The sequence below is a fragment of the Tripterygium wilfordii genome, chromosome 4 (genome assembly GCF_013401445.1).
Source record: "Tripterygium wilfordii isolate XIE 37 chromosome 4, ASM1340144v1, whole genome shotgun sequence".
Lineage (NCBI taxonomy): Eukaryota > Viridiplantae > Streptophyta > Magnoliopsida > Celastrales > Celastraceae > Tripterygium > Tripterygium wilfordii.
This window is the reverse complement of record NC_052235.1, coordinates 13,709,267-13,770,214: the sequence shown is the minus strand read 5'-3', so window position 1 is coordinate 13,770,214 and position 60,948 is coordinate 13,709,267. Positions and strand designations below refer to the sequence as shown.

Here is a 60,948-nt window from a genome sequence, read left to right as displayed (position 1 = left end):
CTACAAAAGAACATACAATAGCAAAGAACCAAAACCTCACTCTCCTTCCTCAACTCCACCTTTAATTATAAACATTAATTTGTCAATCAATAATGAAACTAATAGAATATAGAAAGTGGATCTAAAGGCTCCACAATTTATTTAAAATTATAGAGTCTAGAATTTAAATTTAATAATTTAAGAGGTGTGTCACATCGTATTTTGTTTTTCTATCTTTAAAACTTGTTTGATTTTTCTTTACCATGTCAATCCATAGAAGAAAGTACTAAAATATCTAACATAAAACAAAACAAATCTTTAGGTTGTATTTATATGTCTCCTCTGATAATAACAACTGTCATAATGTGTACACCTCCCAAAGCACATGCCCGGGATCAATCATAGAGGCCTGGGTAGGCACGTTTTCACCATGCCTTATTTAGTTTATGTTCTTTCGTACAGTGGAATACAAGTATACAACCACCAAACACCAATGGTGGAGCGCTAATGGTCAACACGTAATCAAATCCAACGGTTCACGATTGAAGATCTACTCATATCTCTTTGACTTTATTTCATTCACATCCATTCATGTCATTGTCTCGTTGACATGGATTTGGATTTGTACCTGCAAAGTCAGATAGATATACGGATGTTATGTATAAAATGTAAGGCAAATTGGAGTTAATTACAGGGTATTTTTGACTCTCAAGTATTTAGGAGAGTGTCTTTATATTAAACCAGTGTCCGACCCGCGCGTTGTGGCGGGGTGTTTGCAAAAAAGAGTCCCTATAAGTACCGATTGTTATGTCTTCGGCATTGAAAGCAGCAGCCAGCAGCAATCACTTCAAATGGGTTGGGTGTAAAATCCTAATATGCGGATACATCCCAACCCAACGCAGAATAGCCAATTGAGGAGGGCATAGTGCATTAGTGCTCCATGTTGACGAAGAGAAGGGACTGACCGGGGGCATTGGCTCTTGGGTAGTTCAACATCGCCAAGTTCTTTTGTATCTTTCTCCATCGCCAAGTTCTTTTGTAACTTCCTATCTTTCTCCATTCCAACCCCAAATCCCTGAAAAAGAGAGGACAGTCTTCATCTGCTCCACTTTGTATGGATTATTATGATTTCCAAATAAAATCACAAAAGCTTACCAACTGTGAATAGAACAAAAAGTTGAATCCCCAACAAAGTCAAATCAACCTAGACATAAAGAAATTCAAAAATCGAACCAGGGAAAAAAAACCTTCAACACGCAGAAGAAGAAGAACATACTCGAAGCTCCACAACAAAAACCGATGACAATATATACAACTATTAGACAATGGACAGTGGAAACGTATCTCAGTCTTTGTTGGAAAGCCCCTTATCTTGTAATTGTCACTTTTCAACTTTCCAATGTTGTTTTGTCCTAATTTTTTAACATTTCAAATACACTGAAGTGTTCCATCAAATTTTTTTTTTTGTTTTGTTGCTAAACTGTATGGGAGGATGAACCGGGGACACTTAAATTGTAGAGTTATGCATAATACTTCAGAGTTTTTGAAATCAGAAAACACGGCCACCTTTTTTTGAGCCAATTTTTGGAGCTTGGGCACTTCCTCCATCAGTCGATCCTTGCTTTGACGAACCTCTGCAAAAACATAAACCATCAAATATGCCATTTGTTCTTGCTCTCTTTTTGTTGGCTAAAATCATCAAAGTAATAGATCCAAACGATGAATTGAAGCTGTACAAAAATCGACCACACCAGCATCAACAAAATCATCAAAGCATACACAACTCACAGACATAGATGAACAATCTACCAAACCTGCAAAATCCCACGACAAATCGAACCAACTTCAGCTACCAAACCTGTAAAATGCAACCAGATCGAACACAATCTCAAAAATACAATTAATTCACAAGAACAAAAGCTCTAAATGAAACCCCAATCTTATCACTTGAACCGACATTGTAATGTGAATGTAAGTGTATATGTGGGTACCTCATTTATCAATGACATTAAGGGAGCAGGGTACCTACATGAGGAATTAAACAAAACATTTAATCAAAAATGAATTAGATAATTTGAAGTAGCTGACCAATTGTGGGATCATTTAGAGCAGAAAAGCTGTAGTAGTACTCACCAAATTCGGATCCTTTCACATCATATAGAAAAACAATTGATCAGACAATTCATGAGCCATTGTTTGTTCAATACAGCCGCTACCCATGCTGGCCTTGCTTTCTGGGGGAAGCCAAGAGTTGATTTGATCACAGGCAGGTGCAATAATCTGCTTCTTGGAAATTAGCTTAACTCAACCGCACCATGCCTATTAAAAGCTCAGACAACGCAAACATTAAAACAAAACACTATCAAGATGACAATTGATTCACATATACATACAAATGTGGAAACTGAGAAATGACACATAATCTTTCTAAAACGAACAAATGGCATTTAATTGCTTCGGTGTTAACAGTATTCTTGGCAGAATCGAAAGAATGAAACACAATTTCCATTGAATTGTCCTGTTCTTAAGATTAATTCCCTTGTATTTCGTATTTAGTTTCCTTAAACCAGTAAGCCCTTTAGGTTTATTCTCTTTGTTTATTTCCAACGATTTAGCACTTAAAAAACATACAAGGAAGCAATTAACTACGACCAAACACTTACTATAGCTGCACTTGTAGAAGAACAAAGGACAGAGCGAGAAAGGAAGGAAGGACATCGTACCAGATAGCAATAGTCTACACCCCAGTCCGTAACAATTCGAAGGTCACGCTGTCGACCAGTACCAAAACGAAGCTCACGCCAACAAACCGTAGCAAATCGCAGACACGGGGATAGGGAAGTCCGAGATCCACCCTTAACACCCGCAGGGAATCCACACTTGCAATCCGCTGCAAGTTGAACAATTGACACACATACCAAATCGAAGCTTAGGCCAACGACCCGCAGCAAAACGCAGATGACTGGTAGCAGACCCAATTGTCAGGCCCAGTAAAGCCGATGGAATTGAACACAATCTGAGAGCTCCGCCTACCACCCGCAGTGAAATCCCGCAAGAACAACCACGACTGTACAGCGGTTCATGAATCCAGAAATTCATTAGGTACGAATGGTCGTTTCACCCATAAACGAATCGCAGATGCATGCACCATACTTCTAGCCTTTAGGAGTTTTGTCGAATTGCGGACGACTGAAAGGAGGTGTGTTGTGGAAGAGGTCATCAGGAGTGAGAAGGTACATGCACCGCTGCAACGGCTAGGATGAAAGGACAATACAACGAATCGTGCGGCCGGAGATCAAAACAATCTCACACGACGTCGAATCGCTTCGCTTCAACAAGGAAACACTCCACAAACGACGTCGTTTTACGCCACCACACATTGAACGAACCACAACCACTCCCGCGACTTTAAAAAACAGACGGTACTCGCCGTGACAACACAGGCCCACCAGGGGCTTTATATATATGTAATAGATGTAATAGATACGTGCAAGCACAAAGCATACAATATCTTTCTGGAATTTGACATAATAGGGTACTTTAGTTGGGGAGAATAGACTTTCTCCATATTAAATGTGTCTTTTGTGTAAACGGATATGGGGCTTGACTCGACATATGTATATTCCATTCAGATATCATGCGCCTTTTGCTCTAGGCCCTGACATTTTTAATGTGGAGAAAGTCTCTCCCCACTAAGACTCATGACCTTCCTAATATGAGAAAGTGAGTATCCAAGTACCTTCTAGTCTAAGGTGAATACAGGAGCTTCACAAACCGAGCTATGCCCTATAATTGCCTCAACATTTTCCTAATTTTTTTTTTGAAATACCACAAAGAATTACACCTGTGGTTGGAATCGAATTTTGGACACACATATGTCTAACTCAATCGATTGTCAACCTTAGTTGGTGTCTAAATCTTAAACTTTAAATTGTAAATCACTCATCTTTTATGATATACTCGAGCTTAATAGCTTTCTCCATTAATTAATTAATTACCAAAAATGTATGGAGATCCATTAATTGATGAATGATACATTATTATTCTTATTAACAAAGATATGAGAGGATTTGAATTGACTATTTCCTTAAACACGTACAAGTCATTATCATCTCCCATCTCTACTTTTTTTTTAATGACAAGCAATTATAGACATTTAATTTTAGTAGCTGATAAAATTTTAGGTATTTGGATGGATCAAGTTCAACTCCCTCCAAATATCTTATTAAATTACCCTTTGCCAATATGAATTGTTGAGTTTGGATATTATTGTGAAAATATTGTTTTATATAATAATTGTTATATTAAATATATATTATTAAACCATGGGGCCCACGTTAGTTTTTAAAAAAAGACCTACAGCTGCATGGGCCCCACGTGGTTTTTTTAAAAAAAGAAACGGATCCGCTTTCGGAACTCTATTTTAGAGCTTCTAAAATGCTAGCTAGCGGGACCAACGTGTTTAGTGAGGCATTGGATGCCAGTAGGTCCCACAGCAAAACCGCTCAATTCAATGCTTTACCAAACATACATTAGTACTTAGGCTAAAAAAATGTGTCTCCAATGTGGGAGGAGTTGGGCTTTGGGAAGAAATTTTGAAATGACCCATAAACTTTAGTGAATAGATCAATTTATCCCCTAAACTTCATTTATGATCATTTTAGCCCCTCAATTTCAAGACTGTAGTCCATTAGCCCCTGCGCAAAATTTTCGTCTATTTTAGCTGATGTGACAGTTTTTTTGACATGACACCAAAAGTTGAGGGGCTAAATTGATCATAAATGAAGTTCAGGGGGTAAATTGATCCATTCATGAAAGTTTAGAGGTCATTTCAAAACTTCTTCCCCGGGCTTTGCTTATAAACTACTCGGCTAGGTTATACCATAACGATATGATTTTTTTAGTCTTGATACTCCCCCGCACTTGTGAGCTGGGTTATGCTAGACCCAATAAGTAGACATGTAGAAGTGTGTCCAAGTGGACCGAGACTTTGCTCCGATATCATGTTGAAATTCCCAAACAAAATACGTTGAAAATACTGTCCACTCTTAAGCACGAGCCCGTACAAATTTGTTGTTATGAATTGTCGCTATTTGTACCTAGGCTCAAAAAATATGATGATTGTCATTTATCTTTTACGTTAAATATTCACTTCAATTTGTCAGCTAATGCATAGGTCCATAAATTTATCTAGTGCACACCTAAAGGTTAGTAGTTGCGGCCTTGCCGTTCTTATGTTACAAAACAGTATATGACTATATGTAGTTGTGTACACTTACAGGATGTCATGGTCCGAGTCTATGCTGGACAGTTTGAATCCATTAGCTTCTTCTTCTAAGGCAGAAGCCTCAGCCCAAAAACCAATTCCATCAAAGGCCAACACCAGTGTTTGTCAAAAATTGTGCAAATATGAAAGCTTTGTGCATGGATTCAAGTGTTGGCCGTGTATTTCATGATATTGAGGATTGAAAATGAGTTGGAAAGGTACCTAGGAGCTGACTCTTCCAAAGAGGGAGTCCTTTGTGTTTGAATTCAAAGAAGGAAAGCTTGGAGCCAAGAGTGTGACAACTCATCTATGGACAAATATGGACAAACAATTGCCACTGTAGAGGACCGGCCCTCACAGCTTTAATCAGATTTGGATATTATGATGTGTTTGGTTCCTTGAAGAGAGTTTATGAGCTGCAATGAAGATTACAAGAAAAATAATGCATGAGACCTCCCAAAAATACCTCATTTAATGTGGAGTATTGGACGTAAAATGGATCTTACATTTGTGTTTTTAATCAATGATTATATGTTTTAGTACTACACAGATTTGGAGATTTTTAAGATCACAAAATGAGAAACTTAGCATTGTCCAAGAAGAATCCACATGCAGTAGAAACTCTTACAATATAAACCCTACTCCCAATCCGTAAACCAAGTACAATCGAAATCCAAAAATACATGCACCAGGTGAATACTACTCGCAAGGAGAGCGGCCCTATTGACTTAAATGTAGGTTGACCCATAACCTGGTTTCCAATAATTAGTTACTGATTTTGACAAATCTTTAGGTTGTATTTTATTTGTCTCCTCTCCTCTGATAATAACAACTGTCATAATGGGTACACCTCCCAAAAGCACATGCCTGGGACCAATCATAAAGGCCTGGGTAGGCACGTTTTCACCATGCCTTATTTAGTTTATGTTCTCTTACAGTGGACTGTTGCCTGTTGGCCTAATGCAACCACCAAACACCCATGGAACGCTAGTGAGCAACACGTAATCAAATCTAACGGTTCACGATTGGAGATCTAGAACAACTAACTTAATGTTCACATCTCTTGGACTGTATTTCATTCATATCCACATGATTCTTCATGTCGTTGTCTCATTGACATGGATTTGGATTTGTACCAGCAAAGTCAGATATGCCTATGTTTATGTATAAAATATAAGCCAGATTGGAATTAATTACAGGGGAGAATAGACTCTCTCCATATTAAATATGTGTCTTTTGTGGAGTCGGAGATGGGGTATGACTCGGCATATCTATACTCCATTCATATATCATGCGCCTTTTGCTCTAGGCCCTGACATTTTTAATGTGGAGAGAGTCTCTCCCCACTAAAACTCATGACCTTTCTAATATTGGAAAGTGAAATACCACAAAGAATTACATCTGTGATTGAAATCGAATATTCGACACATATATGCTTAACTCAGTTAATTGTTAACCATGCCAACCTTAGTTGGTGTCTAAATCTTAAACTTTAAATTGTAAAACACTCATCTTTTATGATATACTCGAGCGTAATAGCTTTCTCCATTAATTAATTAATTACCAAAAATGTGTGGAGATCCATTAATTGATGAATGATGCATTATTATTTATTATTCTTATTAAAAAAGATATGAGAGGATTTGAATTGACTATTTCCTTAAACACGTACAAGTCATTATCATCTCCCATCTCTATTTGTTTTTAATGACAAGCAATTATAGCCATTTAATTTTAGTAGCTGATAAATTTTTAGGTAGTTGGATGGATCAAGTTCAACTCTCTCCAAATATCTTATTAAATTACACTTTGCCAATATGCATTCTTGAGTTTGGATATTCAAACTAGAATTTACGTTTTTAACAAATACACATAATTGTGTACCAAGAAAATATAATCCCACCAAAAATTGGTCCATCTTAGTAATAGTAGACAATTTTTGGTTGTTAAAACTTGAAGAGTTCATCAGGTCCAATTCGATTACCAAATGTTCAAATGTTTGAATTTGAGAAGTCAAAGGTTTTTTTTTTTTTTTTAAAAGAACACCTTTTATTGAGAAGCAAAGGGGGAGAAGTCCACAGCAATTACATGAACAAAAAAACCTGGGATGTTATCAGTCGATACATTAGTTTCACGACTATTCAAGGCTTCCTAGGCCAACGCATCAGCAACACTATTTGTTGTACATTTAACATGACTACAAGCCACATCCGAGAAAAGGTTCAGTAGGTCTTTAGCTTTTTTGATGCATAACCCAGTCTCTGAGAGATCAAAGTTAAAAATTGTTCTAATATGTAAGATTTTCGACTATTCGAACAATCAAATTGTTGATTGGTATGAAAAATCAATATATAAAATCTGTCCGACCAATGACAAATTTATCTATGTGTACATATTAGAATAATTTTTACTTTTTGAATTCCCAAATTAAAAAGTGTGAATATTTACTAACCCTGGGTTACAAATTTAACTCTTCTAAAACTTCCAGGTGATCCAAAATTGCATTACCCGTAAGGAACCTTATAAAAAGGACAATGTAGAACAGACAACAGTGCACAGTCAACGCGTGGTTCTCTCCTCCTCACTCTATTTCTCAGAGGAGAGCACAACTTGGCTGTCTACCACTCACTGCTCGTGGGTTTCAATGGAATATCTAGAACCCAAGCTGGTGGACCGGGAGGAGGAGGTTGGTATAAGACAGCGGCAGACTGGGCATCGCAATAGCAGCAACAGCGGCACTGCTGCTGTTGATATCATTTCTGGTAATGGACCTGCTAATGGTAATGGCAGTGTCTCAGAGCATGTCATTGAAACCAAATTTGATTCTTCTACCAAAAGAGGAGGAGAAGAACAAGCAGAAGCAAAAAGCGTTTACTTTGATCAACTCCGAGGTACTTACATTCATCCACACTTGCTTCTCATTTTTGTTTACTGAACTTGGCTACTGTTTCTTAGCCGTTCGAAAAGTCACTTACTTTTCTTGGTCGAGGCCTCCAACTTTGCAACAATGCTTTGCTTCAGTCAGTAATCTATAAAGTTCCCCCCTTTTTACTTGTGGGATTTCAACCATTGCTTTTCTTCTCGTGCTTCTCGTTTTATACCGTTTGTTTGTTAAAATTATTTGCCTTACTCTTTGTCTTTTTCGTCTAGCAGTGAGCAATCTTTATAATTTACATAGGGTCTACAGAGTTAGCTTTGTTGGCTTTTCACTCATCTCGTAGTTTTGAAATGTGAAACAGAGTGAACCCAAATAGCGATAAGATCCCAAGCCTTCAAGTTTAATCACAACAACACTTGCCCAGTTGATGTAGTTCACAGAGGAATTAAACCAAACACGGAAATTGCATAATTTGAGGGCAAGATCCAAACGAGTAAAGAGCTCTGAGTTAAGAAGAAGAAACAAGAGATAACTTACAACGTTAGAACTATAGCACTCACCAAAGTCTGATTGATTACTGAAGCTATTGAGAGGAGGGGCTCCAGTTTCTTCTAAGACTCTGTTTGGATAACGTTTTTTGAGAGCTAAGTAGGGAGGGTTAAATTGAGTGCAAGAGTTTCACCCTCCTTGCAGTATTCTCACGCATTAATGCGCGATGTTTGAGTTGTTGGAATGTCATTAGGCACATTACTCTACTCTCCATTATGTTCATCTTTTAGAGTGAATTCTTGATGTTATTGGAACCATTAATCCTACAATAACTCACACTTGCTTGTACTAGATTCATCTCTACTTGCTTATAATTTGTTTAGTGTAATAAGGCTCCCCACTATAGCTACTATGAAGACAATCAAGCATTAAGAAACAGAAATTTGTTGGCAACAGCCACAAATTGCTAGTTTCTAAGTTATCACATTGATTGGTGACTTGTCTGTAAAACCTCTCTCTCTCGCATGGTAACTCTTGTTTCGTGGAGTTATGCCTGTTTCACAAGGCAAATATCATGATTATATTACTTAAGTTAGCTTGGGAAAGTCTTTATTTAGAAACCTTCATTGTATGGTCCAGTTATAGACCACTTAGACTTACAAAATTCTTTTCTGTGTTAATTCAATCTTTTACTTATCATAGGAGTTCTTTTAGGCATTGATGGTGTATTGTAAATATGCCTTTACCTTTCCTTGTCTGTAACTGAAGGAATATGGAAATGTCGCCACTGCGAGTGGACCTATGGTGGTCAATGTCCTTGGACTGTTCATTGTCAGACTCTTAAAGAACACTCACACTTGCCGATGAATGTCAAAAATTTTAACCAACAGGGACCAAATTTTATTTTTGAAACAGAAGGTCAGTAGATACTGAGATTTCTTGAAAAACTGTTTACTGATGGTGATTGTGCAATGTGCAGGATCCTGTTAATTAGGAAAGTTGACTAAAGGAATTCATGCTAGTCATGTGAACTAGAAATAGCCATAGTACTAGTAGTAACCGAAAACCCCCCCTCCTGTAAGGACGCCTTTGTTTACGTAAAGCTTTGCAGCTTAATTACCTATCCAATTGTGAACTTTGACCTTCAGTTTGAATATCAGTAATGAGCATAGGATCGCCATGCACTTTCCTCTCTTGCCTCTTGTTAGTAAATTTATCAAATTGCTATTTTTTTACTGCACTTGAATGTTAAATGACCATTATTACAAGTAGTTGCAGAATGTCTAGTATATCAAGTATGGGATGATCGCTGAAATTTTGCATCTATTCTACCTTATCAAGTTCGAAAAGTTAATTTATTCTGTAGCACTCTTCAGATAACCATGCAAAAATAGAATTATTATTGTGCTCTATGGTGTGTTAATGAAATGTGGATATGCTGCATGGTTGCAGGAACCAAATTTACAGATGGACTTCCTAGTACAGAATTTACAGATGTTAAGAGTTCTGTTTTTGAGAAAAACACCAATGATGTGACTACGAATGACTTCCAGATTCAAGCAAGTAGTCCAATTGAAGCTAACCATCAAAATGGGAAAAACTTGGGGGTTGATATTCTATCTGGTCCTAGTCCATCACCTATTATAGAACCATTCAAAGAACAAGATATAGGTTCTATGCCTCTCATCAGTGAAACTGGAGTGGTGGCTGATGTGACTTTACTGATGAAATTGACCAGGAAGGGGACGATTATGACATTGAAAGGGTATTGGAAAAGCAGAATACCCATGATCTGTATTGTCCTAATTGTCATTCTTGCATTACTAGAAAGGTTATTCTTCGTAGAAGAAAACTAAAACTTCGAGGTCGTAAGCCAAAACGTGATTTACCTCAGACGGTATTTCATTCTGAGTTGGGAGCTAATAGTGCGCCTCCAGTTGAAGATCAAGAGCGTGATGTAATTGACATTTCGTCCAATGGTGGTACAGTACCAGCAGCAGATGATCATGATCATGTTCAACAACCCGACGTATTCAGATGCTTATCTTGCTTTAGCATTTTCATTCCAACAGGTATTACACTTCCCCTGTCCTGGGAAAAAAATTATGGAAAGCTTGAATTAACGTCTACACATGCTTGCATGTTGTCTCTTTTCTACCTCTGAATTTATCATTCTTGCAGTAATTATGTAGGGACATGGTGTAGGATTTTGTTCCACGTTATCATGGGTGTTAGAATGGACGAAAAACTAACGATATTTGAACTTGGCAGGAAATGGTTTCAAACTGTTTGGGTGTTTTGGAGACAACAACGGGAATGAAAACGTGACATATCACCAAAAGGCACCTTCAGCCAGCACAAATTGGTTTTCCTCTATCTTTGCATCGGGTAAGAGGACAGAGGCTGAGGATCTCAGTAATATTTTACATAGCATTCTCATTCAATGTCTCAAGATGTTTCACATTTTAATAATAGAAAATACAGGAAGAGTTAATTTACTCTTTAGGTTATGAGTTAATTTGTTTTTGGTGTTGCATAATTTTACTATTGCCACTGAGATTCTAGATAGATCACTGCTTGTGGCCTTTATAACCTTGTTTATATATTCTACAGTTTTCCCTGTATATGCTGAAGAACTCTTTGTTTCTACGCACTTTATCTCATTTTCTCTATTTCAATCGGAATAACAGTTTAAGACTTTAAGTAGATTAATTATTCCAAAGTAATATATAGTCCTGCCATATGACTGTTTACTTATTTTGAAATGAATTTATAGCTATTTTCTTAAAAAAATTTATGACAATGTTGGGATATTTGGAACTGTGTACTTTTCTTTAGGGTATATGATATTTCTTTAGTATGTTATCTCCTGAGAAAGGGATTCCACTTGCATGTCAAATGATTTGATGCATTGATATTTATGTGCATGTATACAGCAAGACACCTGCACAACATATGTGATTCACATTGAGGAATTTTTAGCTTATTGTGTTAATGCAGGTAAGGCTCCAGTAAAAATCACTGAAGTCAATAGAACTACCGAGGATAACTCATCATTGCTGCCCTCTCATGGAAACGATCATCTAACAGATGGAGATTCTGTTAACAAAGGAGAAGTCGCAGAAGAGTTCCCTAACAAGCCTGTGCAGGATGGGCAAGCTTTTCTCAGTTCTTCAGCAGTGCTGTCTGTTCAGGGTGAGAAAATATCAAGAGAAATAGGCCAGGAGCAGGAAGCTAATTCGGCAAACGGGAAGGAAATTTTTGCCAGTCAAAATGTTGTTGCATCCTCTGGTATGAAAAAGAGTTTCAAGTATATTATTAATTTACATTCTCACGTCATTATATCGTCTGACAGAGCCACACATCTCCCCTTTTCTCTATCATTTAGTCTTTTTGTCATGACAAGAAGATTTCTGTAGTAGGATTTTTGTTCTTCCCTGGTATATTCATCTTCTATTTGTCCTTTGCAACACGACCAAGGGCTGATTTTCAGTATTCATTTGAAAAATGTACTTGCACAATTGTAGACCCGAATATCCGCTATCAAAGAAATGTTGAGCGAGACCTTCGACAACCTTGCAAAGAACACACTAGGTCGACCGTGAAGCTTGACACCGGTGTGGTGCCGGCCGGGGAAGCTCCTACAATCAAGTCAGTTGACGGTAAGAGAAATATGTACTGAGAGAAGTGAGAGACTTTTAGAGAGAGAGAGAGAGTGCGCAAGAGATATCTTTAAGTGGTTGAGAGGTTAATGACGCTGAGACCTCAAGTATTTATAGGCTCATTGATCACGCGATGGGCACGTGACCAAACAGTTGGCAAGCATTGGGCCTGCTACAGTTGGGCTGACTTGTTGAACGCTTCCCCATAGGATGGTCTTTTGAGCCTTCATTGTGTAGGTTGTTTGGGCAGTGGGTCTGTTGGGCTTGACCATGGCTCTCGTGGGCCAACGTTTCGACTGGGCTCGACCATGGCTCTCGTGGGCCAACATGTTGAATCTCGATCGAGCTCTCGCGGACCAACGTGTCGACCGGGCTCTCGCGGGCCTTTTGGGCTTGACCATGGCTCTCGTGGGCCAATGTGTTGGATGGGCCCGACCATGGCTCTCACAGGCCAACGTGTTGACTGGACTCGACCATGGCTCTCGTGGGTCAACATTTCGGTTGGGCTTGACCATGGCTCTCGTGGGCCAATGTGTCAACCGGGCTCTCGCGGGCCTGATGGGCTCGACCGTGGCTCTCATGGGCCAACATGTCTACCGGGCTCTTGCGGGCCTATTGGGCTCTACCATGGTTCTCGTGGGCCAACGTGTCGATCGGGCTCTCATGGGCTTGTTAGTAGGTTTGCATGTATACGATTTTTGGCCCATATAACGAGTATGTGGTCTGTCTATGCTTCCAGCTTCCGCTTTTGGGTAGCTCTTTGGACTGCTTTAATAATGTTTTGCTCATCATGCCTTTTCATCGCTGGGAGTGGACACCTTGTCCTCTCATCCTGGATGATTTATCTTGAAGGATCAAATAAGAAATTAGTAGTTAAGATCCGTTGGATTAGAAACCTTTAATTATCGGCTTAATAAAATAAACTGTTTACAGTTGATGCAGGGACTGCTGTAGTGAAGGATTCTGTATCAAATACTATTCAACAGCTGTACTCACCGAACGTTACAGATAATATGCTACCCCAGAAAGAAAAAGGTCAGTTGCCAACATCTTGCTAACACTGTTGAAAACTCTTGGGATGCCTTGTTGAAAGTGGAACGAGGTTGAGTAGTTCCCGAGTTCTATGTGGGTGTCTTTAGTTGTGCAAAATGGTAGAAAGTAAGGGGAAAAAATGAAAAAGATTTCCTATTGGTTTCTTTAGCTATTTACTAATAGATCAGGTGTTTTGCGAGAGTACACATATAGGAGGTTGTAAAATCCTTGGGATTCTGTAGGATGTGGGAATATGGTGACTCTTATGATAGGAAGAAGCATGTGCTTGAACTATTGAATTTTTGAAACGAGGAAGGGTCAGGTGGAGAGAGAGAGGGAGAGAGAAGGAGAGGGAGAGGGAGAATCTTGCAAACTTCATCAGATAGTGTAGAAGTATCCAGATTATCTATGCTTTACTTTGATGATGGAAAAAAATTAAAATCAAGAGGAAATTAACCACCAAATAAGTGTCTAATGTCATCATATCTATATAGGGTATATTTATAGTGAATGTTGTCCTTGCTGTCCATAACTTGATAACATAACCTCTTCTCAGCTTGCAAAGAAGTGAACCATAAGTTCCTTATCAATCATAGCAAAATTTTATTTCTGAAACACGTCATATGTAGCCTTTCTATGAGTCTCAGCAACTAGTTGTTTGTTTGATTGTAACTTTATGCAGGGGATAGCGTGATATTGGATATTGAAACGGGGACGATTCAACCAGAAGCATCTCAAGCATCTAATGTTTCAGTAGAATCTGAGATTTTGCCGCAAAGTGCGACTCAGGTACACACGAGTAAACAAGGAGAGATTGAAGGTAGAAATGCTCGCCAATGGGACATTTTGAAGAGCATTGTATATGGTGGTCTTGTCGAATCGATCACCAGCCTAGGTATTGTGTCATCTGCAGCTGCTGCTGGTTCTACCACATGTAAGTTGCATTCTGCAATTATTCTTCTGCTGTACTGAATAAATTTCTATATAGTATTATTCATAGGAGAACAAATTTTCTTCCTACACCTATGATTATTGGAATTTTATATACTACTTGTGAAGCTACAACTACATTTTTATATTTATCAGCTTCCTTCAATCTGACTTGCTTAAATCATTAAATTTTTGAATAACACCAACTTTGTGGAAATGGGTTCATTGCAGTGAACATTCTAGTTCTCGGATTGGCGAATTTGATTGGTGGACTTCCCATAATTTTCCATATGGTGGGTAACATTCCTTGCAAAATCTCAGTTATATGCTGAGATTCTCAGCTCTTGAACTTGAGTTACTGTTCTCTATTCATGAGTTTCTACCCTTTTATCGCTATATGCTAAGATTCTCTGCTGATGATTCTCTACTCTTTATTAGTTTATTAGATACATTTGTTTTGCTTCAATACAATTTGTCCCATTCTCTTACTGGAAAATTTACAATGGAATTCTACAGCTCAGAGAACTGAAAAAAGATCCCTCTAGAGAAGCTCTGGGTGAAACAAATCAGCAAGAAGACCGTTACTGGGAACTTCTTGGTCGGAGAGAGAATTTTGCACTTCACGCGACTGTAGCCATTTTATCATTCATTATCTTTGGCCTACTGCCTCCTGTCATATATGGCTTCTCATTCCGTGAGAGCGACAACAGAGACTACAAGCTTGCAGCAGTTGGGGTTGCTGGTCTTTTGTGCATTGCTTTACTTGCCATCGCGAAGGTTTATCTTCAAAAACCGCCTAAATCTTACATCAAAACTGTAACCTACTATCTAAGCATAGGGATTGCATCGTCTGGTGCTGCTTATTTAGCCGGTGAACTGATCGAAAAAGTGCTGGAGATGGTAGAGTCAAGTGCACCTGTCTCGAATGCATCGTTAGCGAAGATGAGACCAACAGAGCAACCGTGGGCATCCTAATAAACTATCAAGGGCAACTTAATGAAGAGACCAGTAATCGATAAACTGTAACACACTACCACTGCAAGAAATGCAACTAAGTTACTTTTCCCCTTAATGTCTTCATAATAATTTTTGTTTGTCAGTTCTCCATTCATGTTTGTTTCTATAAGAGAACGCTTTAAGAAGATACTGGATATGTGTTTCAAGTTGAATGTTATTTATATACTTCTTGAAGTAGGTCTGAAACCTCATGATTATGGAAGTTTAGAGATTTTCATGCGGTAGTTGCATAGATGCTGTGTTTGATAGGATATCCTCTTCTTTCTTCCTCATGAGGCTCAAGCTTTATTAGGGGTTAATGCAGCTGTTGGTTATTCAAAGATGGGTCAGGTTCTAATTCAGTCGACTTTTTAATTCAGACTCAGCAAGTTGATTGCTCGAAATGTCCACAATTTGTCAATTATGTAAATTGGGAAAAAAAATTAATTTCGAGTTCCTAAGTTAGAATGTTTGAATACACATTGACAATTATAATCTGATCAATCTTTCAATGATCAAAAGTTGCATTAACAGCTTTATGAGTACTAAAAGCTCTAAAGTGATAAAGGTGGAGGCAGACATGGCCCTATTCGGCTTATATACCTAGACAATCAGCCTAGACTCTTGCCCATAGACAATCAGGCTCAATCTCCGGCCCATGACTTTCATATTTTGGCCCAACTAATAGAACTAATAGTATTTACAAGTATTATTGCTTACTCTTTTCTATGTTGGACATGAGATATGACACTTTCTATGTTGGACATGAGATATGACACTTTTGATTATTGGGGATATAAGTATTTGAGTTATGGATGATGTGTGTTAGGATTTACTGTTAGTCCAAAGATTTCGTTATGGGATCGCACCAAATCTGACATGTTCACCAAATGAGCTCTATGCAGTTTGAAAACATAAGACTGTTTGTTCGAGATTACCTTTCGGGAAAAGAACTTAGAATTTGATTAGTGTCAAGTGGAAAAAGTAGGAGATAGAAGACTAACACTGGAATGAAAGAATTTCTATTGAAATGAAATGAAAGACAAAACATTACTAGAATGCATTAGGAATTTTATTAACTGAGAATACATCCTGGAATGTATTGGGGCATGCATTATAAGATAAAATAGAAACATAGAAACAGAGCCATGCTAACTGTAAAGATAAGTGATTGAAGTCATTGCAGGAGAAAACAATAAAGGTTTGTAAAGATAGTGATCTTCATCTCCTGTTTCCCTGGAACTTCCTTGACATGTTCATCTCAAGTCGTGCTCCTTCTTTAAGGTGGATGTGGGAGTGCTGGAAACTTGAATGTTGCTCCACTCTCCTAGATTGTAGGCACTGTGCTTGTGATTGAGGGAAAATGGCTAACAATCGCCATATTATCAGTGCTCATGTATTGCTTAAACGTGGGAAGGTTTCTACTTCTTCAAAGTGAATAATGATCATGGATCTGGTCTTTGGTTGACGTGAACTCGGTGGAAACGTATTTTGAGACATTTCAAGAAAGTATAGGCTTCAAACTCATATTTCTCCTGAACCTTTCTTGCGCTTATCCAGTATAAATCTCGATTTATGTTTAACAAACTATTTTAAATAAGGATTAAAATAATTATGACAATGAATCCCTTGTTTGTAACCTTTTTCAGACATCACTCTTCAAACTTCCTGATTTTCAACAACTGACTCCAAGATTTCAGCTTAATTAACACTGGATTTACATGCAAAATGAATAAATATTAATCTAACATCTTGTTACCCTTGTCACATGTCCACTGTAGATTGGTTGACCGTCGCCAATTGTAAGTTCTTCATTGTGACGTGTCAGTAGATAACTAGACAAACAATTATTTATGTTTTAAAGTGTGAACATGAACGTACGCTCGAATCTGGTTGCTTGGTATTGTTTATTAGTTCATAATATTAATATATACACTACTGAATCAACATTGTATGAAAAGAATCCAATCTTCAGAAGCTAAAACTAAATCAACATAGTATGAAAGGAATACAATCTTCAGCAGCTACTACGTACGTTACATTTAATTAATCAAAGGGCCAATACCATATAGGTCAGGCAGACTCAATCTCAAGTTAATTTATTAATTTTGAACCATATTATGACTATGCTCTAATTCTTAAATGTAATGGATATTTAATCACTTATGGAGAATATCATAAACAATTACTGAAAAAAGAAAAGAAATGGTAAGCAATATTTGCCCCCTATAGAGTATTATATTAACACCATGTGCTATTTATATCTAGATAGAGTGGGATGATCCAAATATTAGAAAATTAACAAAACAAAAAGGGGTCGTAATTATGGTGAATATGAAGAAAAAAAAATTATTTTTTTAAAATACTATTGAGAAATATCTTTGTAGTTGAAATTCAACATTGGACAGACATATGTCTAGCCGAGTCCGTTATCAACCGAGCCACCTCTTGTTGCATGCCTCAATGACATAATTCTGATTTCCTTGTTCGTGGTTATTATTATTTTGTCAATATTTGATCAAGTCCATATATCATATTAATTACTAAAAATATCGAAGCATCTTAGTTAGTATTCAATGTCCCATGAACGGCATGAAACCTCACGCCATAGTTGACCACCCATGATCAAAATATTTGCTCTTTCATCTATAAATACAGCCAAGGCAAAGTCTCTCCTCAACACACAGAAGCAGAGAAATACACCTAAACCTTCAACCCTAAATACAAAATCATCATCAATGGCTTCCCTCCAAATCTCCAACTATGAATCCCAAATTCCAGCTGATGAGCTCCTTATAGCCCGAATCACCAAACTCCATGCCTCCATATCCAAGCTTGAGTCTCTTAGGCCTTCAAAGCAAACTAATAGCCTCTTCACTCACCTTGTCAAACTATGCACTCTCCCTTCCGACATTGACATCGCAAACCTACCACAAGAGGTCCAACAAATGCGCAAAAGTCTAATCAATTTGTGCGGCCGCGCAGAAGGCTTGCTCGAGCTTGAATTCGCGACATTCTTGTCTAAACTCCCCGAACCACTCGATAATCTCAATCTTTTCCCCTACTACGGGAACTATGTCAAGCTAGCCAATTTAGAATACAAAATCCTAGCTGAAAATGGAGTGGTGCATCCCAAAAAGGTCGCGTTCATCGGTTCCGGCCCAATGCCTCTCACTACCTACATATTGGCAATGCACCATATGAAGTTCACCCAATTTGATAACTTCGACATCGATGAGGCAGCAAACGATGTGGCGCGACGAATTGTTGCTACCAATGGTGAGGTGGAGGAGAGGGTGAAGTTTGAAACATGTGATGTAATTGATGTCAAAGAGAAGTTAGGAGAGTATGATTGCATATTCTTGGCGGCATTGGTTGGGATGAGCACGGAAGAGAAAGTGAAGATAATTGGACATATAAACAAGTATATGAAGGAAGGAGGATTTTTGCTTGTGCGGAGTGCTAAGGGAGCAAGAGCATTCTTGTATCCGGTCGTTGAAGAGAATGACTTGATTGGGTTTGAAGTCCTATCCATCTTTCACCCTAACAATGATGTTGTCAACTCTGTTGTTCTGGTGCGTAAGCCTTATAGCTATATGGCCGCTTGAAGCCATGATCTTCTCTAGGTTTCATTTCCTTTTACATGAGTTTTGACAATAAGTAGAGAGCCAAGTGTCCTTTTAGTTCTCTTGTCTGTTAACGAGAGTGGTTTGCTTGATTGTGGATTGCACACTTTTATTCTCTCTGCCCCCTAAAACAAACGCTATATATTATGTTTTGGATATAAATGGAAAACGTTTAGTTCCATCTTTGGGAGATTTTTTTTTATAATCGAAGAGTATTATATTCATTTACTACTAGACCCGATTGCCCCCACAACCTTGGATTAAGGATTGATAGAAAAGGTTTGTTGAGGCTGACATTTGGCTTGATAATTGATTCACCCAAAATATGTAGGTGGCGTGAAGTATGAAGTGAAATGTGACATTTTTTAGGTTTGGCGGGATATTAGAATGTCACAAGCTAGCAACCTAATCTCAAAGATTGTCTTAATTAAACATAATTAAGGTTTTGTAAATAAAATAAACAGAGGATGTATTAGGAATATGAATTTTAGGTGGATTTGATAGAGCTTATTTCTCCATTTTCAAAACTAGCTTGTAAGTTGTGCAAAATAATATATGAAATAAGCTATTAAGGGTCTAGTGAAACTTATACATGATGCTAGCTTTTCAGCTGTGTAAAGTCTATTTTGTTTGTAAGTTTTAATTTTTTTATAAATATTTAGGGGTTTTGTACCTATAAGCACAAAAACTAAAAGTCGTATTCCAACAAGGACAATCTAAAAAAAACTTTAGAAAAAGGACGAAACCTACCAATTTATCAAAATACCCTCCCTCCTTCTTCCTTCTTTTTTCTTCTTCCTCCTCCTTCCTTGCTCCACCATATAGGAAGTTGGTTGTCCGACCATCGTTTTTGATGAACCAACTACCAAAATGAAGCTCTAAGTGAGCCCAATCAAAACCCAGCCATCACCCACAGTCGATTATCGATTGAGTTGTCGAAAAAGCTTCGTGAAATTACCGCCATTGTTTGAAAAATAGCTAGATCCGACCAATATGACCAACGTCGACGACTATTAACGCCCTCAATCAACTCCATGGACCAAGGCGCATCACCTATGAAGTTTTATTGCTTTTGTCGAACTCTTTTTTTTTTCTTTTGAAAACAGATCTGAATCTGCAGATATTATATCTGTTTCAGATCTGTTTTGATATGTTATCTGTTTCGAAACTTCAAACATCTAACATTTCATTAAAGATAGATAACATTTTAACAAGACATATAACATTTAGCAAGATAGATAACATTATGACAGATATCAAATTAATCGAAACATATAACATATTACTTGTAGTCTACAGATCCTAAAAAACGACGATAATCACCATAGAAAATGCCAAAAATAATGATGTGATGACAAATTGAAGGAAAACAACAAGCTCTATGAGTCTCGTGGTGAGTATGAATAGATCTAGTTTGAATTCATAAAAAAAAAATCGGGATAAAAAATCACTAAAAAATGTCATAGAACTCTCGAATAAGCCATGAGGGGCGGAGAAGAATCCGACGGCGGAGATGAAGCTTCCGACGAAGGTCAGAGATGAATCATGTACAGGAGGCATGTGCCATGTTTGAGGATGAAGATGAAGGTATTTTAGACAATAAAGTCATATATTTTAACTTTTTGTCATTGTTGAAATATTAGTTCAAACTACATGAACTTTATGGAATAAGACTTTTAAGAGTGTCCTTGGAACAAAACTCTTCAATAAGGGACTAATCTTTAATTTTCTCAAATATTTATAGGTATAAATATAAAAAATTTATAAGTATAATTTATTATGAATATGAGTATAATTTATTATTAACAACACCAAAGAACACTAGCGACTTCGAGAGCTGAGGGGGAGAGGGATTGAACTAATGTAGATGAAACGTAGCGAGCAAATGATATATTTGGTCAATGACAGATAGGGAGTTACAACTCAGTCTCTTATGTTTCGAATGTAACAATTTGGTCACTAGACTTTATGAGTTGTTCCACGGTAAGTTTTTATGTCAATTCGTTCAGACAAAATGTTGACCTATTACAAAATAGTTAAAAAAACCGTTTTTCCAACAGACATTGCACACATGGAATTTAGATGAATTTCTTTATTTGCTCATTTCCATCTGGCATTTCTTGCTGTTGATATTAATTGACGCGGTGAGAAAGTACGGATTGATTGGCTAGTTCACGACTAAGCCAACATAACTTGGAATCCACCAAAAAATTGAGAAAAATCTTAAAATAAGGTAGACTTATTTTATTTCAAAGATTTAAAGATTCTTTAGCCTGACGGGTGACTGCCCTATAAATACTAAAACTATAAAACTCTAATAGATATGAAATTACCAAAAAGTACTAATAATAAAATTAGAAATCCTAATTGACTAAAATTCCTATTAACAATTAAAATTAAAACTCTTAATAACACAATAATAAAATTCCTAATAACTAAGTACATATTATGAAACGTGTTCTACATTAGAGCCAATCCTTGATAAAAATATCAAGATTCTATTTCAATGGTTGAATCTTATATTTCAATATATATACAAAGGCGACTTTCAAGAAAGTTGACTGTCCTCCTGATCCCGTAAATGTCCAGATAAGTGTTTGTGAGATATTTTGAAAGCTTTTCGAATCGCTTAGGATATACTCAAGTACTGTGTTGAAGTTTCTCAAAGTATAAAGGTTTGCCATATTTTTCGTATCTTTACCATCATATTCTTGCTCCTTATTTAAAAATCTTTGATAAGATTTGAAGTCGTCAAATGATGTTTCACTCTCAAAATGATACATAACATTGTCCAACCTGTACTTAATGATAGGGATCCAATACCCAACTCCATGGCACCATGCACCGCTCCATGTTAAGTCAATGTTAGTTAATAGTCATAAATTAGCATATTGATGGATATGAAAAGGATTGGACTAACAGTGAAAATCGATTACTAGTTACCACCATGCTTATCGAAAAAAAACACTGATATGTCGATTGGTTGGTGGAATCCTCCCAACAACCAAAACACACATATAAAGATAAACATACATCTAAAGATCTGACACAAGAGACAATCGCCCAAATCAGGGAAAAATAAATCCTCCAATAACCTATCTTCCAAAGATCTAAAACAAACAATCCCCAATCTTCTTGATTTCAAACACCTAGATAGAAGATTTTGAAACCCAAACATGAATATACCCCAGAGATGCACGTTGACTTCAAGTGAGATGAGCGAACTTAAGATCTTCTAGTGCGAACTCCAAATCGCGACTCCAGCTCCAAATCGCGACTTGGACCCAAATCGAAAGTGAAGGTGACTTCGGGTCCAAATCGAAGGTGAACATGAAGAGAAGATTTGGGCGTTGGGTTGAAACGGTGAAGAGAACAATTGTTGGGCGATAATGGCGAAGTAAGGAGAAAGGTGAGGAGAGAGGTGTAGGGTTAATTTTGAGCAAATGAAATCTCAGCCGCATGATGAATCGAACGACTAATAATTTCAGGCAGTAAATTAGACCCGTAAATAAGGTTCGCGGGTGAGAAATATATGGGACACAAAGCAGTGGGCCTCACTTGTCGTCTCACTCATGACTCATCCATACCAAAGCAGTGGACCCCAATTGTCATCTCATTCATCCACACCATTAAAATGTAACCCTTATTTTATATCTTTACATTAGATCCTTATGTGAGAAATCCTCATATATATATATATATATATTAAATAAAATGAGCATGAGGGCAAATGTGACATTCTAATGTGGGCATGCCAAACCTAAATATGTCACCTTTCACATCGAAACTTCATTCGACCTACATGTTTTCCATTTATGTCAAAAGAACATAACATATAGCATTTGTTTACAATCAAGCATACCACTCTCGCAACAGACAAGAGAAGTAAAACGACACTTAGCTCTCTACTTATTGTCAAATTCATGTAAAAGGAAATGAAACCCTAGAGAAGATCTTAGCTTCAAGCGGCCATATAGCTCTAAGGCTTGCAACCGTGCTATGATCCAATAAAGAGGTCTAGTTGAGTCCCATGCTTCACATACAATTGTAACTTATGGTTACAACAAGATCATTAATTGAGGCTGGTGGCTCCAACTACTAACTTATGGATAGTACAGTTCATTAAATACTGCATATAGATATTGGATGACATTGACTTTGGATAGACCATTCTAATTTTTCAAGCTCTCCATCTAAACCATACCACAAATGAAATTTATATTTTAACGTTTTAGCATTAGTACAAGCAAGTGAATACAAGTACTTTGGAGACAAGTACAAGGTAATTGAAACTTCTGAGAAAAAAAATCATTGATTGAAATTCTATATATATATGGTACAAGTAATTGACTTTTTTTTTTTTTATAAATTTTATGGATATCCGATATGCACCTAAACTTGGACCTCAAGTCAGCATATACATAAGTTTCTACTTGACGATATGATAAATTTGGTTAAATTCCAACGTGTGATATTACTCCCGATGGGAATCGAACTTAGGACCTTCCCCATCCATACTACCTAATTGACTTATGTTGGATTCAAAAGAGGCAACACGTGGTGCTTTCCCATTTGTTAATACATATTGCATAGTTTTTTTGGCTTTATAGCGGTTACCATAGGAGACCAAGCTTGTTTAACAGAAATTCAGTGTCAAAAAACATGGCAGTGGGCTTAGTGACATGATGTTGTTTGATTTGATGGTCAATGCTGATGTTAACCTCTCTTTTGTTTTTCCTTCCCGTTATGGTGGTGACTGAAGTCTAAAAGCCTTAAAGGAGCCAACTTGGAGAAACGCAAATGATTTTTGTTTTCCTAACAGTAACTACGTACATCCATCCTCTTATGGTCTTTCCTTTACACGTCCTTTTCACTCTTCCACTCTCTCTAACTTTATAGCCAATTTTGCATCCAACACAACAGGATGCTTTAGTCCTTCCTTCCACATATATAGAGAGAGCAAGGAAGCGTGAGTTTGCAGAAAATAATTATATATGGAGGTTAAGATGACAAAGATCGAGCCTTTTCTAAGGGTTTGTGCAATTCTGGTCTTGGCCTTGACTGCTTGTTTGGATGGATTGGATTCTCAATCCAAGACTCTGTTTTACATGGAGAGAAAAGTCACCTTTACCTCCTTGAATTCTCTCTCGTAAGATCAACAATATGCTTAGTTTTCTCTTATGTTTTTTAAACTTGGACTGACCACAAATTTCTTTCTTTCTTTTTGTGATAGGGCCTTGGTGTATGTTGCTTCTGCAGCTGCAGTATATAATATGCTTCAAGTAGTCAGATGGTCTCTATTAGGTTTCCATAAGAGCAACTCAAAGGGTTCTCATATATATCTGGCTTGGCTCTGTTACTTACTGGATCAGGTATTTCCCCTTATATTTTCTTTCAAACCCTTCTCTTCCCAACGCGAGTAAACACTCCTTATCAAGCATATTTGTCGTTCGACGATGAGCATGTAAACTTAGAGAATTATAATCGATGTGGTTTATAAGAAAAGCTCAATTTTCACTCATTCAATAAGATCTTTTCTAAGCTCAAGTATCGATATTCGGATATCATTTTTTCTTGGAGAAATCTGATACTAAAAGAGCCCATGTTTAGTTAAAACGAGCTAAGGTTGATTCTTAAAGTTGATTTTTTTTTTTACATAATAGATCCTCTAGGCTTGTCATTTAATCTACAAATGAAGAAATTGGAGCTTAAAAAAATAAAAACTAACCTTAATCAAATTAATTAAATTCCATGCACATGGACTAGATCTAGATTGATGGATGTATATATCATGACAATATAATTAATCTATGACATTAATATGATTCTTAACTATTGATTTAAAATTTTTAATATTATTCTTATAATTCTAATAAGTTATGACCTTATAATATTAGTTTTGAATTTTAAATTTTTGTGAGGGGGAACAACTCATGCTCTTATTTAGTTGTTTACATTGGGAATGGCCCACTGATGTTTGATTGAAGGGTTCTCTTCAAGCAAATTGGTAGTAGTCTGTTCCAGCTTTAATTATAAGGTGGGTATGGATTGGAGGTAACAATAAATTTCTTTGATGCATGATGCATGTGGATGGAGCGATTGATATTAACTTGCCATTTATAGCAACTCTAGTGGTGCATATTTATTAGGGCATGGATGAGTTTAAAGTGATTTTTATTTCCCTATCGAGAAATGGGCTGCTACAACAATATCTTTTTGTTAGCCTGTTTTTTGTTGGGCTGGACATGAGGATATGGACTTTAGTTGGCCCCACGTTGACTTCCTTTATGTCATTTCTTTAAATTATGTTGTATATGTATTACATGCATGTTTCCACCATTGTATGAGTACATATTTATCTTCCTTGTGATGTCACCTAAACACGTTTTCCAAAAATATATAATGGCCCAATGACTCTTTTTTTTGGAACAGGGGGTTTGGGGAGGGGTAGAATTCGAATCAACGATCTAATGGGTGAGTGATTCTTTACATACAACGTGATTTGATTGTCTTTCAACCAACGACTGATCACTTGCGGCCCAAATGACCCTTGAATAATTGTAGTTAAGTGAAACAGAAATTGGAATCCGTCTTATCAAAAAATTCTCTGCGACTATTTTTAGTACACAAAGAGTCAATCATTCCCTTTGATTTTCAAAGAATCCCATTTTTTGTTTTGTTTTGGTGGCTTTACATCGTAAGCCCAAGTACTTTATCCAAAAAACTATTCCAAGTGTCGGCTTAATTAGTTAGGACAAATTTATTCATCTTCAAGGGGTTGGGTTATAATTTCATAAATTCAGTGAGGTCAAAATGTTACATTTTGATGGGAGCTAGTAAAAATGTAATTACATATATATCTTAATTAATATAATTTTCGTCTTTTCCAGTAGATTTAATTGACCCTACGGTCCCTACCGAGTTGTTCTTGGGTCTGCCCTATTATTGTTGACAAAAAAAGTATAGGGGTTATTTTTTTACTTTTAAATAAGTTATTGAATTGATAATTTTAGAGAAGGAAGATCCAAGTAGCTATGCTCTGATGCGGGATCCCGCGATCCATCTAACACGATTCTTGTGCGGACCCATCACGTGTGGACCCGTACTTACATCGAAATGAATGTTGTTAGATGGATCTCGCATTTTAAATAAAGTGCGAGATCCCGCACTGGAGAATGGTTATATATATTTAGCGATATGGATTGTAGGAATAAGTATGGGGTGCTAATTAATATCCCTAATGAGGGACCATATATAGAAAGATAAAATAATTAAGCTTCTTCTTTTTTACGAGGAAGAACTATATATTATTAAGAATAATTTGACAAATAATTTGTCATTACAACCTCCTGAAGTCAATATGTCTTATATAACGCAATTCATACACGGATGATAGCAACTTAGAGCAAATTTTGCAATACAATGGGCAATATTATTAGAAGTCCTAGGACAATATAGAAACCTGAGATTACATAAGACCTCTCGCGAATTCGTAATTTTTTGAATCCCATTGCTGTTCTCATTTAGACAGAGATCCGCAGACTGAATCTTCTTCACTACCCCTCCGAATCGCTAACGATTGTTGCATTCACTAGATTGAAAGAGATAGCTGAATTGACCCCTTCTTTGATGGCATAAAGTTATACGTAGGTTCTCAACTGATTGCAGGAGACCCACTGGAATCCCCGCAGCGAGTACTAGTTTGCCATAATTAAGCTTCTCTGTCTTCGCTTGTACTAATTGAATTCATGTTTTTTTTTTTTTCTTATGTAAATGAAAACAGCTAGGAGTGTACATTGTGTTTGGAGCAACATCAGCAGCAATGGTGCATTCAGCTATGGTCATATCTGGTGTAAAGAAGTTTCAGTGGATGAAGTGGTGCAACAAATTCACCAGATTCTGCTTTCAAATTGGCGGTGCTTTGGCCTGTGGCTACACTGCTTGTGCCTTAATGCTTCTGATTTCCTTCATCTCTGCCTTCAATCTCTTTAGGCTTTATTTACCCCAAAAGTTTCTACTCCTAAAGCACTAATTAATGATATTGGCTAGCTTATTTTTGTAACATATACATACTGTTTGTTCTATTATGCTGCACTGTTGATGCTGTAACATGCTTTGTGTGAATATAGTCAATATATGACAACTAGGAACCATGGTAAATGGGTCGAGTTGCTCGTATTAATATTAATATAATTAGAGATATATAAAGTAATATATATTAATATAACGGACAATTGACAGTAAGAACACTTTAGACAACTTAATTATAAAAAGGTCATGGACATTTTTAAAATTGTAAAAAAGTGCAATTTAAGGGTAATTTGGTCATCTGACTTAAGATATTTTTTAGTTTATACCTACAATACCCTCCTCTTTCTTCTTCTTCTTCTTCTTCTTCTCCCTCCAACTATCCAACTCTAGTGTGTCCTCTCTTTCTCTCCTTCTTCTCTACTAAAAGTTATCTCCTTCTTTCTCTCCTTCTTCTTCTTCTTCTTCTTCTGGTTCTCGATCTGGTTCTTCGTTGTCTTCTTCTCCGTTTTTGGCCGAGTTTCTCCTCTCTTCATCTCCTTCTTCGTCGTTGCTCAATCTGGACTGCGTCGAGTTGCTCTGCTTTGTTTTTGACAGATCTGGACTATGCTTCGTTGTTCAATCTGGGTTGTGGTTGTGCTTTGTTTTTTTACAGATCAGGACTCTGGTTCGTTTTTTGTAGAGATGTATCACTATAGTATCACCATAGTATCACCATAGTATCACCAACACCAAAAAACCACTAAAATGATGAAACTAGTATGCATACTTCATCTTCCTAACTACTTTCCTTTCTTGATTTTCTTTTCTTGGTTACCTCTCTTGTTCGTTTTGAAAAAACATTTACAAGTGCAGAGATGTATCACTATAGTATCACGAACACAAAAAATTCATTAAAATGATACAATTGAACCAATATGCATACTTCTTCTTCCTAATTACTTTTCCTTTCTTGGTTTTCTTTTCTTGGTTTGTACATCTCTTGCTCGTTTTGGAAAAACATTTACAGCTGCAGAGATGTATCACTATAGTATCACGAACATCAAAAATCCACTAAAATGACATAATTGAACCAGAAAGACATGTAATGCTATCAAATTTACATTCTAACATTTATATCATCATTTTATGAGCCAAAAATATAAATTGAACACTAAATTGGATCTTCTATTTAAAAGTATCACTATTGTATCACAATTCGTGGAGAGAGAAAATCAAAAATGAGGTTATTTTGGTAAAAGATGATCCCCAGTGTACTTTTTTAAAAGGATGTTTTAGTGATTGCACTTTTTTACAATTAAGTATAATCTAGTGTACCGGCCTCCAAAAGTCCCTTAATATAAATAGATTTTATGTATATAAGTGTTTTTGAAAGTTAAAATCTGACTTATTTTAACTAAATTCGTTATCAGATAAATTATTTGATTTCTAAAATTTGACAAAAACGAATTTTTAACTAGTCGAGCTCAACTCGACTCTTTTTTTTAAACCTTATGAGTGTGTTTGGATTGAGCGATTTGGTGGAAAGGGAAATGAAGTTTCCTTTCTTGAATAGTTCATAAAAAATTAAAGGGAGGGATTTGGAGAGAATTGAGAGGAAAATTTTATTGAACTTTTTCCAAAACACTTCTTTTAAAAAATGGAGTCATTTGGAGGGAAGGGAGCACTAATTAAGTTATTTATAAGTTAAAAATATATTTTACCCTTATACATAATAATTTAACATAAAAAGTAAGAATAAATTAATAAATTAAAACATTTTTTTTCTTTCTTCTTTTACCTATCCACACATGAGAGAGATAAAAGTATTTCAGTTCATTCATTTGTCTTCCCTTCACTCCAAATTCCTTAATCCAATCACACTCTTAAACTAGAGGAGCTTTAGATGCATTCCGACCTTTTTGGATTAAACCCCTTGTTAACCGCACCCCTATCTCAAACAATTGTGAAATACACCCCAAGCTCTAAACTGATTCGTTGGCAGATAAGGAATCTTCAATCTCTATCATCCCTAAAATCCCCAATTTGATTTTGCTTTTCATTCTGACGGAGGTAAGGATACCTGTTGAAATTGATAATATCTACACTCTACATTGAGATTCAAACTGAAGGGCTGCCACAAACAATTTCTCCGATGGAAATAAGCTAGGAGGAGGAAGTTTTGGACCAGTTTACAAGGTTGGGTTCAATTGGCTTTATGTCAACTTTTTCCTCTCATGACATGGTGCTAAATCTTGAGAATTTAAACTTAATAGATCTCATGTTGATGAAATTCGTAACCTCTACAGGGCAAGCTTTTAAACGGATAGAAGACAGCAGATAAAAGGCTTTCAATGAAATCAAGTCGAGGAATTCAAGAGTTCAAGAATGAATGAAGTGATGTTAATTCATTCGTTGTTTCGTTCTTTTATATTGGCATCTTTCTTCTTATCTACTAGCAATCTCATGATGTCAGAAAAACTAACATTCATTCTTGCGTCCGTATTGCAAGTGTCTCTCTTGCATTTTTAAGGAGGGTGTCAATATTTTCCCTGCATTTGGTAATTTGAACTCATTGGATGTGAATGCAACAGTGACGAGCTAAACTGGTGGGATATTGAAAGGAATCTGTCGAAATTCACCAATCCTTGAATCTCTTGTTCTTAAGAAGGTAAATCTCTGATGCATGAAGATTTAGCTTTAGTTTCTACAGGCTTATCACAGAGATTATTTCGTATTGTCATATAGGTATATGGTGGAACGTGGATCAGAGATTCTTCAGCTGAATGCCATATTTTGTGCTGCCTCAAAACATGCTGCTTATGGTTTTTTGAAGGGCAGCCGGCAGAGATGAGATTTTTGAACTCAAAAAATCTCCTGATTCCATACGGTTTGACCCTAGAGAGATTCACTGACTAAGCTATCATTTATTTGAGCTTCGTTGTCTTGGCTTGACTAATTGAATTCATGTTTTTTTTTTCCAATGTTAATTAGACTGGTGTGACAACCTAAGAACAAATATGGCGAAGAGGAGAAGATGTGGAACCTAATTGGATTGGGCCAGGTTGAACTAGGCTTTAAATATAACATTCCAAGCTTCGCCCGAAGATAAGTTCAAGCTATTTGTCCAATTAAATTCATTAGTTTTTTTCAAGCAGGAGGGGCTGTCAAACTCATGACCAGCTCTCTTAGAAAACGAGCCCAAGACCCTTTGAGTTTATGCATTATTATGCAAGTAATAGGGCTACTTGGGGGATACCACTGTGTTTGGATGAATAAATTTACTAGCAAAACTAGGCCGCACAACTAAGTTTTATCATTATTCAACAACAAGAAAAAAACAATCTCGACAAGGTTTTATGTAAAAACGATTAAGACATGCCAAAATGCAAACCCTAACGGGTCATTTGGTTCATAATTAAATGAGTCTAAGTGGGAGCATGAGGTGAGTATGAGATAATATGTTTGATAGGAAATAAAGAATGAATTTAAGTATGAGAATTTTAATTTGTAATAAGGATATAATAATTTTTTGCATATTAAAACTGGTCTCCACAGTGAAAAATAGTTATTCTCACCATTTTGATGAATATTAATGCTATTCTCCACAAAGGAGAATACCCTCCCAAAATCGAATCAAACAAGGGAATATGCGATTCTCACCCCATAACAACTTCATTTCACAGTCTAATGCTCCATTTGTTTGGAGGAAAATCAACCTCTAATAGAAAATATATCTTCAGGAAAAATTTATCATGGGAAACAACTAATTTCTAGTGTTTGGACAAAAAATTTGATAATATTTTTCATTCTTTGTTTGGTGGAAAACATAATTTGAGGAGGTACAACATTTTTTTGTGACGATATAATGTGTGTTTACATATATTTATCAAAATGTCAATCTATAATAACAATAATAATACTAATAACAAACAAATACCAACGAGAGGTGACTCAGTTGACAATCGACTGAGTTAGGCATACGTGTGCCTAAAGTTCGATTTCAACCGAAGCACCACAAAATTCTCTATCCAAATCTTCTCTAAATTGGGAGGTTTTACCATAAATGTCTTTGTCTTGCCTAAAGAACTATCGCAATTATAAGTAATTGAGAAGTCATTCACAACAATTACAAAATAAATAAAGATTCCATAAATTCATGGGTCAAGCCCATAGGCTTCTAAAGATTGTACAGAGAATGAAGGAATTGATGGAGTTTTAGTTCATGAAGCCAAACGTATTGTAGGGAGCACTGGCGGAAAACAACAGCCGCTCGTTCACCTTGGGCTTTTTTGGTTAGACTTTTTTATATTTTCCTTTGACTTATTAATTTTGTCCCAAACAAACATTAGAAAATAAAAATTTATTTCCCTAAAATTAATTTCCTTGAAACAAACGGAACATAAATGTCAACCAAATACCCGTAAAATATTTGAGCCGTCCTATTATCTTCAAATATTTTAGTAATTCACAGAGTATTAAATGTGAAGACTTGACTATGGATGTTCAATTCACTCAACTTGGTACATATTTGAGAATAATTTAATAGCATGTTTGTACAATAAACAAATTAGGATCCTAGCATCGGATGAGTAGGTTCTGCTCTAATAAACTACAACGGACCCTGCTTTAGTGGCTTACATTGTTTTTTTTTTTTAAATCATGAATATATTTTGATCTTGTTTACGAATCCAACGATATATATATATTTTTGATCCAAACAAAAATCAAATTGAACTTGAAAAAGATATGAAAATTGTGGACCGTTGAATATAAATCCGAAACATTCTATCTCTTTTTATCGTTCAATTTGATTTTTGTTTGGAACAAAAAATATATGGTTAGAATCGTAAACCCAATCAAAATACATTTATAATTTTTTAAAAAATAATTGTAATGGCGTTAAAAGTTACTACAACGTACCTCACGCACCCCTAATTAATTAGTACCACAATTGTTTTTTCCCTTTGATAAGGTAAACATGCGTTATTGCTTTCAAAGGCTCTGTACCATAATTAACATCACACAACTAGCTAGGCTACAGAATTTGACAAGCTTGACAACAGCCTTAATTAGATGGCTCTACTGAATAGGAATTCAAGACTTTATTATTAGCCCATCCTTGTACACTAATTACGTGTGGAATTGCCAAGTCTTATTGTCACTGAACTGACTTAAAGCCCACCAACTTTGATCTAAAAGCTTACCATGTGTGGTAATTATCTTTGCAGTCTCTGCAGAAACAAAACATTATCTCAAGGAGGTTATCATCATGACTCACCAAAAATAGATAGCAAGATTAGTGATTGACTTACTCATCATGCCACTTGCAAGCATGATCTCATTTTACTCCTTTATATATATATATATATACATTCCTGGTTTTCTTCAATTATCTAAGGTATTATGCAATCAGATCCCTTGAAACTTGCTCAATTTGTTAATTCCCAGCAGTTGATATCTCAATTATCCCAGTTGCCGACTTGTACGCACAATATTTCATGTGGGACATGTGGAGCCAACGAATTCACTTGTATCATGCTCGTCCAACTCAAGAGCTGAAATAACTCGGATATCAATTGCTGCGATCTTTATCATTTTCGATAAATTAAAGAACGTGGTTACGTAATCAAATCAAACTACGGAGGACATAGGTGAGAACAATTGCGAGAAAACTTTTTTGATGGTCATATGTCACTTGTAGCCTTTGTCAACATGCATGGAATTTTGAAAGCTACTGTGTAGAAAGGTCTGTACAAATTGATGCCCTAGCCACCGATAAAGACTTATGAACTGGAAACTAAATACAAACATGTGAGAAATCCAGTTTGAGAGCTGATGTGGTCCATGATCACCGATCTTTTTGAATTTTCCATCTTTGATTCCTACTTGTTGATTAATCAAACCTAACTCAGGTAGAAACATCTGAAAGATTACCATTCATAAAACTGTCAAACAAGATAGATCTGTCATATATATGTAAGTATATATCGAGCTTATTGCATGCCTTTTACTCTACGTAAATCTCTAGCTATTTGAATCCCTGTTGAAAGTGAACTAACAAGTAGTCTCATATTGAAAGAGCGAAAGAAAAACAAAGGGTATATAACCAATAGCTCGACCTAGAAATCATGTGACAAACCCCTTCGTCTCACATCGCTTGGGTGTATGCTTGTGAAATGTTTTGTATGGGCAAACCATTCCTTAATTAGCATGATGCATTTTAAAGTGGTTCTTGGGCTGTGATGACCCAGGACCTAGCTATAATATCATGTTGATGTGTTGGGCTTTCCATCACTTGACCAGGTAAAAGGATTCACCCTCAGCCAGCTCATACTCGTTGACGATATATAATTAGATGTTGATGTAGCAAATACCATACTTGTGGACCATTAAAATCGTTGTCGGAGCAAGATAGAAAGAGTGTAAGATAGATAATTATGTGTACTATATAGTATGGATCGAGGACCACAATATTGGAGATTAATTATATATCACTAATTTGAATGAAAGAAGGAGAAACAAGAACCAGAAAGGACATTGCATATGTTTTACCATCTAATGAAACAATTATACATGCATTTCTAGCTAGCTAGGTCTAGTAATTTTGTGGAAGGTCAGTAAGGAGAGTGTAGTTTCATAAATAGACTAGACAAAAGTACAACTTGTTAGCTTACGTGCGTGCGTTTATGCCCTAGTGATAACAAAAGTACCACTTGGTGCACATAAAGTAATCCAACCCATAATCACTAACTGGGGATCACGAAATTTACATTACCTTAATTTATCTAAAGTGTCATAATAATTGCTTCTCTTCAATGTCATCATTCGGGTGATAGCCTAGTGATGAATCTCTTCGGGGTCAAACTGTATGGACTCGGAAGATTTTGAGTTCAATTCCCAGCGAGAGCAATACATTTGTGGCCACGTGCTAGGTTTTAACCCAACTTACACTCTTGTCAGGTGAGAAATCTTTGTACGTTGGGCTTCATGATGGTATGAGATTAGACCCATATCGGATGTCCAAATGGAAACAAAGTTTGTATGTTATCGTTCTCGGTTGTCAAAAAATTGAAAATTACGGTTCGTAATTTATTTTCTTTAATTTCTTTATGAAACAAAAGGAATGTAAATTCAAAAGAATGAAATGCATGTGTATTTTTAGTGAGGGTTCAGTGGTTAGCCCTTGTTGTTGATATGGCTTCATGCCCATAAGAATCATGAAAACAAGGCTAAGAATGTGCTTAACTTGGTTGAATCAATTGCATTCATTCCAAGTTATTAGACAATGTTGACTTAATAAAACAATTCAGAATTAATGGTGGTTCCAATATTACAAGGATATGTTATGATTCAAGATCTACATAAGTAGAAGCATAAGCATCCATAGATGGCATAACATCATACAAAGGAGAAAAAGGAAAATGTTGAGACCTTTAATTTGCTATACTTTTGCCATACCACACCAAATAATTAGTACCTAATAATAGAATGCCTTTCTTTGGCTAGCTAGCTCTTCATTCTTACTCCTCAAGTAGTTGAATATGGTGCATCTTCATTATTGACTAATCAAACTTAGAACTAAGAGAGAGAGAGAGAGAGAGAGAGATCCATCGATACGAAAGAACAAGTACCCATGATGAGAAAATGCCCAATTCAAAGCCTCAATGACAAGTCAAGTTGGTTCAGCTCATCCTGGACATTTTCAGGCCTAAAACCATAGGTCCAAGAACCAACTCCATCTTTAGAAGGAGGTACATGGTGGTGCTCGAATCCAGGTTGAACCGGGCGTCTAACATGGCTCAGATTGCCGGTGGTGGTGGATCCGGACGGAGAGTTCGAACCTCTTCTTTCATGTGCCCTAACTTCTCTACTTTTCTTGGCCAAGGTTCGCTCAAGCTTGTGTGCATTTTGGTGCCCACCAAGTGCTTGTGAACTATAAAACTTTCTTTGACAATAATTGCAAGAGAAAACTCGAGGCCCCGATGTGGGAGTATGAGTAATTGATGGCGAAGAAGAAAAAGAAGATTGATCGGGGACAAGTTCTAGGTTTGGCTGAATATTCCCTCCCAAGCTTAGATTTAGAGAAGTGTTTGGTTGGAAATCCATGACCACACAAAAGATAGACTAGTAGTGAGGAGTTAATTTTGGGTATTAAAAAGTCAAGTACTTGAAAACAAAAGAGTGTGAACTAGCTAGGGAGTATGAGATTAGAGTGTATATATATATATATATATGGAGAAAGGGTTGTCTCTGAAAAAGAGATTTGAGACGTGTGAAATGCAAAGATCAGTGGGAATCAAAGTGTTTGTCGACTCCATTAATGGCGGCATTAGAAATCCTGGTCGGTCTAACGAAAATTAAAATCAATCTACTCATGTAATAATAATATTGAATGATAATAATAATATAAAAAAATTATTCAAATAGGGTTGTGTCTTTTTGTACCCTGAATGTTGTTCTAGGAATCTACGTAATCTACACATATCCATTCATGGTAGTCTAATCTCTCCACTTTAATTAATTTAACATCAATGAAAGTTGAGACTTGAGATTATGCACTTAATTATCAAATTCCCTATCTAGGTAATATGTAATTAACAAGATAAACCACCCTGACTAGACCAAACATGCAATCTGATAACATGCACAACAGTTGATGTTTGCCACAAAGTTGTACTGTATATATAAGGTGCATTGAACAATAAAAAAGTTAAGAATCTCAGTATTTTTTTGTTCCTTTCAGGAAATTTTTTGGGGATCCTGCACTCACACTCAAGGAATTGTCCGCTTTGAGTTGGGCTTGACCTAGGCTAGCATGACTTTATTTCAAGCGGGAAGCTCGCCTCCCCGACTCGAACCCATAGATGACCTCTTGGCTATTAAATAAAATCTATCTTCTTATCAAACAAAAAAATATATATGACCTCTTGAGTACTTAACCCAAAGCGTACAATTCTTTGGGTGTGAGTGCATGATCCACAAAAAAAAAATCCGCTCACAGTCCCAACTATCCCAAATGTTGAGATGGACGAACATGATTCAAGTGAAATCGTGAACCCCACATGCCTCGCATGATCTATATGAAATCATGTGCATCCATCTCAGTATTTGGGACAACTGGGACAAAAGATAATGTGATATGTAAATACTGCTGCTGAATAATTAACAGTACTACAGAGATTGTAGTCCCACTGCTGAACCCATTTTGAACTTATAATAATGGTTACAGCTGTGATGGTTCCCGCAGTATGTACATAAATAAGATTGTAGTTCATGTTCATGGAGATTGCTTAATCATTGAGTACTTGTTTGTCTTCTGATCAGTATCTGTGTTAGATTACTGTTCCAGAACCCACAAACACTTAAATAATTCAATGCATTTGACCAGTTTTCTGCCCATGATTGCCATTTTTTTTGCTTAAATTAATTAAGAATTGTTAATTATTAAGAGCATTAATTAGTTGAGAAAATTTCAAGACTCTTGTCCTATAAAGCAATGACATCTGTCCACTCTTCTTTTCCTTCCCTTTTCTTGTGTGAGATGAGAGGTTTGACCCCGCAACCTCAAATTGTAATACTAATTTAGTGTCCTGACATTTGTGGTAATCTAATTTTTCATTACTGAAAGAGTTTATTTAATGTTCAAACGTTCTAATATGAGAACTCAAAATTAAAATTTGTTTCAATATGCATACTCGGACATATTTTTAAACATTTGGACAATCAAAATGGTGATGTGGCATAAAAAATAATATAAGAAATCTGTCCGCATGTCCATATTGAAACAATTTTTAACTTTGGATTCTCATCTTGGAATGTGAGAACATTTGGTGACTGAGTTGAAAATTGATAATTTTTTCAATGACCAAAAGTTGTATTAGCTCTCTGACATTTGGAAGTTAGCATGGACGTGGTTAGAACTCGACAGAGTTTAGATTTCTCATTTAATGGTGCAAAAAATGTCCTGACATATTTCAAAAGTGAAAAATTAAATTTTCAAGTGATATGGTATACCTTCCAAACTATTGGATTGAAACACCGACTCTGGGTAATTGTAGAGCTCTTAAATCTAGTGTGAGTATTGAAGTATATTCTACTTATACCTATGCACCCATATGAGTTAACATACATATTTGATATCTATTTGAGAACATCCCTATATTGTAGGGTTTTAACCACTTAAATTTCTTATCCTTAATGGATATAAGATTTTTCAAAGGGTTCAAGTCTCTCATTTCCTAAATTTTACTTATAAAAATATATGAAATCAGACTCCTTGAAGTTTGCTATCTTTGTATAAACACGTATGTACCCTTACATATGTTACCCTGGACCAAACTTTAGGAGATCTGGTTACACATTATTATGTTGAGGATCTGGTTAAGAATCCCACAATAACCAAATTAAATTCAATTGAAAGCACCAACAAAAGAAAAAGATGGATTTCACTAATAAAATTTATGAAATTAAACCCTAATATATACAATCTCGATGTTGAAAGTGCATAATAAATCTACACTAACTCAAGTAAATTGGGATAAGAATAACCCAAAGAGTCGTATAAATCTAGTATAGAACACACAAAATGATTCTATCTTAACTCAAATGAATCAAAGAAAATAGTGCCCTGAGCGCTGATTACGACTGGGACAAGCCCTAGCCAAAGCCTCGAAATATTATTTTCTCGCTCCTAAAATTTTCATCACATTATACCAAAATAAGGGACTCATAGTAACGCAGGCAGAACAACGAAAGAATCAAACCAACGTTTGACCGAAAACAAACGCATTGGAATCCACCAAAAAATTGAAAGAAAACTCTCTCGGATTTTGAAATATTTGATAGAATGAAAGATAATGACCATTAGGGCTGGCTACAACCCTAATAGGAGCTAAAACGTAAAATGTAAAATTACAAAAATACACTTGAAAATAGAAAAGGTCCCATTTGAGGCCCAAAACAATGGAATTTGACGAAACGAGGTAATACTTGGGCAATGGGCCTTAGGTTCGGTTCAGAACGCCGTGTCGCTTCAACTAATAAAATTTTATCGAATTCAAACAACGTTTGTCAAAACAGCTCCAATTCAGCCCATCATTTCCAAGCCCACTAAAATGATTTCTACTGGCTAATAAAACTTATAAATAACAGCAATTTCAATGACAGCAATATATATGTCTTATTGACTCCTATATCACATAGTTCCACTCCTTTCGGCTTTTTGGAGGAGCCAATAAGATGGGCATCAAATGCATAAGTAGGTTTGCCACATTGAAGTGTACTTGTGTTAATGAAAGTCTCTAGCTAGTCTCTTATCAGTCCTCCTTCCTCTAGACATGCATTCTAAAGAAAAGACATTCAAACTGTGTGTGTTGTGACATTCATTTTAAAGAAAAGACATTGAAACTGTGTATGTTGTGACATTCATAGAAGAATCATAGTACAAAACACATGATGCCACGATGGAAGAGGAGTATTAATCCTGTCTATCAATCCATCATTCATTTTAGTCAGAGCCCATATTGGCAAACAATCCCAAAAAGCTAGTGTTGGAAATTGAAACGAAAAGATGTCGATTAATATTTTATTGTCCATAAATTGTGCCATTAGTGGACCCCAGAGCTCAACCTTTCTTTGCATCCATGTATGCCACCAGGGGTTGTGACTCGCTACTTTTTTTTTTTTAAACATGGAACCCATCTAATCTCAGGTGAAAGACCTCTAACTCTTATAAATGGATTGAAATTAATAATTATTCATCTCGTAAATTGTAATAACAAAAATACTCATATGACTTGAACTCACGATCTCTCACTTGCAATAAGAACTACCATAATCAAGTTCATCATCATCTCAACTAAAGATGGATTGTTTGACTCGCTACTTCACCTAGTAGGCTTGTACACATCACATCTACCATGTGTTTGGCTTCTAATATTATTAAATTAAATAATTAACTGAGACAAGCACATGACACCTGGGATTAAATATTCAATAAAGATAATTTGTGGTAATAAACTAGAATGAATGATATGTGGGACCATGATTGCATGTGAGATCGATCACATAATCCTGCAGGTCGGCTATGATTGCACTGGTGTGTGTCTTGTGAATCACAGACACACAGCACAAACCAAGAAGAACTACATTGGTTGAGTCATCTAGTCATTCATGGATTCCATAAGTATGAACATTAATTCCCTTTCCCTTTGAGTGTGTATAGGTTCAATGTTACAAAGCAAATCAGTCAATGAAAAGTGTCCTTTGTTGTACTTTGAAAATCCCACAAGATGTGAGTTAAAGAAGTTGAGAGACTATTATTGGTGCCAAAGTCAATAATTACTAGGTATGTCTCAATTTTTTCACTGATGAACATTATTTGTATCCCATTTTTTACTAAGTACACTCCATTTTAATGTATTTTTAAAGGATTAATGGAGTGTACTTAATAAAAAATGGTATGCAAATAATATTCATCTTTTTCATTTGCGCTATAAGTTTTTTTTTTAACTAAGCGATTAATTATATTGTATCCCATGGTGGTGAAAAATGCAGATAAGTTTTAAAATTTGAAAAACGAAAATGCTTATATTACTTCTGATAACCAAGAATAACTCGGTAGAAGTGCCTTTTGGACGAGCTACTAAGTCCATATTCTGGGGGCTACGCATACGCAAATTCGCCTAAGAGGTTAGTTGGGTTGAGGCTTAGTGCAAACCACTCGAAAATTGCTGCACCAGCTTAGAATCGAACTCTTAACCTTGGGCAAGATACTTTACGCCCTAAATCTGGAGAGAAAACCAATTAGGCTATCATCAATTAGTTTGCCTATAATATTCATTTTTATTCTTTAACTTGAACTAATTATATGTTTAAGGACGAGTTAACCATTTATGATGACCACTTGAGTTTTATAGAATAATAGGTTTGATTGTAAATTAAGAATTATTCTAGTAGCAATGTATTTGGTTAGTTAAGAGTATTAACTAGTGATTTATGTCACTTAATTCCTTGAAGCTTTGTTTAGGACTCCGTATCAAATAATATAATATTGTTATCCAATATATAAGTTCATCATTATATAGACTAATATATAATTTAGGGATGACATATTTTCTCTGAATTTTGTTCATTTATTTCCACATGTACCTGGTTGGCCAGTGATAAGCTTTATATAAGGTATTACTCTACTAAAAATATCAAAGAATCATTTAATAAAATGTTTGTTTGAAGGATGCCAAGTAAAAATCTCGAATAGCCAATCCGATGAGTTGTGGTTTTCTTGAATTAACCCTAATTCTTAATAAACCAAGAAGCAATTTTGTAACATTATGTGAGTATTGATTGATACCTATATGAAAATCAAAATATTTGATATAGGAGCTAATTTTGAGTTGATTTGGGTTAATTTGGAGTTGAATTGATACAAACAGAAAGTTGCATGAAATTATCATTTTTACGAACTAGTAGAAATCAAATTCCAACGGGATTGAGTTTTGTTTAGTTTTTGCCCAACAATTTTGCCCAACAATTTTGCAATATTGTTCGATTGAGCTAATTTTTGTTTAGCTAAAGCGAAACGACGTTCTAAACTGACCAAACACCTATAGTCGATCCATGACCCCGTCCCGATTTCGAGAAATTTCATCGTTTCGGGCCTCAAACAGACTTCTTTTTTCTATTTTAGGGGTATTTTTGTAATTTATATTTCCGTGTTTTCATCTTATTAGGGTTGTAGCCGACCCTAGTGGTCATTATCTCTTCGTTTTCAATCAATATATCAAAAACTTTGAGAGTTTTCTCTTAACCTTTGGGTGGATTCTCGTGTTATTTTGCATCGAATATTAGTTTGATTTGTGTTTCTTTTCCTTTACTGATATGCCTGCATTAATATTTTAGGTCAATACTTTCTGTTCAATAATCGATTATGCAAATTTTGTTTTAAGGCATAGATTAACAATGTCTTTAAAGTGTTATTTGTCTCCACCAATCGATGTGCACAGGATAACAGCAAACACTTTTTTTTCGACTTTTTGATCGGTCTTATCTTATGCATAAGGGAAGGACTTTTTAAAATATTATTGCGTCAGTGTATTGTGCCAGTCAATCTAGTCATAGGATCTATCATTCATTTGTTTAGTCAGAGAGCCATATTGGCAAACAATCGCACACAAAGTTGTTTTGGAAATTGGAACATGAACACATTGCTAAACTCTTATTCTTTTTCATTGTCCATACAACAATGCCCCCCATGGTCCCACCTTTCTTTGCATGTATGCCACCATGGGTTTAATTTATTACATTACATCCCATATTAGTGAACGGAGACCAGCAGCACATGGAACCTGGGATTTTTAAGCACTATATATGTATGTATGTATACAACTACAAGGAGTAGGCTTCCCTGATCCTGTATGTCGGCTATGATTGCGCTGGTCTGTTTATCACAGATACCACACAAACCTAGAAACTACCTATCAACATTAATTCCTCTGTATGTGTATATATATATATATATATATATATATATATATATATATATATTCCATATAGATGTTATAACAAAAATTAATGGGATGTACATGTTCTTTTGTACTTTGAAAAACCCACATGACAAGAGTTGTCATCGATCTCTTTTTTGATCGTATGTGACTGAAGGGAGACATATAGTTATATGAATTCAATATAATACTAAGTTACTGTATGTTTGGTCATGTTAGAGTGCTTAATTAATGGGTTTTAATTAACCATCCCCATTGTTGTGTTGCTGAGAGAAGTATATATGATCCACTAGTCTTTCTGTACTAGTTAAATGTACATGACCGGACCATTTCTTATTACACAAAAAAAAGTATAAATTAAATCATGAGAACCAAGTGTGAGTATGTAAGAGATAGAAGTACACATGAGATAATAATAGTGGACATGTTTTATGTTGTGCTAAAATCAACCCATAGACAAAGCACGGAATTGAATGATTAAACCAAATCAAATATTCAAGTAAGTAAATGAGATATATAGAATCAAGCAAAAACAGTAGAGAATTCCATTATGTTGGAGAATATTACAATGAGAAAACAAAGTCTTTCTCTAGGTTTGCTCTCACAATATTTCTATGTTTTTCTCTCTTGCTCTCGGCCCTCACTGTTAAAAAAATAATAATAATAAATAAATAAAAACTCGCAACTTCTATTTATAATACCCCTAAAAATTCGCATCAATTACTATTTCGATCGAGCAACTATGTCCCTCACTCAAGTAACAAGCTATCTGGTTTCAAATGTGTCATCAGCACGAGTGTTCGCTTGAGCGACAAGTTCCTTGGTCTCTAGGTGATGTTGCATTGCATGGATCACTCGAGCGAGTTTATACCTCGCTCGAGCGACATGCCTCTTATCGTGAAACCTAGTTTGAACCAATTTTCTCAACATTTTTTAATGGTTAAATATAAATACATGGTCACCTCGATCGAACATATAAAGAGTAGAAGATAGGTCGCATATAAAGTAAAAAAGAAAAATAAAAGAAATGATTAGAAGATAGGTTGCATGGGAAAATGATTTGCTGGAATTATTCCAGCAATTCCACCAGATCTACACCATTGAATGGTGTGGGTGTAGTGTTGTCAAATCAATGCATTGTTGCATTGGATAGCGTAGATCTGGTAAAATTCCTGGAATAATTCCAGCCCTCTATCCCGGTTGCATGAACCCTAATAATTGTACGAGATGTCAATTTTCACTTTCAGTGAAGTAAACGAGAGAGGAGATTAAGGGCCCGTTTGTTTGAGATGGGTAGACAAAACAGCAACACAAGTTGACTCTAGAAGCCGACACGTCTGTTATTTTGGAAACTTATGTGGCACCACTCAGGTCCTTAAAGTGGGGAGCTTTTGTTGTTTTGATTTTTGATACTCTTGTTGTCTCTCTCTCTCTCCCCTTATGTGAGAGGTGTGGGGTTACACTGTTGAACTCACACATTTTAGAAGACAAGGATGTGTATATTCATGGGTCACTCACTAATCTTCAAATAATTAATGTTGGTTTTCCTCTTGTTAAGATGTTGATGTACATCATTCTGATTACCCACTTGGTTGGAAAATCGTGTGGAAATTTATCAAACACCTTTTGAGCTCAGCTACTACTTCAAGCACTCGAATTCGCATCATAAGCGAAATTAAATATTATCGGTGTCGAGACTAAAATCACACATCGGTCTGACATAATTCAGCCTGAGTAATCTATAACAAACAATTGAGAAACTCATCCTTGGCACAGTACCGTCAACAAACCCATCCCACTGACGAAACACTACACACGAGACACAGAGAGAGACCCGATTAGGGTAGGAGAGACCCATCCCACCTCTCCAGGGATGGTGGCTGGTGGGGATGGAGATCGGGGAAGTAGACCCAGGTCTGATTAGGCGCTTCGTTTAGGATAAAAGTCATTCGCCAAACTCATTTCAGCCAGTCATTTTCAAAGAATGCCTAATACATCCTTAAATGTAGATAAATATTAAAAATATGTATTGTTGGCTCCCTTGTCATTCGCTCTAATTCCTCAATCTCTTCGAAAAATCCTTCACTCATTTCCTCTCCTTCATCATCACCACCAAAACCCTAGCTAGTATAGCTAAGCCCAGCAGTGGAAAGCCAGCCAGTAATACATATTTACTTACAAATGACGTCAAAGAAAGGAAAATAAAAATTGGGGGAATAAGAGATTGAGTCTTAACAACATTTTGCAAAAATTTTGTTCACTAAAGATGGTTTGCCAGAAAGAATCGCTTGCTTCATTTACGGATTACAAGATCTTAGAAAAAGCTACCTGCAATTTTAGAGATTGTAGCATACTAGAGATCCGTTTGATAGAGCGGTTAGATTGATTTTTAATACTAGCGGAAAAGCCGTGAAAAAAAAACTGAGCTTAAAGCTGTTAAATATGCTATGAGGTGTTTGATGAACTAAAAGCTGACGCTAGCGAAAAAATTGTTGAGTAAAAGTATTATCTTAAATTTTAAAATAATTTTTCATGCTTTTTAAATCATTTCATTAATAAATTTAAGCTAATAAATATAATTTATTATTAAAATTAATTATAAATTTTTTTACATCAAAACTGAAAATGTTAATTAGTAAAATAAATAAAATAATAAAATATAATGTTGTAAATATTAATAATGTAAATATTTTTTAAAATAAAATTAATAAAGAAATGTTAAGCCAAACAAATGTTAAGTAAAAAATAGTACAGTATAAATTGTTTTTTCAGGTAATGATAACATGCATGTGGGTCCAATCTTTATTAAAAAATAATAAATTATAATCATTATGGTGGGACCCACAAAAAATCACAAATCCGCTAGCACCACCTCGTTTGGTGCAAGCCGAAAGCGGCTCCGCTTTGGCTTCCTCTGTACCAAACAGGCGGTAGGAGAGGGTGGATTTGGACGAGCTTACAAGGTCAAATTGGAAAATAATACGCCTGCTGTAGTCAAGAAACTAAACTGTGTAAGTCAAGACTCAAAATTTCAAGTTAAGGATAAATTTTGTGGTGTAAATTTAACACTCTTTGGTATGTAAAGAAAATTTCTCTTATTGTAAATGTGGATTGCAGCCCCCAAATCCCAAAAAATTTTATAAAAAAACTTAATTTGGAGAGATTTGGGGAGTAATTACAGCCCCTTTTCCCTAAAACTATATGAACTTTGAGGTTGATCTTAAAAAATATGAATTTTGAGGTTGATGGCTTGTTAATAGGTTGACTACGATTGACACAAAAATATAAAAAATGAATTAATTATTTTTGTACGATAACTAAACCTCGAGTGCTCCAGATTGTTCTAGATAGTCGGGTTAATAGGAATCAAAAGACATTCGCTGAGTGTTTTTTTTTTTTTTTTTGAAACATGGGTTTGGGGAGGGATTAGGATTCGAATCCACGATCTAATGGGCGGATGATCCTTTACATGTAAGATGATTGTTGTTCAACCAACCGCTCACTTGCGCTGAGTTGTTGTTGCTGGACGTAAAGGATGATGTCGTGAGTATCTGTAGTTACGATTTCAATCGTGACTACAATGTACCAAATGGCAATTCAATGCATAGTTGGTATTGGACCGAAAAGGTGATGATTTAAACCCAATTCAATTTGGATCCTTTAAGGCCCAAATTGTTTTTTTATTAAGCTAAGGCCCATAATCAGCCTCTGTAGTAGAGTTACAATTTACAAATGTCATGATCCTTCATACTTTATCATGCACTATTTTGAAGGCTCTTGTAACATTTCTTTTATTTTCAATTATCTTTCTACAAATATTCATCAACACCCATAAATTCCAAAATGATATATACAAGAAAATCACAAAAAAAAAAAAAAAAATTTCCCTAGAAGATAATTTACATGACAACAGAGTAATTAAAAAATTTTTTTTAAAAAAAGCAGCAAATTGGAATGAAATCTTCAAATCTCCAAATAATGGAAAACCTTCTCCTAAAATGCAGGCTCCATCATCAAAATCGAGTCTCCATCTGATCATCAACCTCAGAGATATTGATTCTTCTCCAATAGAAACTCAAAACCTTCCCCCAAATCATTCAAAAGTATAAACCAGAACCCATGAATAATCTTTCCATGCAATGCATTATACAGTCTTGTTATAAAAGAATTAAACCAGTAGAGACTTTTCATGGAGACAGAGATGTTGAACTATCCTCCCTCAAGTACATGAGCTCCAAAGAAATTTGTCTCTCAATCCGAAGCTGCCGATGAAAATTGGCGATAAACAAGTCTGCTCTCTTATCAATATCATCTTCAGAAGCATAGCTTTTTGTCCTATGAAGCTCTCTACAACTAGAAGGAGAACCAGAATCATCGTCCGACAACAAATCAATTCCATCAGCGCAAGCTCTCAACCCTGGACGATCGTTGAAGCTAAGGCGTCGCCTGCCCGAAGAACGACCAACCATCGAAGCCAGACGCCATCGTGTAGCATAATTTAGACTCAGTAGAAGCTTTACCTTGGTTACTACCTTCTTAAGGCGGTTGAGCAAAGACCAGCTGCTGTCACTGCCCATGTTTCTTGATTAATTAACTTGTGATTGTATCAAATTCTTAAAGACAAGCAATGGGAAGTCCTTATATATACATAGATGTTGTGATTCATGTACTTGCGAGGTAAGTAATGGTTTAAACAATGCGTACAATAACTGAATACCGTGTAAACTTTTTGGTCAAAAGTTTGATCTTTTCTTTGTTATTGGATGGAAACTGCTTCAAAGTTTATGTCATGTGCGAGATTATTTATGTGGGGTAGGGTTTATAATATAGCTTGTGGAAAGTACTATTCAATAATTAATTTGATCGAGTCAATTAGCAAAAGTTAATCTCATATACTAAAATTAAATAAGAAGAATCTAGACAATATTTAGGGGTGTTTTATTTGAAATAAAAAAACCAACCCCACATAAATAATTGTGGTGCGATGTGTTACACTTCTAAAATCATTGTGTTTGCGGAATACGTCAATATGTTTTATAATTATTATTATAATATATATGTATACCACTCTTTTTATAAGGTTGTATTCCCCGTACATAGATCAGAGACAGCTCACTATTCGCTAAAATAAATACAAGTTCTACCAAGGCCGCCATGCATTACGCCACTATCATTGCACAATGACTTTTTGACAATTGACTTGTTATTCTCTCCCAAAAATGGATAAAACCAAGAAGCAATATCTTCTTCAACGAAACATCGATCCCAAGTCATGAAGTAAAAAAAAAAAAAAGAGATGCTACTTAGAAGCCACATATATAACTTGGCAGTTGACCAATTTCTTCATCCATCTTTGTATGGAATATGCTAAAGGTTTATAATCATATGCTTCTACGTTATATATGTTGGTCCCATATGCTTTATCATCATGTATGAGTTAAACCATTACTTACCTCGCAAGTACATGAATCACAACATCAATATATATATATAAGGACTTCCCATTGCTTGTCTTTAAGAATTTGATACAATCACAAGGTAATTAATCAAGAAATTAACATGGGCAGTGACAGCAGCTGGTCTTTGCTCAACCGCCTTAAGAAGGTAGTAACCAAGGTAAAGCTTCTACTGAGTCTAAATTATGCTACTCGATGGCGCATGGCCTCGATGGTTGGTAGTTCTTCGGGCAGGCGACGCCTTAGCTTCAACGATCGTCCAGGGTTGAGAGCTTGCGCTGATGGAATTGATTTGTTGTCGGACGATGATTCTGGTTCTTCTTCTAGTTGTAGAGAGCTTCATAGGACACAAAGCTATGCTTCTGAAGATGATATTGATAAGAGAGCAGAATTGTTTATCGCCAATTTTCATCGGCAGCTTCGGATTGAGAGACAGATTTCTTTGGAGCTCAAGTACTTGAGGGAGGATAGTTCAACATCTCTGTCTCCATGAAAAGTCTCTACTGGTTTAATTCTTTTATAACAAGACTGTATAATGCATTGCATGGAAAGATTATTCATGGGTTCTGGTTTATACTTTTGAATGATTTGGGGGAATATCTCTGAGGTTGATGATCAGATGGAGACTCGATTTTGATGATGGAGCCTGCATTTTTAGGAGAAGGTTTTCCATTATTTGGAGATTTGAAGATTTCATTCCAATTTGCTGCTTTTTTTTTAAATTTTTTTTTAATTACTCTGTTGTCATGTAAATTATCTTCTAGGGAAATTTTTTTTTTTTTTTTTTTGTGATTTTCTTGTATATATCATTTTGGAATTTATGGTTGTTGATGAATATTTGTAGAAAGATAATTGAAAATAAAAAAAAAAAGTTACAAGAGCCTTCAAAATAGTGCATGATAATTATGAAGGATCATGACATTTGGATATTGTAAATTTGGAACTCTACAGTGGCCGATTGTGGGCCTAAGCTTATAAAAAACAATTTGGGCCTTAAAGGATCCGAATTGAATGGGCTTAAATCATTACCTTTTCGGTCCAATACCAACTATGCATTGAATTGCCATTTGGTGCATTGTAGTCACGATTGAAATCATAACTACATATACTCACGACATCATCCTCTACGTCCAGCAACAACAACTCAGCGCAAGTGAGTTGTTGGTTGAACAATAATCACTTTGTATGTAAGGGATCATCCACCCATTAGATCGTGGGTTCGAATCCTAATCCCTCCCCAAACTCTGCTTCAAAAAAAAAAAAAAAAAAAACTCAGCGAGTGTCTTTTGATTCTGATGAGGATCAAGCTAGGAGACTGAAAAATGTCTATAATTGAGCAAGAAGACTCAAATTAAAGGAGGCTCGTGCAGATATTCATGGAAAGGAAGGGCCTAGTTCCCTGCAATGGATTGGCAACGTTACTGACATTAATGACGAGCATAATTGTGGGGAGACAATTCAGAAATTAAGAGCTAATGAGGGGATCCTTGAAGTCAATGATTGAGTGCTTAAAGTTTAGTATTTAATTCACTTATGTCTAGCAATAAATCACAGCCATTATCATGGTTTGTGTTAATCTATTATTTCATCTTTATTGTTATTGATTCGTAGGCACCAATTAAGGAGAATGACTTATTATAAGAGTCATGTCTGTAAGTGAGTAGGATCATTATGAAATCAATACACAAAAACTGAGAATTACTCTCAACCCGGATTCTCTAACCTTACCTGTGTTTGGAAGGAACTCCAACCCAAAGTTCAGGGTTTCATCAGATTCCTATCCATATCTTCAACAGTGCCTGCAGATTTAACCCAACTATCTAGAACAATCTGGAGCATCCGAGGTTTAGTTTTCGTACAAAAATAATTAATTCATTTTTTATATTTTTGTGTCAATCATACTCAACCTATTAACAAGTGATCAACCTCAAAATTCAGATGTTTTTACGATCAACCTCAAAATTCATATGTTTTTAGGGAAAAGGGGTTGTACTTAACTGTAATTACTCCCCAAATCTCTCCAAATTAAGTTTTTTTATAATTTTTTTGGGATTTGGGGGTTGCAATCCACATTTACAATAAGAAAAATTTTATTTACATACCAAAAAGTGTTAAATTTACACCACAAAATTTATCCTTATCTTGAAATTTTGAGTCTTGACCTACACAGTTTAGTTTCTTGATGACAGCAAGCGTATTATTTTCCAATTTGGCCTTATAAACTCGTCCAAATCCACCCTATCCTACCGCCTGTTTGGTACAGTGGAAGTCAAAGCGAGCCGCTTTCGGCTTCCACTGCACCAAATGAGGTGCAACAGACAACGGATCCGCTGGCACCATGCTAGGGGATTTGTGATTTTATTATTTTTTTTCAAAATTTTTTTGTGGGTCCCATTATAATGATTATAATTACTTATTTTTTTAATAAAGATTGGGCCCACATGCATGTTATCATTACCTGAAAAAACAATTTATACTGTAATATTTTTTACTTAACATTTGTTTGGCTTAACATTTCTTTATTAAGTTTATTTTAAAAAATATTTACATTATTAATATTTACAACATTATATTTTATTATTTTATTTCTTTTACTAATTAACATTTTCAGTTTTGATATAAAAAACAATTTATAATTCATTTTAATAATAAATTATATTTATTAGCTTAAATTTATAAATGAAATGATTTAAAAATTATGAAAAATTATTTTTAAATTTAAGATAATACTTTTACTCCACAACTTTTCTGCTAACGTTAACTTTTAGTTCACCAAACACCTCATAGCATATTTAACAGCTTTAAGTTCATTTTTTTTTTCCACAGCATTTACATTAGCATTGAAAATCAATCAATCTATTCAATAATTAATTTGATCGAGTCAATTAGCAAAAGTTAATCTCATAGACTAAAATTAAATAAGAAGAATCTAGACAATATTTAGGGGTGTTTTATTTGAAATAAAAAAACCAACCCCACATAAATAATTGTGGTGCGATGTGTTACACTTCTAAAATCATTGTGTTTGCGGAATACGTCAATATGTTTTATAATTATTATTAGAATATATATGTATACCACTCTTTTTATAAGGTTGTATTCCCCGTACATAGACCAGAGACAGCTCACTATTCGCTAAAATAAATTCAAATTCTACCAAGGCCGCCATGCATTACCCCACTATCATTGCACAATGACTTTTTGAAAATTGACTTGTTATTCTCACCCAAAAATGGATAAAACCAAGAAGCAATATCTTCTTCAACGAAACATCGATCCCAAGTCATGAAGTAAAAAAAAAAAAAAAAAAAGATGCTACTTAGAAGCCACATATATAACTTGGCAGTTGACCAATTTCTTCATCCATCTTTGTATGGAATATGCTAAAGGTTTATAATCATGTGCTTCCACGTTATATATGTTGGTCCCATATGCCTTATCATCATGTTTGAGTTATGCTTGAGATTCCACAATAAATAAATATAAAGATAATTAGTCATGTTGGACCTATGTGCTTCCGTAATATAATTGGCTCTATGATGTTGGTGTCACTCTTAGGCTACTTTTAGAAGGAGGTTTCCTGGTGATTGACAAGGAAAGAGTACTGGAGGATTAATTCCATTAGAATTTCACATATTTTTCTTCGAGAATCATTTCTAGTCGTCCGCTCCTCAATCACTGCGAATTCTCCTCCTAAATTTCCTCTAGTCTGTCTAGGCGCCTTCAGGGCTTTATTTGCTAAGAAAATTCGTGTGATTTTCGGTTGTTTGTTAAAAGACATTTTTTTAATATATATATATATATATATACACGAAAGTGAGAAGGAAAGAAAGAGAGCATTGTCCTTAACATGCAAGTTAATTTTAGTCACTATAAGAAAACTTCTTGTTTGGGAAGATATTTTCAATGAACAATCACATTCCCTTGAGATAGGTCTTCATCAGATTTTTGAATTGTTAAGAACCTATTCCACATCTACCGAGTGGTAAATATCACTACAAGAAAAATGGTTATTGGCAACGAAACTATAGGCAACGAGACGTTTTTTGTTGCCAATACAATGTCATAGGCAACGAACAAAACAAGTTGTTGCTATTGGTTTTTATATTGCCAACAAACTTCAAGTTTTGTTGCAATTGAAAGTGGCGCCACACCCGCGAATGCTTGGCGCGAAAATAATAAAAACGTAAAATATTGTTTCGTTGCCAATGATTACAATTATTGGCAACGAAATATAATTGTTGCCAATACAACATAACTATAGAGAACAAATTTCTGTGTTTGTTGCCAATGATTAAACCTATTGGCAACGAAATAAAAGTGTTGCCAATACACGATAACTATTCATAACAAATTGTTGATTATTGTTACCCGTAATCTATCTTTTTGGCAATGAGAGAAAATTATTGCTAATACATAATAAATAGTTACAACAATATTTTATTTTTGTTGCCATTGAGAAAATTTTTTTGTTGTAAATGCTTATTGGCAACAAAAAAATTGTTGCCAAAGTTAAATTATAGTCAACGAACCAATGAACTTGTTGCCATTGTAATTGGTACATGCATAATTGAATCAGATCCCACACTGCATAGAGGACAACTAGCTGAACAAATTGGATGATGATCGACTTATAATTAAGTTCTCGCATGAAGGGATAATGTCGTGACATGCCCCCTCATATGAAGATGCATACCTTCGGAGGTAAGTGTACCTTGTGACCATAGCCAGCGCCACCAACAAGACCACCAATTAAGAAGAAGAAGATGCCGATTGGGATTGAAGAGCCAGGTGGTACGCATTTAGTTGTGATTAGCAATTTTAAGGCCACTGCGGTCCAAGTTGCCTCCTCTAATCATTGTAGCTGAAATCTTGTTTCTTTTCCTTCGTGGGCCTCTAAGCTCATTGAACCAGACTAACGCAGTGCGGAAGCTAGTAACACTCGAATTCGTTCACGACGAAATCAAGAAACTTGGAATCCACCTAGAACAATTGAGAGAATCTCAAGAATTTTATTAGTAATATGCATAATAATGACTTACAAACGTTTATTAGACTATTCATAGTCTGGAAAATAACAATCAAACTCTAATTGGACTCCTAATTAAAATAGAATTGGAAACACAATTAATTAAAACGTGTAGGAATTTAATTAACTCCGCAGGACTACAAAACGATGCCTTTTTGATCTCCTTTTAAATCTCAACTGGAGCCGGCCCTCAGGTTAATTTTAGGACATCAAAATCAGTCCTCGGAAACATATTATAATGAGGAAACACACTAGTGGATCAAAAGTCAAATGGTCAAAGTTGAAAAACTGAAACTTTAATTCAAAAACAACAACTTCAATTCTGATTCCGATTTGGCTTGTTCCGAACGCGTTCCAACTTCTTAAGGAATTCTTCCAAGGCCCATTCTACGTCACAGACTTTCTTTCATGGTTAAATATATATTCCTTTAAAAAAAATCAAGAATAAAAAAATCTCATTGCATAAAAAAAGCTTTTTTTATAAATAATGTGATTATATTAAATAATCATTTTTTCGCAGGTGGGGTCTTAAAAAAAACCCTTCTTAAAATTAAGGGCGCTTTATTTTTTTTCCATTGGCACGCGTTGTTGAGCGGCTTCTCTCTCAGTGGTTCTTCGGCTCTCCTTCTCTTTAGGGTTCACGATGAGTGTCTGCTATTTGGTTCTCTGCTCGCCTTCTCCCATCTAGAGTTAATTGGACGCGGTAACTGAGACCCAATTCTCATTTAGTTCGTTCCCTTTCTCTCTGTTTTCCATGATTTATTTCTTTCGGGCTACCTTGTTTTGTGTTGATGGTTTTGGGTGTGTATTGTTACAGCTTAATGGGTTTACCGTGGATTTTTCTTTTGATCGCTTTTCGTTTCTATTCTCATCTGTCTGATTATACCGACCATAGCTAGGGTTTGATAGATTTTTGGGTAAGTCATATGGAACTAAAGGAATGATTGTTGACTAGACTTAGACAATCTTACCTCTGATTCCTATATTTGTATATAATTTAATGGGTTTACCGTGGATTTTTCTTTTGATCGCTTTTCGTTTCTATTCTCATCTGTCTAATTATGCCAACCATAGTCAGGGTTTTATAGATTTTCGGGTAAGTCATATGGAACTAAAGGAATGATTGTTGACTAGACTTAGACAATCTTACCTCTGATTCCTATATGTGTATATAATACAAAGAATATTCCAACTAGAATATCAATAGGCTATAGAAGAGACTAGGGAACGATTGGCCTTAGCGATTCTTCACTCCTAGTTTCATAGCTTTCAAGAAGTCAGTGAATCTGAATGGCTCACTTGGTGCTCAAATAGTCCTTATGTCATGCTCTTTTAAGTTTATACATCGTAATTGATTGATTGTGTAACCATCAAGCGGCTATTCTAACTTCCCCTAAATGTTCTTAACTTACAAGGTTCAATTAGTATTTTTTTTTTTAATTCTATATGTCTGTTCAATCTTTCTTACTGAGTACCCTTATCATACTTTTTTATATAAAAAAATTTCCCCTAAATGTTCTTTAGCAGTTGGAATTTTTGATTGCTATGATCCATTTAATTTTTATAGTCTCTGTTTTATATAATTTTGGAATCTTCTTATTTTTTAAGTGCCTTTTTACTATTTGATTGATGCATGTACTTACAAGTGTAGATGGATGAAGCATGGATCAAGTTGAATGATAAATTTTGTGATGATTACGTAAAAGGCGTGACTACTTTTTTAGATTTTGCGATGCAAGTAGCTGATGGATCTAATAGAATTCGTTGCCCTTGTCGCTCTTGTGTCAATCGTTTATTCTTCCCTCTTGAAGTAGTGAGAAGACACTTATTCATGAAAGGGATGGATAAGAGATATACGATATAGGAGTTGCATGGTGAGGCTGATGATATTGGTCCCACAGAATTTGAGGCAGTTTTTAATAAAGGAGAGATGTCGATAGATGTAGGCAATGTGGATGAAGAAGAGTTTGATGAAGGGAGTAGACATTCATTTGAATTGTTTGAGTCAAATGATGAGATAGATGATGATTAGGATTGCTGCAAAAGAACTTGACACAGGTACAACATATATAATTAGGATTTCCTGATTGAAAGTATTGGATGTCCACAAGTTTTAATTTCATATACTTAAATGATAATTCCTTTGCTTCTTTTTTTCATCTATGTGATGGCCTTTTCACCACACAATATGCATTTATTGAGTGCGGTCTCTTTTACTAATACTTTTCTTTATTATTATTCTAGATTATTCTTCTCCCGGACATTCTCATTCAGATTAGAGGTAAATGTTTCTCAATATTGAGGATTTAATTATCGAATTCCTCCATTTTTTCTCGTTGTCGGTGATGTTTTTATGATATTATAGTTCAAAGAATGTGATAGCTTAATGGGATTCATGATGCGCCAATTTTTTTATGCCCTGCAGCCCTTGGCTTTTTATTCAATATATTATGTGGCTTATTTAAAAGAACCATGACTGTTGGATGTTGTTTGTATGGATTATTATCAGGTGGTCAGATTGTAGAATTCTTTTGTCCTTTTCCTTTCCTTGGGAGGGTGGGGAGATTGTATGTCTGCAGAGTAGTACCATCCTTTTCTTGAGTAACAATTCTTTGGTTGCTGAGCATCTTTGTTCCGAATTTTTTAGGGACTAGTGAACTGGCTCAAGAGGTGTCCCTTTGTTCTGTAATTTGTAAGTCTTCTCTGTAATTATTCCGGTCTGGTTGAACAAGATATAAGATTTGCTTCTGACTCACGACAATACTCTCTTTCTGAAACTGAAGATAAGTAAGGTGGAAGCTCTTTTGAAACAAAAGATGATTGAAAGTTCATTAGGCCTTAAGCATCAAGAAATTGGGTTTATACTTTGACGCATCGAGAAATTGTTATACTCCATATAGTCTATACTTAGAGAGATGGCATTTCCACAAGCTTTTCAGATCGTGTATACAATTTACATGGTCTTAACATGTCCCCAATTTATTATTTTGGGTGCATTTTTTAATCTTAGTGAAGACTGGTTCTTTCCTATGTGATTTGCCCTTTTGTGGATGTAAGTTCTAATGATTGAAGATCTTTCATTATGCAGGTACAAGAATTAGTGGAGTGCCTTAGCTATTTTGGACTATTTTGTGGAGGTGATAACTTTGGAGCAGATTTTTGAGATTAAGCATGTAATCAGATTGAAGTGTGGTAGAACATTTTAATTAAGTGATAGTGATAAACTTTTTCTTATTATGGAGTAAACTTTAAAATGTACTCGTATGTGAACGTTATTTGATGATTGTTTGAGGTTCACTATCTTTTGCAGTTTAAAAATATTATAATATATTATAGAAAATTTTAAAGAATTAAATTTTAAAAAAAAATTAAAATAAGTATTAGGAACAAAAAAATTTTGATTAACAAAATATTATTGACAAAAAATATTTAATTAGAAATACATATATGGCAATGACTTATATTTTGTTGTCAATACTTATACGGACAACGACTCAATTTTAGTTGTCAATGCATGTATAGGCAACGAGACAATTGTCATTGCCAATACTTATATAGGCAACGACTAATTACTCGTTGTTAATGCATATAAAGGCAACAAAATAATTATTGTTGCCAATACATATATTGGCAACAACTACCACTTCGTTGTTAATATATGTGGTGGACGACTCAAATTTTCGTTGTCAATGAGCAAAGAAAACGCGGCATAAACAACAAATGTGACAACGAAAAATTTTCAATGCCTTTGATTTATTGGCAACGAAAATTAGGATTATAGACAACGAATATTATTGTTGTCAACGAGGTTTTTTGTTGTAGTGTATATATGTGCAAGTGCACCTACAAACTATCAATTAGGTCTTTTCATGGGGTTAGTGATTTGGGCTAATGTTTAGATATTAGGCCCATGAGAAACAAATTCGTTAAGGTAATTCAATATAGGGAAATTTTATCTACACACCACAAAAACACTATCTTTACACTATTTTTTGAACATGATAAATTTATACCAAAAAGTTATAAATCTACACATAAAATTATATTGAAAAGATGAAATTACCCTTATTTTATAAAATATTAGAAATATTAGCAAAGCACCCACCAGATAATGAATAAATTATTAAAAATTAATTTTACAGTGAGTTTGCTTCCCCTTCGTTGGAGACTGGGCTAAAAGCGTTGCTCTCAAAGTCAGTAATGGTCCCAGGGCATCTTTAGTAGACACATCTTATTCAAGAACATATTTTCTAATAAAATAGGTTGTTATTGGTCGGTCCTAAAGGTAAGAGCAGGGTGCCCTACTAATTTCTTCTCACTCATAAATGGCAAAACATCTACGAGAAGATCGAAGTCACCCCATACAAAAAAGAATGGGACTATTTGCACCCTATAATTTATTAAGCGCACCTTAATTCTTCACGAAAATGCTCAGTCTTAACCCACCCCATTGTCCAATACTGTTCATCTTAGTCTTCCTCTCAATCTCCATCCTTACAGTCGCAACCACTTCATCTGCCAGCTCCAAACCATACGCGCACACCACCCTCCCCATCTACCTCCACCGACAACGTAACAACAATAACATCACACCAAGAATCCCTTCAGATCTCCCCCATTTTCATCCTCTTGCCACAACCAATAATCCCTTTAGAGTTCCTGGAGAGAACAAAAATAGGTTTAGTGGTGAAGGTATGATGTGCGGTTGTCATCTGAACCAGAGGAAGCTAAAGAGAATCAAATCTATTGAGAAATGAACAAAACCCATTTGAGGAAAACAGAGGAATTAGGGATCCCAACTATTATGGTTTCACTTCTTTGACTTCTGCTAGGCTACCATTAGAGTGAAGAAAATGGAAGAATGTTTTGGAAGGACATGGAGGGGAAAGAGAATGGATCCATGGAAGAATAAGGGGAAAGTGTGGTGCTAATTGATTTTTATGAAAAAAACATAAAAAAGGGTTGTCCTTGATAATGTTATATTTTTGCTTGGGGTTTATAAAGATTGGGGTGTAGTTAGTAAATTTTTGGGGTGCAAATAATATTAATCTACAAAAAGATATGTAAGCTGGAATGAATGATTGATATGCGGATACACAGAAAGATTCTGTTGCTGAATGACTATGGTAAGTTGATTGCGGCAGTGACGGATCGGAGGAGATCCTTAAAGGCGGTGTAGGAGAGGGAGGAGTTTGAGGGAGACAAGCTCAAAGACGATGGGTGCAGGTGCGGTGGTGCCATTAGGGAGACTGGAACTAGGAAGGTCAATTTTTTGGGATCTCTATTGAAGTTTCGATTGAGTTCTTCCATAGTTATCCAATTCGAAGAATGGATTTGATTGATAAATTTTAAACTTTAAGGACATAAACAAAAATTCTATAAAACTTTAAGGGCATAAAGTATGATTTTGCCTTAAATTTTTAGTTTAAGGGTTAATATGTCATTGTCTACAAGGATATTTATGTAAACTAAAAAAAAAAAAAAAAAAGAGGTGTAACGATAGTGTTTTTGTGGTGTATAGATACAATTTTCCTTCAATGTATCCATGGGAATTGGAACCCCAAAGTATAATTGATTGTTTGGGGTGTGGATTTTTCACAAGAAATTTCACCATAATAATTACATTATAAATTCCCTTAAGAAAATATTTTCAATGTTAATCCTTCAAATATCCATTGGTCTACTCTTAACAAATAATCGTGGAAAAAAATATGAAAAATCTAATTTAGATAATTATGTGCAAAATAATGATCAATAAGACGAAAAATTAGGATTTGATAAAGAAGAGAAACAAATTAAACTACGGTATCAAAAAAGAAAGATTATTAGGGGGACATTTTTAGAAGACACAAAAGGCAAAAGCCTTTTTTCGAAAAAAAAATAAAAAATATTTACTACATATCTATTTATCTATGGAAACCTCTATCCATCACATTTATGATATTGAGAATCTTTATTACATCTCTATTTTATCATATATGCATTATATCTTTAGAAATTAAGATAAAAAATAAATGCATGCAAACACGGATTGGGGGTAAGTCCAGTAGTAGTCTAGTAATATATGAATGCATTTTATCTCATGTATATGGAAACAAAGACAAAGATAAAAATCTTAGAATTAATCTAATTTCTATGTGTTTAGAGATATAGATAGAAGATACGATGATCCAACCTAATCTCAGCCATCCAAAAGGGGAAAAAATAATGGCTGTCAGGGTATGTTGCTAGTGTTTATCTCAATAACGTACAGTACATCATAGATTCATAGTTTAGGCAATAAAAATATGTGTTTGTAAGTGTGTGTTTGCATCAATCAGCTCAACCTCCATTGCTCTCAAGGCAGTTTTACACTATGTCTCTATGAGCAGACATATATCTAAGGCTGCAGTCACTACAAGAAATTTGGGTTCCTGTGACAAATAAAATTGTCACTGAACATGGAAAACTCGTCACAAAAAGGTTTCAGTGACGAGCCTAGTGACGACGTACCTCCGTTGCATATACCTCCGTCGTTGAAAGACAAGTGACGACATAAAATAATGCGTCACAGAAATTTTTTCAATTGTGACAACAAGAACTTGTCATTGAATCGCTACTTTTAGTGACAACCTACGTCGTCATTAAAAGTTTTATGTGTGACGTGTTTATTTGTCACAAATAATTTATAATTGTAATTAAAACAAAAATATATTTATTAGCTAGGTAGGAATTTTTTTTTCTGTTACGGTATATGTCATCACATAATAGGTTCAGTGATGACTAATTGGTTGTCACTGTTTATATATTTGTTCCGTGACTAGCTAAGGTCATCACTATAATTGAAAATAGATTCGATAGACAATTATATTTGTGACAAAAGTTATGTAACAAAAGATTTTGTGCACTATTCCTTGAATAGTTTTAGTGACAAGTAATTTGGTCACTATTCATTTGTATATAATCATTCTAATCAATATTTCCTAAAATTTCTCAGTAGTATATAAATTAATAATGATCAATCAATGGTAAATAAACATAAAATATATTTAATATCCAAATGTATATCCATAAAACATAAACAATAGTAACTACAGTCATAGTTAACCTAATACCTAGTTAGAAAATAAGTATTACTGTTAAGAAGCTAAAACATATATAGAACAAAAAGCAACTTTCACGAGTATTGTTAAGCAGCTAGAACATATAGAACAAAAAGCAACTTCTCATAAGCTCCAAATGTATAGCTGAATCTGGTTTGATTGGAACTCATTAGCTATCTCAATCTTTAACTTGCATAAATTAATACAAGACAACTATTAGAGGAGTGAACTCATCCCAAATGCGCATTACCAGAAATCAAAGAGCACTCAAAATACAACTTTAATTAAGGTCTCAGGTCCCTAGCTTGATTATGCCATGATGCACAGTACCAAAAACCAAAGAGCACCCAAAATACAACATTAATTAAGGTCCCAGGTCCCTAGCTTGATCATGTCATAATACATTTTTCTGTGCGTAGCCAAACAAAACATTCATGACTATGGTAGCACATGTGATCAATACTAAAGAGCATCAGATTGGAGCAAGACGCACAACTGAAATAGACCGCAAATAGAGATGCAAATGCTTGAAGTAATGAAAACACAATTGAACACAATTACCTTCCAGAAAAGTATCCACAAACATGATCCTCAACATATCAACACTCAAATTTAGAAAACATGATCCTCAACAAAACTCAATGAAGATATATTTTTATGGCAAGATTCCCCACCATTTTCTTCCAACATTAACCTATTTGCTGCATTTCTTTGACTAATTTTCTGCAAACAATGGTACATATGCGAGGCATATATGTGTATTAAACCTGCAAGCATATCTAGCATAAGTAACACCACACAAATGAATAGACAAAAGCTATAAAAAAAAAGTAGATATTACCTGAAACTTCTCTGAGTGGAAGTACTCAATCAAAAGCTTCCAATCTTCACTCTTTACATCACTAGGAACATTTTTCAACCTTTCTTCATATGTCTAAAACCTTTTATAAGTCTCATGTAATCTTTGCTTCCAAATTCTATACAAGCGTCGTATGGTGTCTATAACAAATGCTTGAAATTTGTATTGCTTGCCTTCAGCCACTATAAACTTCTCCTAATAAAAAACAAAAAGAAACAGAAAAAAATCATTGAGAGATGTGTATCTCTATAACATTAAAGAAAAAAACATAAGATTTCAAAAAATCATGAATCATTTACCTTTGCAATTACTTTCTAAAAGAATACATTCCGCTGTAATAGGATTTAAATTTGGTTAGTTCGGGTGTTAGTTTGGGTCAAGTGTTGTTAAAGTGTCATCAAAGGCATAACCCATCTTCTATCAGTAACAAAAATATTCTGTGACAAACACACACAAAAAAATTAAATTTTTACAATTCACTCCCACCAACCAGCATTAGGACGTAGGAGAGGCATAAATACTCAGGGAAGGGTGCGGTGATAGAGAGGCAATGCACCCAAAGCCTCACGTTCTGCTCTTTCACTTTTCACCTGCAGAAGTACCATTGTACAAGATTTCAGACCATGAGCATCCACTTTCATTTTTCTTTTCAAAAAGGAAAAATTAAATCAAAAGTCAGCTATCCTAAATAAAACTCACTCATCCCAATATTACTCAGTCGTTTATTTTTAATTACAATTGCCTTCATACATAACATTGAAAAAGAAGCTGTCAATAAACCTCACAGGCCCACATAATGCATGCATGCATAGCCAAGCTTCTTCTGGTGAGACTCCTAAGTCCTAGTTGTTCATGGATATTCACAAAACTTGGGAAGAGCACGTTCTCAATACATTAGAAGATTTGGCTAGAGTATTTTGGCTATACAATTCACAGTTCTTGTCCATGAATTTATTTATAACTCAACATGGGTGAATTAACGCCTCTAGTTTTAACAGCCCTGGATCAGTGTAGGCATACAAACATATTAGGATGTGTCGCAACCGGGGTCACGACGCGGACCGGCGTGGGAGGATGAAAAATGTTTAAAGTCGCCACCAATTGATTTAAGGTGCAATTGGACACCGTAAAGACCTGCGAACCAGAGAAAAGG

The 60,948-nt window shown here is 35.4% G+C and overlaps 5 protein-coding genes, 2 long non-coding RNA genes and 1 pseudogene across 11 annotated transcripts; 5 read left to right on the top strand and 3 right to left on the bottom strand.

The window, feature by feature from the left end:
- Positions 1–279: 279 nt before the first annotated feature.
- LOC119996462 lies at positions 280–3,404 on the bottom strand. Of its 4 annotated transcripts, none has more exons than XR_005467860.1 (7): positions 2,703–3,404; positions 2,113–2,298; positions 1,971–2,004; positions 1,768–1,837; positions 1,546–1,613; positions 1,135–1,183; positions 280–1,054 (listed from the first exon to the last, which is right to left on the bottom strand). It is a non-coding gene; the product is annotated as an uncharacterized LOC119996462 (long non-coding RNA). The 4 variants fall into 4 exon arrangements; XR_005467858.1 differs by having other exon boundaries at positions 1,794–1,837; positions 2,703–3,400; XR_005467861.1 differs by lacking the exon at positions 1,135–1,183 and having other exon boundaries at positions 2,703–3,402.
- A 4,485-nt stretch (positions 3,405–7,889) lies between these two features.
- On the top strand, positions 7,890–15,506 carry LOC119996996 (annotated as a pseudogene).
- A 2,464-nt stretch (positions 15,507–17,970) lies between these two features.
- LOC119996994 (nicotianamine synthase-like) lies at positions 17,971–18,840 on the top strand. Its single transcript, XM_038843770.1, has one exon. The coding sequence runs from the start codon at positions 17,971–17,973 to the stop codon at positions 18,838–18,840; it is 870 nt and encodes a 289-aa protein (XP_038699698.1).
- Positions 18,841–23,744: 4,904 nt separating this feature from the next.
- On the top strand, positions 23,745–27,018 carry LOC119997823 (CASP-like protein 2C1). The gene is made up of 3 exons (XM_038845027.1): positions 23,745–24,007; positions 24,092–24,230; positions 26,642–27,018. Exons 1-3 carry the CDS (start codon positions 23,853–23,855, stop codon positions 26,888–26,890), a joined length of 543 nt encoding a protein of 180 aa, XP_038700955.1. The 5' UTR covers positions 23,745–23,852; the 3' UTR covers positions 26,891–27,018.
- Positions 27,019–34,142: 7,124 nt separating this feature from the next.
- Positions 34,143–35,040, bottom strand: LOC119997957 (zinc finger protein 2-like). Its single transcript, XM_038845202.1, has one exon. It carries the CDS (start codon positions 34,972–34,974, stop codon positions 34,522–34,524), a length of 453 nt encoding a protein of 150 aa, XP_038701130.1. The 5' UTR covers positions 34,975–35,040; the 3' UTR covers positions 34,143–34,521.
- Positions 35,041–45,556: 10,516 nt separating this feature from the next.
- LOC119996993 lies at positions 45,557–45,946 on the bottom strand. Its single transcript, XM_038843769.1, has one exon. The coding sequence runs from the start codon at positions 45,944–45,946 to the stop codon at positions 45,557–45,559; it is 390 nt and encodes a 129-aa protein (XP_038699697.1).
- Positions 45,947–46,808: 862 nt separating this feature from the next.
- LOC119997588 lies at positions 46,809–47,621 on the top strand. The gene has a single exon (XM_038844712.1). It carries the CDS (start codon positions 46,929–46,931, stop codon positions 47,316–47,318), a length of 390 nt encoding a protein of 129 aa, XP_038700640.1. The 5' UTR covers positions 46,809–46,928; the 3' UTR covers positions 47,319–47,621.
- A 4,822-nt stretch (positions 47,622–52,443) lies between these two features.
- LOC119995795 lies at positions 52,444–55,140 on the top strand. Of its 2 annotated transcripts, XR_005467728.1 has the most exons (4): positions 52,444–52,557; positions 54,099–54,135; positions 54,502–54,546; positions 54,943–55,140. It is a non-coding gene; the product is annotated as an uncharacterized LOC119995795 (long non-coding RNA). The 2 variants fall into 2 exon arrangements; XR_005467727.1 differs by lacking the exon at positions 54,502–54,546.
- The last annotated feature ends 5,808 nt before the right edge of the window (positions 55,141–60,948 follow it).

Coding starts and splice junctions, on each gene's coding strand:
- LOC119997957 (XM_038845202.1), bottom strand. CDS start 34,974: ATGGATTTCCAACCAAACACTTCTCTAAATCTAAGCTTGGGAGGGAAT.
- LOC119997588 (XM_038844712.1), top strand. CDS start 46,929: ATGGGCAGTGACAGCAGCTGGTCTTTGCTCAACCGCCTTAAGAAGGTA.
- LOC119997823 (XM_038845027.1), top strand. CDS start 23,853: ATGGAGGTTAAGATGACAAAGATCGAGCCTTTTCTAAGGGTTTGTGCA. Junction 24,008..24,091: donor ACCTCCTTGAATTCTCTCTC/GTAAGATCAACA, acceptor TTTTTGTGATAG/GGCCTTGGTGTATGTTGCTT. Junction 24,231..26,641: donor TCTGTTACTTACTGGATCAG/GTATTTCCCCTT, acceptor AAATGAAAACAG/CTAGGAGTGTACATTGTGTT.
- LOC119996994 (XM_038843770.1), top strand. CDS start 17,971: ATGGCTTCCCTCCAAATCTCCAACTATGAATCCCAAATTCCAGCTGAT.
- LOC119996993 (XM_038843769.1), bottom strand. CDS start 45,946: ATGGGCAGTGACAGCAGCTGGTCTTTGCTCAACCGCCTTAAGAAGGTA.